A 72,089-nucleotide genomic window follows, 5' to 3' on the forward strand; every position below is an offset into this window, starting at 1 on the left:
TGTCTAAGATATCCTTTGTTTTAACTATTTACTGAAATTCAACGTGTGCACTATCACATTTGATCTTAAAAATATCGTACGATCATTTCACCTATAGAGCTGGTATTCATCAATATTATCTTTGTCGTATCTTTACGATCAAACTCACGGAGACCGTGTAACCTACGTCACAAAATAAGATAAAGCTTGATTCGCAATAAGTCCATCATTATCATGAAAAACAACAATCGTAACAGCCTGAGTAACAACAACAATTATATTAATGATAATAGGAACTATAAAATAAGATGAAGAGAAATAACACATACAAACGTAACACAATAGTATATATTGTATCACCGTATTAATGTATAGTAATAATACATTTTATTTGGGGGACGCCTTTCAAAACACTCAAGGACATCTTACTTAAAAATTGGCCTATAGCCTAAATGAATTACAGCCAACAGTGCAATTTATATAAGTCTAAAATCGCGACATAAATAACAAACTCACAGGGTAAAGATAGGAAAGGCTAAATGTTGTAAGAAGTACGGAATATGTGTTTTGAGCCAAGAATGAAGTCACTAAATTACCGGGACATTCAATAAGGTACGAATAAACGTCAGGATACCACTGCTGGCCACTGCGCTTCATCGGGTCGTTTGTCCAGAATTTCTCCGACAGGGAGCAGCAGGCAAGCCCTTCAGTATTCAATAAATTTAAATATCTCGTTATTTTAATTAATGTAGAATAAATATTTGCGGGAGTGTTTGGATCCCTTTTCCTCAGTTTTTCCATGCGAGCAAATGGGTAACCATGGGTTACGAAAAGTGCGTCCCCGGGGTCCCACAAACAGTGGGTGGAGTTTGTAACTCGGAGGCGTGGTCAACATGTAGATTGCCTCTATTACGTCAACGTTTGCGCACAATACCGACTGGGTATATATATCGGTGCAGCTCGGCTATTTATCCATAATTATTCAGTTCCAAGTGGAGCGCAGATAGCCTGTAGCCATCGAAGTTTACTGTGGAGAATCAAAAGGTAAGTCTATACATAATATAATATTTCCTGGTTTGCTTCTAAGGCTCCATTTACCTTCAATGATTTGCTACCTACGTAATTACCTTCTTTTCTAACTTCCTTAGGCCCTTTTCTAGTTCCCTTTATTGCCTTATTTCCTTTTCTGCTTTCCTATCTTCAAGTTTCAGTGGGCCAGGCTACAGCTGGATGTCATAAGGCAGAGGAAGAACGGGAATGGCACCGTTGTACATGTACAAAAATATTATAATATATTTAAATGAATATGAATCCCGAATGCTGATTGGCCGGTGCTGTTATATAGGACACGGTATACCACGAATATGACATTGCTTGTTAATGCTTTCATTGTGCTGGTAAATGGTTTATAAGCGTCAGACATCTCGGTGGTTTGTGATTATGTTATATGTTTCATCCAAACTGTGACCTGATCCAATGTAAAACCAGTGTTTTAAATCCTTCAGCTTATCAGGTGAAGAAGTATGTTCCTGTGTTATTGAGCAAGGCACTTGATTCTAATTTCATTTGTATGGTGCTGTGGATAACAGCATCTGCTAAAAGACTAAAATGTAAATGTAAAAAGTAGATTATCATTAATAGTAGGCTAAATGTAGGCTTTGTGTTTGTAGAAATGTTTGTGTGTTATTGTGGTGAAATGTGTAACCTATAGTGTGTATCTGTGTCTGGAGTTAAACAAGGCCTTCAGAGGGCATGCTAACAAAGACTGAAAAGTACCTGCCTTGGAGGTTGTGCCACATATCATTTTTGTTTCCATCAGAGTTCAAACAAAGAGGATCGAAAAGATACTTGACAGGTCCGGAAATTAAAGATCTATTTCCTGACAACAAAAAAACCAAAAGGGGGTCAACAAAAGGATCACCTTCCTAAGCAGGCTATGAAGAGACCAAATGTCAAGGTGAGAGAGGATTGAGAGTAAACTGTCCTTACAATATACCTTTATGTAACATTAAATTAATCATACACCCTAGCTTTTCACACACACTTTTGGACTGGACATTTGGACTGGTAAATGTGTTAGTACTAGAGCCACACTAGACCACTGATTGCAAACCTGTCGCTGGCAATTTTGTGGCTTATCTGTAGGTTGTCTGAAAAGGACTCAAAGGCCTGCAGCTTTAAGCAATCGGCCGTTTGCGTCATGGGTGATTTGAAATCAGCATAAGTTTACCGAAGTACGTGGAGTATTTAGAGTAGAATAAGTTCCATTAGCGAAATCTGAAAAGATGACAAAGCATTACTCTTTGGTTCTTAATCCTTTTCAAACTTAACAGAACTGTTTGATAGTCCTAAATATAACAAACATACCAAGATTTCTTAGCCATGTACTAAGTTTGTTTTTTGAAGTTCTCACATTAGGAACTTATGATATCACCAGCTAGAATGTATTTTATGCACTCAGTTGTTACTTGATTTTCTTGGAAAAGACTGCTACAGGAGCTACATACTGCTTTAAAAACCCCACCCCTCAGCTTTACAGGTCTTGTTGCATTCCTCTGAAGCTAGTGTGAAATGCAATCGAATGAATGGAGATTTACTTAGCAATATGTTATGCTTATGGTTCACCACAGCTAATGGTTACCACAAAGGTGACATACTACAGTAAACATCAACATTAGATTTAAGTCTTCCTGGTTCCCTCTAGTGGTGAATATCTAACACCACACACTCCCTACTATCGCTTGTGGAATTGCTTGAACACTGGAACAAGAAAGGACAACAGTAGATAATACCAATCTTAATGTCTTGAACAGGCATTGAGACAATATCAGATATATCAGGGTTGTTTTGTATCTGGTCTTTACTTCAGTAGTCCAGGAGAGTTTGAGAATCACATAACATCTAAAAACGACAGTGCAAGAATAATAGGTTGTCCCCTCTCATTTTGTGGGTGTCTGTTGTATTATCAAGGGCTCAAGATCTCATCACACGAGCGAAGGTGGCTTTCATCTAATTATTTTTCTCAAAATCTGGAAGGAGAAAAGACAGACCAAATGAGTTTATGAATCATGCTGTAGTACTGTTTCACTATTGATCAAACCATAACACAACTACCACAAAATCTTTCTGTGTTCGAGGTGAACCAGAGCCTGCTGACCTTTAAGGCTGATGATGTATGGCAAAGCCTTACAGCACTGCAGGTTAGTAACTGAAACATAGGTAAAATGTACCTATTAAGCCTGACGAAAAATAAGTTTCAACTTTTGTAGTATATGCTGTATATTTCTGCCAGGCCGCGTAAGCGGTGCTGGCCAAGAAGAGCAAATGTCACTGAATGAGTGACTGACTGACCCTATTTAATACTGTAGTGGTTAGAGACGTGGACTTCTAAGCAGAGGACCTGAGTTCAAGCCTCATCACCAGGCTTGCCTCAATGCACTACCTGACTTAATTTGTTGAATTTTCTGCCCATCACTTGATATTCATGATTCTGGCTGCTGATTTATAAAATTTTCACATGACCAACGACGCTACGTTACCATAGCATTAGGCCCTTGTCATGGTACCGTATAATGCTAGTAAGAAGTTTGTGGCTAGCTAGGTCAAAATGTCAGAAAGGGAAAAACTTTTAGAGCGGTACTCAAAAATGAAAACAGTGAGAAGGAAATTTTGTGGAGAGGACAACGAGCAGACAGGAGGACCGGTAATGTTACTGGGATAAGCTGAAGAGGATGAGGACTGGAGCCGGAATTCTTACTGGTTGGTAGGTGATCAAATACTTATGTCATGCAATAAAATCCAATACAATGTGATTTTCTGGATTTTTGTTTGTTGAAGTGTACCTATGATAAAAATTACAGACCTCTACATCAGAGGTCTCAAACCGGTTCCACGGAGGGCCATGTGTCTGCAGGTTTTTGGGTTTTCCTTTAAATTGGTTCCCAGTTCAGACCTAAACAACCAGGTGGGGGTAGAAACAAACCAATTAGTGACCTAATTAGTCAATTAAGTACAAGGTGAGAGAGAGCCTGCAGACCCTCGGCTCTCCGTGGAACCTGTTTGAGACCTCTGCTCTACATGCTTTGTAAGTAGGAAACACTGACTGCCGATTTTGCAGGTTATCAAATACTTGTTCTCCCCACTGTAAATAAACAGTTAAAAGGATAGACCTGGACTCTATCTCCTCATTCCCACACTTCCACCTGAACATATAAAGAGTCCGACGCCACACATATATTCTACACTGACTGTTGTGTTTATGGTCTAGTAGGCTCAAGTGATTTGGTCATCTAATATAGGGACAAGACACCGTTGTATCCCCCTAAAGAAACAAATACTATTTTGCGCTGTATAGACAAGTGTGGATTTTGCAAATTTTATTTATAGTGTGAGTTGGGGGGGCCTATAAAAACCTCACAGCCTTGGGGCCTAATGGCAGGTTAAGGCAGTCCTGCTCATCACAGTCAAAACAAATTATGCATTAGGATTTGTTAAGAATAGACATAAACTTTGCTGTCTACAACCTTCAGTAGCTACGTTACAGTAAGCCTTAAATAAAACGGTTTACGGTTATAATGCAACTATTCCGAAGTACGCATCCGTGCATGTTTTTTGGGGTAATATACAGCAGATCACAACCTCATGCGCAGTAAAAGAGGGTTTTCCACAATTCTGTCATCTTTTCACTTGACGAAAAAGTCAGTTATCGTCACCAATATTGAAAGTAATTGTATCAATGTCATTCATGAATGAAAGAAAAAGAAATGTAGTGCCATGAAATGAAATAGCCTTGGAAGTGTAAAGTTCATCTTCAGTCTTGCTAGCAATAGCTAATTTCTCATGAGTGTTTCAAGCATAGACTGTATATATAATGGACGACGCCCTTTCGCTCTTTTCCATTGGTGAAAAATGAAGCCACCAGTGTCCTGATACGACGCTGACATCTTGGACTTGCGTCTGCGCAGATAGCGATCTTGGGACCAGTTCTGCGCAGTAGTTATGCGCAGTAGCGAGAAGGAAGTAAAGCCCTAAAGCCGCGAAATCAACGGCCCCACCCCTGTGCCCCGCCCTCACTCTCCCTCGCAGAATGCGCATACCGTAATCAATCGCAAGTCCAAGTACAGTACAACCTTTGCTTGTTAAACCTAGACGATATGTTATAGCCTAACTTACATCATGTTTAACCTTAATTTAGAATAGGCCTAATACAAAAATAATTGGTAACTTCTAGCTAACGATCACCTGCTAGCTATTAACATGGCTATTAACGAGGCTTGTTGTCTTTTAGCTAACGTTAGCTAGCCCATTACATGTATTTACTAATTAAATAGCTTATAAATTTAACTTACCGAAAAAAATTCAAAGATCGATTGGAAATGCCAGATCGGTTAGCACAATGTACTGCAGAACAACCCATTATGTCCGTGTGAAATTATAGAAATTTAGAAATTAAATGTAAAGTTCCAATCTCCTCAGTCCTCCGAAGATTCAGTGGCTCCTCGGCTCAGATAGCTGTCAATCACAGCTGTGAATCATGACGTCACACCACCGTTTTTAGAGCATTAAATAACTAACTAAAAACAAACTTATTTTAAAAACAAACTCTTGAATTTACATTAGCGTGATACAAACTACAGTAAATGACAGAAACCAGCTTCGGAAAAAATATATTTGAAGGGTAATTTAATTGTTTATTTGGTCTCGCGTCCCATTGAATAACATGGGGAGGGCGGGGTTTATGACCTATACTGGGACCACTCACCAGGGGGCGATCGAGACGTTTTGGCTTCACTTTTCAGGGCTTGTGCGGCACGCTTGGTTTCAAGTAGTAAGTTCTTAGATATTACTGGCTAATAAGCTGTTAAAACAGCCAGTGGCAAAAGGCATACAGCTCATAGATGTTGAAACTTAAGAACTAAATTTAAAGGAAAAGTTAGCTATTTTTGAAACTGGGTCTTTTTTCAGATTATCTAGAATAATCCTGGACTGTAGAGGCATATTCTTTTGGAATTAGTACAGTTTTTAGGTAAAAAAAAATTTAAATAAAGGAAGCCTCTCTCCGGGCTACAAATAGGAGTGAACGGGCCAACCGATGTAGTGTTTAAAAATGTACAGTTCCGGAAAGAATTAAGAGACCACAGCACCTTTTTCTTTCCTTTCCAAAAAAGTTGAAAAGGAAATTTTTGAGTGAGGAAGTGTTCAATTTGCAGTGGTCTCTTAATTTGAACCTCTCTGTTCCTCACTCAAAACCTTCCTTTTTTGACTTTTTTGGAAAGGAAAGAAAAAGCTGCCGTGGTCTCAATTTCTTCCGGAGCTGTATGATATATTAGTTTTTCCAAAACAGGAAGGCCAGGGTATATTGATATAGGTCTCCATTGTTTCAATGATTATCGCTGTTTATTCTTTCTGGAAAATCTGCCCCACGGATGAATCTGTTTGTGAGGAGTCTGTATCCGTAACCGGCTTGGTTTAGAAAACTGTAGCTCACGTTAGCTAGTGTAGATTACGAGCTCAAATAAAAATGCCAGCAAGTTGTATTAGCTGCTAGTAAACTGACGCGAATCTGTCTGCGTGGAGATTTCATCTTTGTTTACAAAACTGTAGCTCACATTAGGAGTGGGATTTATTGCTACCTAATGCCATCGAGAACCGTGATGTGCCCGTGGATGAGGCTGAATCGGCTCCAGCGTGTGCAACAGATTGTATGACTTTCAAGCTCTTATCAGAGGTTGGAAACCTTCCACATCCCCAAAGAAACTGAAAGAAGGAGGACCAAACGGACAACTCTCAATTCTGTAAGTAGGCTTGTATTAGCTATTTGGATAATTCTGTCTTAAGTCCCGTTCTGCAGAAATAGTATGAGGATGTAGTGACATTATTACTACTACAGAGCATTAGCACAATTTTGATTATTCTTTTTTTGATTATTTTATTTTCCCTGACTGATAACATTCCGGAATGATGGCCTGTCTTTTAGACAGTTAGCTAGATGTAATTTTATTTACACAATAAGGGACTGCACATAAGGGACTGTAAATTGTGCTTGTTGCTAGCTAGTAAACTCCAATGAGGTCAGCACCATAGTTTAGCTGTTTTGAAACAGCACCATGCTGTTAGCTTGAGTGCGGACGTTTACAGATGGTGTGAGGTAGTGTATTGTTTATTAAAAAAAAACAGTTTCAGGTAGAACAAAACCATTGATACAATGCCCGTTTTAGCACAATTCTTTCAGGAGAACATACGAAGACCAATATTAATACACCGTGGCCTTTTTGGAAAACCGAATGTATCATATATTTTCAAATGCTACATCGGTTGCCTGGTTCAGTTCCATTTTAGCCTTAATAGAGACTGCAGGAAAAACTAAAAACGTAAATAATTTACAAAAATAAATGTCTCTATGAACTAGGATCATGCTAGACAATCTGTAATAGGGCCCAGGTTAAAAAATAGCTAACTTTCCTTTCATAAGCAACGTTGGTCAGTTTAACACAATCCTTAATGGCGTCTAGCAAAATAATAAATCAATACCTGACAAAATGTTCTAATGTTGAGACAGCCACATCTCCAGTTATAAGAGGGTGTGCACACTTATGCAACCAGGTTATTGTGAGTTTTTTATTTTCCCCCCTCAAAGATTTCAGTTTGTTTTTCAATTGAATTGTTCACGTTATAGGTCACAGTTAAGGTGGAAAAGGTTCCGACATGATTTCTCATTGTCTCATTATTTGACATCACAAGAACCTGGTATTTTAAAAGGGGTGTGTAGACTTTTTATATCCACTGTATATATTCTCAACAGACAGGCCAGGGTGGTGGATCCAGCTAGTCACACTGCATGTGGTTAGCTGAAATATAATTAAATCTGCGTTACTATCCTGTATTTCATAAAGCCACAGAGCAGACTTTCCAGGCGCCTCCTGATTGGTCAGTACTGTCTCCTCCTGGAGCCACAGAACCCTGCGCCACTTCTCTGTTCTGCTGACAACATACAGTGACACACAAACACGCCGCGATTATCTGTAGAGATTTACAAACCACTAATTAAAGTTTGTGTTTTGTCGGGAACATTATCAGTAAAGTCATCAGCCAGGCAGCAGAAACACGCATCTCATTATCATCTGGCCATTACAGGACATGCATGAAATGTGTTATTTAAACGAAGCCACTGTCTCGCCTGGGTTAGCCGTCCCCATGGCAACGCTGCCAGGATTCACCCACAGACAGGGAAAGAACTGAACGAGAATAAACAGCATGGAGTATAGGCTGCCTAAGTGGCATGAAAATAAATGTACATTTATTTATTGATAATATTTCTTTACCACATGCATGGCCTGTTTGGCTCTATACAGGTAAAACCAGGGACACCCACAGGAATGACAGGGCCCGGGACAGAATTTAACATTTAGAATCTAAACCACGGGCCAAAAGATTAATTAATAGTAATTAAATGTCCAAAAAACAAGTCATAAATATTTTATTGTTTAATGCTTTGATTCATAACTAGGCCACATTCAAATCGCTTTGTTTTCAACACAGGTAATTAATTATGTCACATCTTTTCAATTCCTAACCTACTCAGTCCCAATCAGCCATTACTGAACTGCTACACATATTTAGACGTTCTTTTCGATTTGTCCTTCCATTTCTGTGCTCCACTATGTAGGATTTCTTTCAGTAAAAAAAACATTTACAGCATTTTTCAATTACATCTGTGAGAAAGCGATTCTGCAACAATGCCCGATAGAGAATCACGTTCCGAATAAAAATATGAAACATGTAATTACCTGTCTCAAAAAATGCACCAACTCAGTTCAACGACATTCTTCTTAGCCTTGCTAATGTTAGCTTAGGGTTTCTGGTAGCTAGCTACAGAGAGTTGGTCTAAGCCTTCTTTCGCTTTGATATTTTTGTAGTGTTTGCTGTACTAGACAAGGGAGGAACTGAGGGTTTGTCATCCTGGTCTCTAGCTACCATTATAGTTTCTTACAGTAAGCAAACTTCGCCCCTTACGGAAAAGTTAGGCTATATATCAGTGTCTCCCAACCTTTTTCAGTTACTGTACCCCCAAAATTTTTTTGCACTGCTTTCAGTACCCCTGAAATACCCCCTCATGTTAATTTCACTAGTAAGTCTATGATGTCATGAGGGTTTTCAAGTACCCCCTGTGGAAAGGCCAAGTACCCCCAGGGGTCCTATTACCCCTGGTTGGGAACCACTGCTATATATAATATCATCCAAGTAAAATAAGCCAAGGTGGAAAGCCTGCCTCGCAGAAGGTGATTGGCTGGAAAGTAGCGGCATGCTCCAAAAAGGATAAAATGACATTCCACCGGCCTTTAACTTCTTTTTTACTGAATAAATCCTATCTAGCGCAGCTTTAACAAACTTATGTTGGCACTGGTGTTTAGGGTATCGCCCTGATTGGCTGTTGGTGTTAGGGTATCACCCTGATTGGCTGTTGGTGTTAGGGTATCATTGATTGGCTGTTGGTAGAACAAACCATATTCATAGAAAAGGGTTTAATCAAAATGCTGTATAAAAAAACAGCATAGTGTAAAAAACATGAATCCCTTCATCAATGCAATTCTTCTGTTTAAAAACTGTTAACCTTCTCGACAGTACTGAATACAACACTGACTGACAAATGTAATAATTACATGTAAGCCAAGCAAATGCCCCCCCCCCCAGGCATGGGCCCGGGACAACATTCACAGTTGTCCCCCCCATGTCAGCGTCACTGGGTACAACTATTCTGTTGTGACCAAAGATCCTGAAAGTAAAAACATTTCTATATTTTGATTGTCCCCATGACAATCTATAACCAGTTATGAACTCCATTTTTCATTTAACTCTAAATTAGGTCTTTCCCAAAACTTGTGAAAAAACACCCGAGTGCTTTTATTTTGTCCACATGGATAGTCAAACACAGCTGTGTGAGGGGAGGAATAGCTTGTGGCTATCGGCTGGGGTCCTGCGGACATTCGTTGAGGGCCTAGTCTGTGAGCTGTGGTTGGGTGAGGACCTGGGATCTGTCTGGATAAAGGAGTTGAGCAGCCACAGGGAGCTGGAGTAGGCTGGTGTTTTCTGAATTTTAAGGACGCGCAGAAACTTATACTGTGCCACAAAATTATTTTACACATACGGCTGGTTTTGCAGACACAGATTAAGCATGATTTCTTAGACTAGGCCTGATCTGTCTGCGAAATTGGCCCATAGTGTATTTGCACTGTTCATGCCGCCAATACATAAGGTTCTGTTTACAGTTATGTAGCTACATACGTAATTGCAATGTTAGGATATGCCTGTCTTTCTGTGTGAATGTCTGCCTACCTGCCTTCTCTGTCTGTCTGTCTGTCTGTCTGGTGTGACTCCTCCTCAGTGATGACTCACCAGGGACCTTGTTGCTGTGGTGATCAGCTGGCCCTTCTCTCAGCCCCCTGGTCCATTCCTGTGGGTCAGGAGTTTCACGCTTGGCTGCCTCCAAGCACCTCTGGGGACACGGTCTGCTTCTGCGGCACTGCCTCCTCCCTCCTCTGTGACGTCACTCACTCCTTTAGAACTGCAGGACAACCCAGCTGGAGTGTCGGTTCCTCAACAAAAAAAAACACAGACACCCTCCTGGGTGTTCAGAAGGAGAACAACGCTGCCATCTGCACCATCCTGGAGTTCACATCTATATGGGACGCCCCACTACCTTGTGGACCTTGAGGATCTTGAAGGGTCCAGTTGGGCTTAGCTGGTGGTTGTGACTGGCTGTAAAGCAGAGGAAGGGGGAGTCAGGAGGAAGCTTCCCGGAGAACTCCCCTACCTCTCTGTTCCTCAGGAACAGCTCGGCCTCAATCACTGCTCCCGTCTAAACCTGAGCCAATGAAGGAAAACACAGCCCACCGAGAGCCCAGTATGACATACTCCATAGTACTACAGACAGTATTATAAAGAGTATTCAAATGTACCACTTGTTCATAAAATGTGTCCTTTTAAAAGTGAATTAAACCATAGTGTATTAAATGTTTTCCTTCACACAGAATTACATAAAATTATGATTGATAATGTGTTTTAGCTAATGATAATGTTTAAGGTAAGGGATCCAAATGGCCTTGTTGGTTGTTACTGACAGACTTACGTAAGCCAGCTGAGGGGATCATTAAGAGCTCTGTCCTACCGGAGCGTTGACTCTTAACTCTGCTGTTCACTGACCACACAGCAGGGGGCGCGGGAGTCTTCCTGTAGCACTCCGCAGAGCTCTTATCATGTCTAAGTAGGACCCAGGGAAACACCACTCCCATGTTTTAGGCACAACTTTCTGTGCACATGACAATTGGACAGGGAATACACTGTACTAAGTCATACACACAGGTACAGGTAGGTAATTTGTGCCGCATTGCGCGTGTATGGTGATTGATGTGCAGTATTCACACAGTATGAGTCCTGGTTTGTCCTGGGATGAATTGACCATGTTGGTGGCAAATGGCGCAGGTGAGGAGGACCTGGGACAAATCAAGGTGGTGTTTGTTTGGTGACTCTGACCTTGCTGAGGTAAGGGGTTAGCCCTCAGGACAGTCAAAAGGATTAAAACACACACAAAAAAAGACTAAATCAGTTAAAGTTTTAATTAAAAGTAAAATGAAAAGTAGGATTTAAAGGTAGGATTTCAATACCAGCTGGTCTGGAGTTAGATCTTGGAAAAACATCTCCCAGCCATCTGCCAAAGAAAAAAAGATTCTGTGTACCTGAGGGGAAAACACGACAGTCTAGATTTAGTCTGCTGTTTTTTTTTTTCTCTTCATGAATATATTACAATTCTACTTGAGGTTTACTGCTGAAACTCAAGGCTGTGGCTCTCCGTAGTGTAACTGTTTCCCCTCTCCCCGCTGGCACGGCTCTTCGCTTTGAGTCTCTGTGCTGTGCTGGCGAGAGGCTTCCTACTGCACAGATGAATGGATGGAAACAGAATCATAATTAGTTCTATTCCCTGGCCTTGCACGGCTGTGAGAGGGATCGTAACGAAAAATTAACTTATGCAAATGACGCCCCAGATTCCAGGCCTGAGCCTGTAATGAAGCAGTGGTTGATGCAGACAAAAAAGGTGAAAGGTCAGGCATGCTGCATGTGCTCATCTGTTCACAGGAACCCAGGGCAGCTTTATTTACTTTGCTCCAAAGATGGGGAACTGATTGAGTAAATTAGGAAGTACAAATGATATTCCTGGATCAGAAACTCCAATTTCAGGCTTGACTTTACCTTGAGCAAATTAACGTTTGCCTGCGGGGTTGTGTGGGCGTTGAAGGCCTCGCGTTATTTCCAAGTGATTGGTGAATAGTGGAGTCTTCTAATTGCTGAATCGGTCATAATGTACAAACACATCTTTGATCTGAAGCTAAATTAATACATCTACATAAATCATCTCGCATACGAGACCGCGGGACCTTTCTTCGGGATGTCTTCAGCAGGCCTGAACCGGAACCATGACTGTGCTCCTGTAAAATGTGCAGCTAATATAGTCATCTCTTTTTGGGCTTTTATAGATGCTTCAATAGTTGGACCGACACCACAGTACTGTGCAATATGTGGAACGGAGAACTAAACAATGGTGTCGAGGTGCCTTCAGTAGATGTCATGGCTCTCACAGGACAGAGTGGATGCACACCGATGCACTCGTCCATTATCAGCTTCTCAGTTCATCCGGTCTCAGTTTTGCAGAGCTGAAGCACTGTCCTCCGCTTCTGGAGTGAGTCAAAGGTGGAGCATGGGGACTAAGGCGCCCTCCAGAGGCCAGGTCAGATCCGGCCGGTATATTGAAAACGCAGGTACAGTTTACCGTGGCCCTCTGGCTTCTAAACAAAAACCTTGCTTTGCGTGAGAAAGTTCAGATTAGTGCAAAGGTCAGGGTAGATGGTCTAGGGCTGGGAACCAGTAGATGGTCTAGGGTTGGGAACCAGGGTAGATGTACTAGGGTTGGGAACCAGGGTAGATGGTGTAGAGTTGGGAACCAGGGTAGATGGTCTAGGGTTGGGAACCAGGGTAGATGGGACTGGTCAGCTGGAACTGGGCAGCAGCCTCTTCAGCGGCTTCATGGAGAAGACCTCCAACCTCATATCCATCACTGGGTTGCTCATTTACTGGCACTGACAAGCAAGACAAAATAGAAATACCAACAGCATTAAAACCTAAACATGCATATATAAAATATATAATTATATATAAAATTCAAATATACAGTTTAAAATATACATACAGTACAATAAGGATACCAACCAAAATGAACAAGAAAAAGTCATTTATCACACCTTTAAATCTTCTTATGGGCACCAGAACATCAAACTCAAGGACACTTTGCAAGGCATAGTGGGGTCCAAAATAGCCTAAAGCTGTTCTTCCTAATTTTGAGAAAGCCTGCTTTATCGCAAAAAAAATAACCAGTCTTAGGAGTGTAACTACTGGTTTTCCAATTAATAAAAGTGAAGGCAGGCAAAATGTCCCAACAAGTCATGATTTACCATGAGTTATTTTAGTATACAAAAATGTCCTCACTAGTCATGATTTACCACAGGTTATCATACTATACAGAATGTCCTCACTAGTCATGATATACCACAGGTTATCATACTATACAGAATGTCCTCACTAGTCATGATTTACCACAGGTTATTATACTATACAGAATGTCCTCACTAGTCATGATTTACCACAGTTTATTATACTATACAGAATGTCCTCACTAGTCATGATATACCACAGGTTACCATACTATACAGAATGTCCTCACTAGTCATGATTTACCACAGGTATATCATACTATACAGAATGTCCTCACTAGTCATGATTTACCACATGTTATACTATACAGAATGTCCTCACTAGTCGTGATATACCACAGGTTACCATACTATACAGAATGTCCTCACTAGTCATGATTTACCACAGGTTATCATACTATACAGAATGTCCCCACTAGTCATGATTTACCACAGGTTAATTATACTATACAGAATGTCCTCACTAGTCATGATTTACCACAGGTTAATTATACTATACAGAATGTCCTCACTAATCATGATTTACCACAGGTTATTATACTATACAAAATGTCCTCACTAGTCATGATTTACCACAGGTTATTATACTATACAGAATGTCCTCACTAGTCAAGATTTACCACAGGTTATTATACTATACAGAATGTCCTCATGATATCCATCATATGGAATGAGGATATTTGGTCAACGCGTAATAACACACGAGCACTGTGGTGATGAGGGTATTTGACAGCTTCCCCCAATTAATTGAAAGAGACCTGCATTTATCTGCTCTGGTGTTTCATGATATATCATTGCAAAATTACTAATAATATGAATACTAAATACTATCAACTTTGAAGAATATGATGTGCATTTTCAGAAAATCAACAGCAAAAAAATTATCTTCTATTATTAGCCACTAGGTGGAAACCACACTCCATAGAATATTGAATGTGGCACTTGCCTTCTGTCAACCAAAGTTATCTATCCATCTGAAATAAATCTCTCACTCATAGGCTGTATATATTTGTATATATTTTCCACGTCCCCCCACTCTGTCTTTTTGTTTATCTGTAAACTTTGCCCCAGGGTAAGTTTCCTCGTAGAACCACACTATGTTGATCTGGCTTGACACATTGTGGCATCTACCGTATCATACTTCTACCATTGTCAGTTCAGACAGCCTGTCTTAAACTGAGCCGGGAGGGACACCAGGCATCCAGACTGCTTGTGCTGCGCTGTAGAACAAAACACTGCAAAGTTGCATGAGAAAATTGCTAACATTTACTGTGCTAAATATTGTTTATTTGAACAAACACAATATACAATGTAAGTCTCAGTACACTTGAGAAAAGATGGGTTGCTGTCAGATAAGGCCAGCAGCTAATTTCCATCCACATGTATAAACAATAAGACATTACAAACAAACTACATAGAAACATTTTAAATAAATAAAACATTACACACAAACTACTTAGACATTTTTTTTAAATAAAACTTTACACACAAACTACATAGCAATATCTAATATAAATCAAATTTACACACAAACTACATAGAAACATTTAAAATAAATAAAACATTACACACAACCTAAATAGAAACATTTAAAATAAATATAACATTACACACAAAATACACAGAAACTTTTAAAATAAATATAACATTACTCAAAAAACATAGACATTTAAAATAAATACAACATTACAAACACACTATCATTTCAAATAAACATTTAAGTAAAAAACAGAGGACAGAAAAGGGTTTCTCAGAACATGCAGATTGGAAAAACCTTTTCTAAACATTGTTCTTTCCATTTAATGCTACCCTAAAAACGTAAAAACTTTTACTTCGAAAGGTAGTGACTAGCCTATATTCTTTAAGGTTTGTGGAGCAAGTCCATTAAAAAGCTTTAAATTAGTGCTTTTAAAAATTAGACCTGTAGAGCATGGTAATGAGTATTAAACTTTTCAAATCCGAAAATTGCACGTTTGTGCAGACATTCCAGTTGTTTGATTGACGTTACCCCTGGTTGAGACACAATATCACGCCATCTTTTCAGACAAAATATGTGTTCTTAGTAGTGTCACATAAATGTCAATGTACCCCTCAGGCTCTTATGGCTCAGTTTGAGAATTTATACTGTCTCTCTTTGCATGTGGGTGTGTGTATGTATGCTGTGTGTTTCTGTGTGTGTCTATATATACAGAGTGTATACTGTCTGTGACTGTGTGTGTGTGTGTATATAATGTCTGTGTGTTTCTCTATGTTTCTTAATATATACCCTCTGTCTGTGTCTGTGTGTGTGTATATGCTGTCTGTGTTTCTCTGTGTGTCTGTGTATGTATACTGTCTCTCTATATATACTGTCTGTCTGTGTATGTATACAATCTGTCTCTGTGTGACTTGAAGTCTGCTTGGTTCTGTAACCCGTGGGTCCCAGCTGTGAATTATTCAACAGGGACATCCTTTCTCTAAATGTCTCCTGCTTGCTGAGATGTGTTGCCTGTTCTGTGCCTGTCTGTAACCGGTCTCCTGACTCATAATGACAGAGGCTGTGACGGACAGCAGTGCTGGGGAATAACGCTGACCTCCGCACGGACGCTGTCTGCCTTCTGATCCAACTCAGCCATCCAAATGGGCATGTTCTGCTACATTACAAGAAGTCTGTTTCTATTGTACGTGTCTGACCCTGTGTTTCATAGCTAAACATGCTGGATGCTGTCTGTTTTCCCTTGTAGAAATGTTTGGCCGCAAGGATGTTCACTTAAACCACATACTGTAAACAACCCTCAACATTCTAATAAGTAATGTGTATTCTCTATAAGGAAACTGGCACAACACCCACCAATCTCATGGCACCTCCTCACCAAGGCTTTTTCGCATCCTGAAAATAGCTTTCAAATTACAGGCCTAACATTTGTTGTGTGTGTGACCAAAACAATTATGAAAGTCTAAAGAATTGGGTAATTAAAAGGTAATTTCTGCTCATCAGATCAGTTTTTTCTCTCCGATGGCGGGGAGCTGTCCCGCTTGCTCTGCCCGGTGTTTACGTCCTCCTCGGCGTTCTGCCGGCGTAGCAACTTATCAAGGCTGACATTTAAATGGGCCGGTGTTCAACACAACCGTAATGATGGGACTGCATCCGATGGGGAGTCCTGCTGGGATGATTATTGCTGAACGCCGGCCCCTGCTTTCCCTCAATCAGACACAGGGAGGGGGGGAGGGGAGGTGGGTGGCGGGTGGGGGTGGGACGCTCACCGTTTACATTCCCAACACTGTGATTAACTTTTATGCAAAGGAGGGTTCTGATCTAAGCTCCTTTCTCACCTGTATAATCAAAGACAAACTGAAAATACACCACAAAAACCCTCCTTCCCAACACACACACACACACTCACACACACACAAACAGAACGAGATGACAACCCGTTTCTCTACAATCATATATTACTGCGTTGAGTAATTGAATAATTGAAATTGAAAATATGACAAAGAGTGGCAGGGGGTGGGTAGTTGAACATAGTCGGTAACTTTGGGTCAGTGAACAGACGACTTTGCCACCCCCCCCCCTTCGGATAGACACACCCGGACAGAGAATTGGCCCCGGGGCAGACCCCAAACCTACAGTAAGGGGCCCGGCGGACAAGGTCAGACCACCGTGATGTCTTCCCCCGTCGGCCCCAATGGCTGACTGACACAGTTCCACAGCACACAAAGGAGGTTTCGAGCCCTCAAAACAGTCCACCTGCTGCTCTCAGAAGAGACCCGTGCAGAGCCCTCTAGTGGTGGAAGCAGAAGCACGTGAGGGCAGGGGGGCATTCAGTCCTCTAACCTCCTCGCCTCTCTCTCCAGACTGAAACCTCTGTGCTACAGAACATTACAGGCATGGTGCCTCAGGGTTCCACGGGCTCCACCCGTCCCCGTAGTCCCCACCATCCCCAGCCCCACGCTGGCCCAGCGAGCAGGTAGCGGTCCCGACCCAAATGGTATGTGACAGGTTGCTGCAGCCCGTCACCTGGGGGTCAGATGTACAGCTGCAGACCTTCTGCTCCGCTGCTCCCCACTGGACACAAATGCGCACAAGCTCCAGCAGATTGTTCCTGACACCAGATATGCCTACGTGTCCCTCCTGCCAGTGTGCTACAAATGTGGGCACTGTTTTGTTTTGGCGTGCGTGCGTGGACAATGTTGAGCACACTTCCTGGATGACAAGTTCCTCCCTGGGTTGGAGCTTTTGCTGGGTGACTAGACACTGTCAGTCATGGAGGGGAGATCTGTGGGGATGGAGAGATGGAGATGTCAGTGACAGCAAGGCTCGTGGATGTCTAGAGGGCTGGGGTGAAGGTGTCAGTCATGGAAGGAAAGCTTTCCCTGAATGGCTACTCATGCTGGAGACAAATGCTTCAGTGAAACTATGAAACAACGGGCAAAGCATCTTCACTTTTGGCAAGAGAGGTTGGTTCTTTTTAAAGTATCTCACACCACGCACAACAAATGTCACTGTCTCCTCACGTGGGGTTGAAGAAGATGCAAAGGTTATTGAACACAGACTAGATTAAGTTTCAGGATATATCCACTATCATTCATTCACTTACCAAAGGTGACCAAGTGTACATATCTTATTCAACTTTGTCATGGAGCTTTAGGTCTGAGTTGATGCCATCGAGGACTGGGTCACAAATCCAGTCACCTACGAGAAATCCAAAATGGATTTGAAACAGCAATACAAGACTAAGATTGAATCCTACACACTCCATCTCAGATGCTCGTCAGATGTGGCAGGGTTTGTAAACCGTAACAGACTACAAAAGGACATCCAGCCACAAGCTGCCCAGTGACACAGACCTACCCGACCAGCTAAATGCCTTCTACGCTCACTTTGACCCGTCCAGAAGATCACCGACTGTTCTGGGTGACTATGTGATTTTGCTCTCTGTAGCCAATGTGAGTAAAACTTTAAAAGATATTAGCATTGACCAGGCCACACAGAATACCCGGGGGCATGCTCTGAGCGTGTGCAGAACATCTGGCAGGTGTCTTCATGGACATCCTCCACCCCCACACTGACCGGTCTGGATGTGGAGCGGGTCGAGAGTCCCGTAGTTCCTCAGTATCCGCATCCACCAATAATTAACATGGTGCACGCGTACTGAGACGTACTGAGACGCGTACTGAGACTTCCTGAGACTTCCTGAGACGCGCACTGAGATGTACTGAGACGTACGTATTTTTTGTTATTTGCTTCACTACTGATTAAACAATATTCAATTTGTATGTTTAATATAAATCTACCAGCATTTTTTGGAAAAAGCACCATAAGTAATTTTACTTTTAGTCTATAACTGTGGTTTAAAAAATGCCTGATTTTGATTTGACATGCTGGTGTGGAAAGATGATTCTCTTCCTCAGTAATGTACAGTATGGCAACTTCTGCTAAACGAAAAGCTGAATTGAAATACATCCTGGTATTGAAAGCATAATGTTTGATTTACACTGTTTCCAATGCAAATTGATACTTGGACATGCCCATTCAAAAAGAGATAAAGAGAATTTTAAAGTGAGAAAGAAAGAAATTGAGTCAGAACTGGGTCTGTCCTGGTGGAGATCTCATATATCTGGACCAAAACAGCAATCATAAAATCACATTCAAGTACAACCATGATATCTCAGGATAGCATTAAAATGGTTGTTTTATCATAGGCTTATGTAGGGTGCGTGCTGTGATAGTGGACCACTTGGTATGAGGATGAATTACCACTTTAAAAAATGCAGCCAACCATCCTGAAGAGTTTACTAACATTTGCTGGTTATTATGTGTTGTGACCCGGAGAAAGGGCAGATGTGAAAGCCATGTCTGCGATGTTCGCCATGTTGTTGGAGGCACCTAATGGACGCCAGTGTGTTGACAAACTGACAGAGAGGTCACAGCCAACACAGACTCCTGTAGTTTACCTAATGCTGAGACCCAACTGTGGAAAGGCTTAATGCAACACTAATGTGGCGCTGCTGCTGGCAACTTAATTACAGGGCACACTCAACAAAATAAAATGTCAACACAAAGTTTTTAGCCAGAAGATTCTGAGATTAATTTCAGTTTTTGAACAGGATACATGGGATATTTATAGACCATTAATGGAAATGCGTTCCTGGTGGTTTCCTCACAACAACAGAAATAACAGAGCACAATAACGACATTATAATTATAATAACGACAGTACTAATATGAATAATCGGGAAAGTTTAAAATAAGTTTGTGTAAAGTGCACAATTTGTGTGTCAGGTAGGCCTTCTGGCGGAGTGTTGATTATTTCCCATACCAGGTCGTGATGCAGCCTGTCAGGATGATTTCACTGGTGCAGAGGCAGTTTGAAGAGAAGACTCAGGGTAAGATGCCTCATTTCTTCTATTGCCTTATGGAGTAGCGCCGCTTTTGAGCACAACTGACAACATTGTTTGCCGTTGATGGTCCATGGAAAGTCCACAGTTATATGAATTATATAACAGGTCTTTCGTTTAGCTGAATTTGAGGAAGCGGTTGTTGTCCTGGGACCAAGGTTTTGTTTATCAGGTGGTCGGTCTGCAAGCGATGGCGGAGTTAGTTTTGTGCAAAGCAGCAAAGTCCTATATCCATTCACACAAACCTAGCTCTCTGAACTTGGTGATGAGTTTGGAGAGACCATGTTTTCACTCGTTATGATCTATTTTCCTCATATTTTCCACTTATGATCACTTAATGTCTATATTTTTGCAGAACCTTACAGTCAAACCAGATTTCACAACAGTAATGCTCTATCAGCAATTGCAATACAGAAACAAATGTGATTTGGATTTAATGCACTTTGGTTATGGTTGAGGTGAGGACAGTTCTGAGAGCTGGGATTCAAAATATCTCTGAACTATGCTTAGCACGAGTAAAACCTTCTAGTTCCAAGGTGTCTACATACTAACATCTATTATATTATTAGAAGTTAGGCTGAAGACATCTTGAACTTGAAGCATAGTGAACATTAGGAATAACATTGTTTAACTTAAATATTGCTTATTTTACATAAACCATTCCATTTTACCACACTTATTTTACTAGATTTACTGCAACTAAAATAAAATGTTACGTTTGTGAAATCATGTTTTTAGAAAATAAGCTTATTTAATACAAACATTTGTCATTTATCCAGTACTTAATCATTTTCAACAATTTAATGACCCATTACATATGCTACCATATATACTCGGCTTTCAGAATTGGAATAGAAACAGTAGAAGAAAAAAATATTTCCCATCATTCTAGCTGTGATTATTGCTGCATACACTAATATGAACAGAATTAATCCTTTGAGGGACAGTTTAATGAAGACTAATAATTACCTAGACAGCTCAATTATTTCTATGCACTGTGTGAGGAGCGTGTTTAAATGAGGCTACTTCTATATGGGATTTATGCCTGACTGAGGGAAGGTAACATTAACAACAGAACTGTTTCCCAGTTCCATCTAACCAATGAAGATGAACCGTTTACCCTTTCAGACCGGAGAGATATCCACTCTATAATGAGACACACAGAATTAGGACTCCATCGATTGTGGGGTACTGAGCTATGTATTGTAACTGTGCATTGTATGCTTTGTAATGTGTACTGTAGAGTATATAGTACTGTGTATTGTTGGCTTTATAATGTGTATTTTATGTAGTACTGTGTATTATGTTCCTGTAATGTGTATTGTATATAGTACTGTGTATTGTGAACATTAATGTGTACTTTATGTAATACTGTGTATTGTGTTCTATAATGTGTATTGTATATGGTACTGTGCATTGTGTTCTGTAATGTGTGTTGTATATAGTACTGTATATTGTGTTCTGTAATGTGTATTGTATATAGTACTGTGTATTGTATATGGTACTGTGTATTGTTTTCTGTAATGTGTATTGTATATAGTACTGTGTTTTGTATAGTAATGTCTCTTGTGATCTGTGATATGTATTGTATATAGTACTGTGTATTGTATTCTGTAATGTGTATTGTATATAGTACTATATAAATGCATACTTTATGTAGTACTGTGTTTTGTGTTCTGTAATATGTACTTTATGTAGTACAGTGTATTGTGTTATATAATGTGTATTGTATATGGTACTGTATATTGTGTGCTGTAATGTGTATTATATACAGTACTATATATAGTAATGTGTATTGTGATCTGTAATGTGTATTGTATATAGTACTGTATATTGTGCTTTGTAAAGTGTATTTTTTATGGTACTGTGTATTGTGTTTTGTAATGTGTACTTAAATAGTTCTGTGTATTGTGTTCTATTCTGTGTATTGTATATAGTACTGTATAACTGTATTTTTCATTAAGCAACACAATACTTAAATAAAGCAGGATTACATCACACTCAAACTAAACAGGGAACACCTCTATGTTGAGCAGAAAAACAGAAAACCATTTGCAGGTTAAATGAACATAGTCCCAGGTTAAGGTCTAGCAAGCTGTTTGGCCTGACAGAACAACAATACAACACACACTGCCCAACTTAGGTCATTTGGTATAATTTGGGGCCATTTTCCCCTTCTCAAACTTCAGAGCCAAATCTATCACAGTGCCATTCAATGTTACAACCATTCCATCATTTTCTTCTCCACAGATTACTATTTGATCCACATGAACAATCATAGTTAAGCACGTGGCAGATACAATTTACTGTATGGTTGATCTGTTGCTCATCAGTTACATGGGCTGGGCCTAATATTTGCATAATCTGAGTGAGAGAGAGAGTGGACGTGTCTGTCAGAGGGATGTGTATATCTGCATGATTGAAGTCAAAGGGATAACTTAGGAGGCTTTCTACCAAGTCAATTAATCTCCCCCCTCCCTTTCTCCCTGTCTGTCAACCCACACCGCTTCAGCTTCATTTATTACTGTGGGAGACAAGTGACAGAAACGCCATTAAAGTGAGACACTGACATTACTTAAAAGAAAGGGCATCACACAGTTGGCTGATGGAAATTAAGCACCTCTTGCTCATATGCATTGAGAGTGGAGCTATACCACTGAGACGAAGATGCGCATCAACTGCGGCGCCTCACAGGCTAATAGCTGGGGCAGCGCTGGTTGTGGTGGTGGGGGTGTGAGTGGGGCACTGAGTCCTCCATCCCTGGCCCTGGGAGACCCTGGCGCCCCCCCCCCCTCCCAGTGAGACAGTGTGTGCCACTCAGCCAGTCAGGCGGGGGGCCTCCAGCTGGGCCACATTTGGGAAATGCCAGTGAGCATGGGCCGCTTGCTTCACTAGGCTCAGCCCCACGCGCATCCCATGGAGCCACGCACCGGCCGGAATAACCATCCAAAGGGTGCCGCCAAGACTCGTGCCTTTAACAAATACTAAGCAGCGCACGCGCACGGGCCTACGCGCGCGCACGGACCCACACGGATGTGGGCAAACATGCTGACGCACCCCCACACACACTTGTATTTACACTGGCTCAGCAACATCCTCTCCGGATGTTAGCCCTGATGCTTGGATCTCTGATGTGGAAAATGGACCAATTGATCAATTGTGGTAAAGTGTGTAAGTGTGTGTGACGGTGAGAGAGCGAGTGTGTGTGACAGGGTGTGTATGATAAGAAAAGATGAGTGCTTGTCATCAATTGCCTCCATGGTTAACATTTTGATCCAGACTTCAATAAGGCTGTGAGGTAGCGGATGGAGCGCTGTGAGGTAGCGGATGGAGCGGTGTGAGGTAGTGGATGGAGCGGTGTGAGGTAGCGGATGGAGCGGTGTGAGGTAGCGGATAGAGCGCTGTGAGTTAGCAAATGGAGCGGTGTGAGGTAGCGGATGGAGCGCTGTGAGGTAGCGGATGGAGCGGTGTGAGGTAGTGGATGGAGCGGTGTGAGGTAGCGGATGGAGCGATGTGAGGTAGCGGATAGAGCGCTGTGAGTTAGCAAATGGAGCGGTGTGAGGTTGCGGATGGAGCGGTCTGAGGTAGCGGATGGAGCGGTGTGAGGTAGCGGATGGAGCAGTGTGAGGTTGCGGATGGAGCAGTGTGAGGTAGCGGATGGAGCGGTGTGAGGTTGCGGATGGAGCAGTGTGAGGTAGAGGATGGAGCGGTGTGAGGTTGCGGATGGAGCAGTGTGAGGTAGCGGATGGAGCAGTGTGAGGTAGAGGATGGAGCGGTGTGAGGTTGCGGATGGAGCAGTGTGAGGTAGCGGATGGAGCAGTGTGAGGTTGCGGATGGAGCGGTGTGAGGTAGCGGATGGAGTGGTGTGAGGTTGTAGATGGAGCAATGCGTAACACCAGGACTGTCCCACAGGTCCACAGGGCCAGTCAACACAAGCACTGATCAGCCAAGCTGTTTAGCCAACCAGGGCATGAAAACAAAACAGCTGGTCAGTGGTCCGGCTGCTGCCTGACCAAAGCTAAAGCAGCGGACACTTCAGAGCTAATACTACTCCTCCCACAATGCAACTGGTTCACCCATTCAGCGGAGAACACAGACACAAACAGTAAGCTCCTCCCCGCCAGTATAGTGCTTTGCTCCTAAACCCTGCTTTAGGGGTACCTGTGGGAGATGGATATTACTAGTTCATTACATGTCTTTATGCTTGTGTAATGACTTTCAGTGTTGGATTGTGTGAGGAAACGAGTTATTATGAAGTTTTCATGTTTCCTAAATCTCTAGGCTGTTGGAGAGATGAATGGTTGGTAGATTGGGTGAAACTGAAGGATTCGTGTATTGAAGACACAATTCCAGCCTCTGGGCCCTGGTCCAGAACAGACTGTCTGTGCCCAGAGTACCTGACGCTAGACAATCAAACACCAGTTAATTTCTGGTCTTTTTATGGATGGCTGATAGTCAACATGGAGGCAGGGGACTATGGCAGTCCCAGTCTAACCTGTGGAGCGTCATTATCTCCTTTCAGGTAAAGGCTAAGCTGTTATGTTTGGGGCCAGAGAGAAACCCATTAATTACTTGTGTGTCTGTGACTGGGTATTGGCACACAGTAGCTTGCTGCTAAATGGACTGGCAATAACAGGGAGTCTTGGAACGGGCTTTGATGTTGTATACAGTACAAAAGCTAAAATCCAGATTACATACAGCCAGATGAATACAGAACACTGAAGCTTAAAGTAGGATCACACACACACACACACACACAAGCCTGGTGTCTAGATGTGTATATGTACCGGAGGGAGGGGGTTAGGAGAGATGTTCAGCGCATGGTACCGTAGAGTCAGCGGGGTGACCTGGTGGGGCTCCCCCGGTGCTGATGAGTTCCTGGTTCTCCAAGGATCGCAGGGAAATGGAGCATATAGGCCAGCAACACACACACAGCTCAACTGAACAACATCCTAGACACCCAGTGCTCTATGGACAAACACCAGTCAGTACGGCAGTCCGTCAGTCAGGCTACGTCACGTCAAGTCTAGAGTTTTTTTTCTCTACTGTCGGTCGCGACCCTCCATTAGCATATGAACACATAATAGAAGCGTTATTGCAGATGCATGCCTAGCAGTTCTGGAAAACACACAGAAAACGTGGTTGTCAGTCTGGCTTTGCGTTCTCCTCCGATAAACACTCAGAACTAGACTTGATCCAAATGTCAGCTGCAGCCTGCAGAAAGGGACATTTTTACAGCCATGCCTGGATGTCTTGTGAAAATCCACACACAGTTTCAAGGCCGTGATGGGGGGACTTGGAAGCACTTAGTCCTATCTGGCATGACAGGCAAGATGGAGGGACATAGGTGCAAAGACAACAGACAGTGTCCGGTCCTCTACTAATTTGGCCAAAATTGAGGTGCAGAGGATTTTCCTGCCCCTTGGGTAGGCCACATGTTTTCTGCCTTCCCCCTTTTGGCCAAATGTTCATTAAAACATTTTTGAATCCGAGGGAAAGGTGTTGTGCAAGAAGAGTGGTTGGTAGACTAAGCCAATTAAGACAATGTCTATCTTGCCATGAATTACAGCTTTCCTATAATCTAACAATAGACCCATTTGTCGAAAAAATGGTGGCGCTCAGGAGTGGAGCAGGGGTACTTGTGCTCCCAAGGCAGTAACTCAGGCTGCAAAGGCCTAGTGTAAACACCACTGAACTCTGCTTCCTTGCCAGGTGGGGCTTCATAGTCCCTCAGAAACACCCAACAGGAGATGGTGTGGTGTTTTACTGACCACTCTGGGTAAGGTCTGGCAGCTCATCTTGGTCTTGGAAGCGATGGCTTTGTGTGTGTGAGTGTGTGTTGTGGGTGGTAGTTGTGGACCCGTATGGCTCAATGCAGGATGACTTATCAGCAACTTGGGAGGCAAAAACAAATCCACTTGTTGCACTGGAACATCCTGTAGCCAGGGCAGAATCCAACAATACAGAAGGACCAGGTAAAAACTGTTAACGCTCGTCTCAAAGCATTAGCACACTGACACATAAGAAAATAACTTTGCATCGCAAAAGGGCCTATTAAGTCACTTTATATATCTGACTGCAGTCTGTTGTAATATCTACAGTACTTGGTCATAATATTGATATTCATCACTGTTTGCTCATACCTGGATCAGTTTCAGTAAGTTTGTTGATTTTATGAGGGCGTGAAAGGTTCAGACTTCAAGCAGGCTTGTCAGACTGCTGAGAACCACATGACTAAGCTCACCTTGGCCTCTACCACTCTGCAACCCTCTGAAGTCCAACACATATCTGGTGTCTAGAAAATACATCAAAAGGTTCATTCCTTCAGCATGGACTGCCATTCAATGATGCAAAGCGAGCCGGTGGCCACTCCTGTGGAAGTAAGAGGAGCTACAAAGGGCTGGAATTGGGTTTGTGAGGCCATGCCAAGTTCCTCCATGGAAATCAAAGACAGGGCATTCATTCAGAGACGTCTTCAATAAGTGATGAGGCTGTGTGATAATGGAGGCTGCATTATTATCATGTAGAAGAGGAGAGAGGTCAGAGTAGGAAGCGCCTGCGCGCCAAACTAATAAATACTGCATGGGATGGAGAGGGCTTTCAAGAAACCGCTGAGAAAGCTGTGTGTGTGTGTGTATACATGTGTGTATGTATGTATGTACATGACTGTTCACGAAGTTTCGGGTCACATGGAAATGTCCTTGTTTTGAAAGCTCATTTTTTGTTCATTAAAATAACATGAAATAAATCAGAAAAACAGTGTAGACATTGTTAATGTTGAAAATGACTATTGTAGCTGGAAATGGCTAAATGTTAATGGAATATCTACATAGGTGTACAGAGGACCATGTTCGGCAACCATCACTCCTGTGTTCCAATGGGACATTGTGTTTGCTAATCCAAGTTTATCATTTTAAAGAGCTAATTGATCATTACAAAATGCTTTTGCAAATATGTTAGCGCAGCTGAAAACCGTTGTGCTGATTAAAGCAATAAAGCTGGCTTTCTAGTTCAGTATTCTGGAGCATCAGCAATTGTGGATTTGCTTACAGGTTAAAATGGCCAGAATCAAATAACCTTTATCTGTAACTCGTCAGTCTTTTATTGTTCTGAGAAATGAAGGTTATTCCATGTGAGAGTTGCAATGAAAAAGACATATCTCAGACTGGCCAATAAAAATAAGTAATGAAGATGGGCAAAATAACACAGACACTGGACAGAGGAATATTGAAAAAACGTGGAGGAATTCAGAGGAATCTAAGTTTGAGGAGTTCGGATTACAAAGAAGAACATTAATCAGACGCAGACCAAATGAAAAGATGCTGGAGGAATGCTTGACGCATGGGGGAGGCAATGTGATGGTCTGGGGGTGCTTTGCTTATGGTAATAGTGGGAGATTTGAATACAAGGGATCTTGATGAAGGAAGGCCATCACTCCATTTTGCAATGCCATGCCATACCCTGTGGATGGCAATTTCCTCCTACAACAGGACAATGACCCAAAGCACAGCTCCAAACTATGCAATAACTACTTAAAGAAGATGCAGTCAGCTGGAATAATGTCTGCAATGAATTGGCCATCACAGTCACCGGATCTCAACTCTATTGAGCTGTTGTGGGAGCAGCTTGATCGTAAGAAGTGCCCATCAAGCCAATCCAACTTGTGGGAGGTGCTTCAGGAAGCATGGGGTGTAATCTCTTCAGGTTACCTCAACAAACTGACACCTAGAATGCCAAAGGTCTGCAAGGCTGTTATTGGTAATAAGGACAATAATTTTTTTCAATTAGAAATAATTATTTCTAACCATTCATTATGCTATATGTCCTATTCAAACTCATTTCATGTAACTTTTCATGGAAAACAAGGACATTTTTAAGTGTGACCAAACTTTTGAATAATAGTGTCCATACATGTGTTGTTCATTTCATAAGCGACACATGGACATATTTGAAATATACAGATAACAGATCAGGCTGTGTTTGGCATTGCAGATAACTAACACAGAAAACATCTGTAACTGTAATGCCAGTGCTTAAAAACACTGAAAAGCCTAGAGGAAAGGTCAACCTAGATTAAGACCAGAGAGAGTCAGGGAGTAGTGAGCCTGTGTAAGCGTTTAATGAGCCTGTGAGTTTGACGAGACCCTGGACAGGGCCCCTGATACAGCCCCTGACAAGGCCCTGGGTGGGGATTAGCTGAGCCCTCTGGGTCAGGGCCCCCCCGACCGCTCCCATGGGTTAGCCACAGGGGTCACCGTGGCAACACCAACCGGCAGTTTCCCATGCTGCCCTAGAATGCCTTGGTCTGTGATAGCCTTCCCAGAATGCCTTGGTCTGTGATAGCCTTCCCAGAATGCCTTGGTCTGTGATAGCCTACCCCAGAATGCCTTGGTCTTTGACAACCAAATGAGCTTCACTACTAATGATGTCTAAGTATAACTGGCCTCAGTCATGACACATAGAATGAATGAAAAACATGAAATATAAAAAAAATTGAGAACTGAATCTCTTTTGGTCTAGAGTGGTCCATCGTTCTAAGCCTCGGCTTGCTATACTGCTGACTCGGCTTGCTATACTGCTGACCCCCCCCCCCCCCCCCAACTAGAGACCACAGAAGAAGTCAAACAATGAAAACACCAGGAACATCATTATTAGAGCAAATAGCAGCTGAGCAAGAGACAGCTGCTCCCCCAGAGCGCGGGGGCATGTTGCAGGGCACCCAGCCGACTAGCCCCCTCAGCGCTGCCTGCCTCGCCGCCTCGCCATCCTAGACACAGCGAGTCACTAGCGGGAAAACAATGCACGACCCCTCCACAGATGTGCCTGGAGTGGGCCTGTCAGAAGCGCTTAGCGCGACGGCTACTCAGCCCTCTCTGTGGCTTTCTGCGGCTCTGTCACAGGTCAGTGGGTGACGGGCTGGGGGCAGCACGCCTCGCTGGCCCCAGGCCCCGTCCCCTGTTAGGACACACTGGGGAAAGGTGTGCCGCGCCATTTGACCAGCTTGTGGTGGTGATTCCGAGTGATTTACAATTGTGAAGGAATAACAGATCCCTTGTTTTATTCGGAATACAATTATTCGTACAGGAGAGGTGTATTTTAATTGGAAATACCTGCTGGCGTTCATGAAATTAAAGTTAGGTTATTAATGTAATCACTTTTTCTGATTGATGTAGTTAGAATTACACCAATTTAGGATGGAACCAGAAATACTGGTTGATGGATTATGATGGTGTCTCATTAGGCCAGGTGTCTCAGTACACCAACAAACGAGATCCTCTCTATCTCTTTTTAAATAAAATTTTAGTTATTCTTTCACAATATTAACAACCTAGATCAAAAGGCAGGTCATAGCTTATGATTCTTTTTCAATATCTGGCCAATATAATATTGGACAGAAATTGTTCGATATAAAATCATACTGGTTCATTTAGATAGCAAATAATATACATTATCCTTCTGCAAAAGGCCATAAAAAATAAAGTTGTTAGATAATTATTACATATTAAATATCCCCTATTAGAGTAATGATTAATTTAGATACTGCATTGCCCAGGTCTTTCACTAAAAAGAAAAAATACATAATAATTAGATATATAGATTCTTCATACCAGTGTAACAGAACTATTCCTCAGGAGAGGCTCAGAACAAGCTACTGTGTGTTGTCTTTTGGAACGAAGACAATAAAGACAACTGGAGCATGAGGACAAGGACAGCCCTGGGTGAGTGGCTCAGTCACAATGCAATTGGCTTCAGCTGCAAACGAGACCGATCGTCACCTTACCTAATGAGTAGCGAGCTGAGGTAGAGTACACACACCCATTTAACACAGCGAAACCATCCGTCTGGAGCACATCTGGGGCTGTATGAGGTAATCTGTTGGTACAGTAGCCCTGGCTCTGCATTACTTGTTGAGCATCTGAGCGACAACGCCTCAGCACGGGCCCGTAATGAATCGTGAAGCGACTAATCGGATTTTGTTAAATTGCATTAAAGAGGCTGGGATGTGCGAGGGGAAGACGGTGTCGAAGCTGAGCAAGGCGCCGTGCCACCGTGAGCGTGTGTGTGTTAGAGCGTGCGCTCTTTTGGGGGTCGAGGGGAGCACGTTACACACCACAGAGCCACAGAGCGTGTGCTCTTCTCAGATACGTACGGAGAGTTCTGTCAGATTATGGTCATTTAACCTAAGCGTGATTTGGGTGTTGGAGCAGTGAGATATTAATGCCCACACATCACATGCAGATGTGGTTGGGTGAAATCGCGAGGAGTAATATCTTGTACCATATAAGCAGGAGCATTCTTCAACATTGGCTCTGTAGTCTCATTCAAAATGTGTCTCTCCAAATAAATCGTTCTTTTTTAATAATCGTATTTGGTGAATTAATGAAAATATCAATTGATTAAACCAAACAGAGACATTGTTTATTAGAAGTTCAACATATTCTTGGTGTGAGGCCCACCCAGTTGTTCCACTGCTGTCTGCCTGCTTCCTCCCCAGCAACCTTTCAAACTGTAGATCGTGTGGAGTGAACATGCTCTGTCCTGCCTCCACGTCGGGGGAAACACCCGGGGAGAACGGCCTGGCCCGGGCTGACAAAATGGGTCTCTGTCCCTAAATGCAGCTGGACTGCCACTCCCTGACGAGTCACGCCTGCCCACAATCAGGCCTCGTCAGAGGGTTGCTAATAGGGCCCCCTGTGAAAGAAGCTCTGGGCAACAGGGATCGGTAGAAGTAAGAAGAGTGGGATGTCTTACCTTGCCCCTAGGATTGTTTTTGTTAAGAAATGCCCTCCAGGGCCCAGAACATTGGCACTGTCTTTCCCCATTGCAGTAGGTCATGACCAACCCAGGTAGGGCCTGTGGGAAAGGTCAAAGGGCAACACAGTATCAACGGGACAAGCGTATGCAAGCTTGATGAAGAGCGATGGAAGTGATCCCACCACATACTTGATCCAACAAGATACTGCTAAAAGAAGACAATGTGGAATAAAGGTGCTAGCTATACATAGCATACGGTGCTCCTTTCTTTGCATTTGGGTGATAAAGAACAAACCTTAGGAGAAAGGCGGCCAGCTTCTCCAAAGCTCCAGTGTTGTCAAAGACTGCCTTTGATCCTGTGCATTGGCAGAGAATGAAAAGAGACTTGAACATGATTAGTAAGCAGTTCACACTATTATATCCGGGTTTATGTACATCCCTGTTTGTACCAGCCACCAGATGAAACACCGTATGTTGTGGGTGTGAGCCTCTGTGTAGACAGAATCCTCCGGGTGCCCCAGAGAGACAGTCATGGATACAGCCAGACAGAGCAGAGGCAGGCCGTACTGAGGACCTCCCCAGGGGGTACCAGATGGGCAGGGTGGGAGGGAGAGAGGTTTGAAAACTCCTGTATGTCAGTTAAAAGAGGAAAGAAGATCAAACAAGATGTCACAAATGGGCTAGGTCATTATGCTTGGCTAACCCTGGATGTCTCCCCCCGCACATATCACTCACGTCAGGATGCTCTCCGAGTCACTGATCTCCCGAGCCAGCCAGAATGGGATTTCACAGTTGAGCGCCATGCAGCGGGCAGGGGACTCCATCCTGCCTTTACAGCAGCTTGACCAGAACCTCACGACCTCCGAGAGGCATCTCACTCATAAACCGGGTGTCCTTAAAGTCGGGAAGCACGAGGCCAAAACGCTGTTAGTGCGAGTGTGTTGAAATGCACTGTGTAAGGACACAATAGCCACAATTGGCATGAGGACTCTGAAGTCAACGTGTACATTGCATGACAGCATTAAAACATTACATTAGAGTGGGCCAGAGTGTGGGTATTGGAAGGACCCGGCCGGCAAGTTAATACTCCACACATCGCAGCTGAATCCCTCCAGCTCCACCATTACTCCCATTTAGAGGCCAGAATCTGCACTGTGTCAAGTCCATGACATCACTGCTAATTTGAACATATTAAATGACTCAAATATTATCACATCATGTGCAATGGTGTTTATCTACGCTGATGAAGACCCAGTAGTGGATCACATTAATAGATCTTTTTTTTTCTCAAGCCCTGCAGGCAAGACAGTGAGAGGGAAGCATTAAGAGTGTTTTCTTGCAGTCTCCTGCATGCAGCAACACGACATGGCTAGGTCTAATCACTGGACCAACTGATCCATTCCGGACTGTTCATTATTATCCATTAAATCACATCCCCTCCCCAGACACTTTACATGCAAACTTCTCCACTGGCTATAGGTCACCCTTTCATGTCATTTTTGTTACCATTGGTCAATTAGAAAGGTTCTTCTGGACAACCCCAAAAACATAATATGAGTATGTCTCTGCGACAATGTAATTTGCACTCTTGCAATTTTTTAAAAAGGAAGCAGAAGTGATGTTGATGGACAGAGAGCAGAGTATCTTGACAAGGGCAGAGAGTCTTGCCTTTGTTGAAAGACAAAGTCAGTACTATACATACCCTACCATATCAACCAATTAGTCCAACTAACCTAACAAAATTAGGGTCCTACTAAACTGATACAATTAGAGTCCTGCTAAACTAACACAATTACAGTCCTGCCAGACAAACAAAAACACCTCCCCATGTTGAAGAAGAGGACCCATTCATTTAGGGCTCACTGAACAGTGAAATGTGGACAGATTAGGGCGGGAACGTGTTAAATCCGGTTGAGCGTAGACACAGAACGTCGCTGCCTTGGCCTCTTTGTGTGTGTTACACATGGATCTGTGCACGGCCCGGTGTGCATGACAGTACAGCATCCAGCCCAGTGAGTGGCTCAGGGCCTGCTGAACTGGAGCTCACCTGGACCGTAGAGTAAAACACAACAACAATCACAACAATAACAACAGCCACGGCGGACGCCTCCTGACAGGCCAGATGAGATCCACTGGCTCCCATGGCAACTGGAGGGTTAGTGAACCCTAGTCGAGCCTTCCCTACATCTTACCAACCTCTACACTTTGCTCTTAAGTCTCCTTAAAGCTGATAGCCAGTGAAGCGATGAGAGCATTTCCTTTGCCTAACATCACCAAATAGTTGAGATGAGGAGGTTTAAAGTGACATTGTTGAACAAAGTCAGTCTAAGATCCATGTGTGCTATCTGGGCCCTGTTAGGATCGCCCAGACCTAGCACGCCGTACAACAGTAGCAGAAGGAACCTGAACCAATCCTGGCCTCTCTTGAAACACAGTACACAGACACGGCTTAAAGTTCAACAGTATATCAGTGGAAAATACAGCTCCGGAAGAAAATATGAGACCACTGCACCTTTTTCTTTCCTTTCCAAAAGTTTTGAATGAGGAACAGAAGTGTTCAATTTGCAGTGGTCTCTTAATATTAACCCTTCTGTTCCTCACTCAAAACCTTCCTTTTTGACTTTTTTGGAAAGGAAATAAAAAGGTGCATTGGTCTCTTAATTTTTTCCGGAGCTGTATATTTGAGTCCTGATAATAATTACAGTGTAGTCTAAAGATGAACATAGTCACATCCCCTTCAAGACGTAAGACAGCTCTTCTTAACCATACATGTTTTACATTAATTACATATGTTCAATCCCAGCCATGGTGTCATCTTCAGACAGCTCAGGTGCAATACGGCTCACTGTATGCATTTCTACGGAACATACAGGCAGCTTAAATATAGCATCCTGTCAACATGAACGGTAATTACGGGTGGCTCGAGAAAAGACGGTGATGAAACCTGGATCTGCTTCTATTTAGATCTCTCCTGCCAGAGGAGTGTCAACGCAGAGACAGTTTAACACTCTTTTCCTTCTCTACAAGCTTTACAGCTCTTACTAGTTGAGTGGTTTTGAGAAACTTTCCTTGACAACTTGATCTGAACTCCCTTTTAACGCTCTGAACAATTAATTGTCAAAGAAAAGGCATGGGCTATTTGTAGCAGACATCAGAAGGTACTGTGGCTTTACGGTAAGGGCCTCTGGTCAGTCTTTTATATGAGCCCATTATTTTAGTTTTCACCGGGGAATAACCCCTAATAACGGATCTTCTCTTTCCAGTCTTTTTCCTTCAGCTTGTCTGATGAACAATTATCCGGACAAAGGTTGGCGTTATTCACAGAGATCTGACAGGCTACAACCTGGTTTCCTGTCCACAAATGACATTTGGAAGCACAGCCCTGCATCTGTACCAATAGCATCATGAATAGCTATCACTCATCCTCCTCTGGTGTAAGCATGGAGCCTGTGGAATCAGTCAGGGAGACAGGTGGACGTCCATGCTGGAGCCTGTGGAATCAGTCAGGGAGACAGGTGGACGTCCATGCTGGAACCTGTGGAATCAGTCAGGGAGACAGGTGGACGTCCATGCTGGAGCCTGTGGAATCAGTCAGGGAGACAGGTGGACGTTCATGCTGGAGCCTGTGGAATCAGTCAGGGAGACAGGTGGACGTCCATGCTGGAGCCTGTGGAATCAGTCAGGGAGACAGGTGGACGTCCATGCTGGAGCCTGTGGAATCAGTCAGGGAGACAGGTGGACGTCCATGCTGGAACCTGTGGAATCAGTCAGGGAGACAGGTGGACGTCCATGCTGGAGCCTGTGGAATCAGTCAGGCAGACAGGTGGACGTCCATGCTGGAGCCTGTGGAATCAGTCAGGGAGACAGGTGGACGTCCATGCTGGAGCCTGTGGAATCAGTCAGGGAGACAGGTGGACGTCCATGCTGGAGCCTGTGGAATCAGTCAGGGAGACAGGTGGACGTCCATGCTGGAGCCTGTGGAATCAGTCAGGCAGACAGGTGGACGTCCATGCTGGAGCCTGTGGAATCAGTCAGGGAGACAGGTGGACGTCCATGCTGGAGCCTGTGGAATCAGTCAGGGAGACAGGTGGACGTCCATGCTGGAGCCTGTGGAATCAGTCAGGGAGACAGGTGGACGTCCATGCTGGAGCCTGTGGAATCAGTCAGGGAGACAGGTGGACGTCCATGCTGGAGCCTGTGGAATCAGTCAGGCAGACAGGTGGACGTCCATGCTGGAGCCTGTGGAATCAGTCAGGGAGACAGGTGGACGTCCATGCTGGAGCCTGTGGAATCAGTCAGGGAGACAGGTGGACGTCCATGCTGGAGCCTGTGGAATCAGTCAGGCAGACAGGTGGACGTCCATGCTGGAGCCTGTGGAATCAGTCAGGGAGACAGGTGGACGTCCATGCTGGAGCCTGTGGAATCAGTCAGGGAGACAGGTGGACGTCCATGCTGGAGCCTGTGGAATCAGTCAGGGAGACAGGTGGAGGTCCATTTTGACATTCACGGACAGACTGCATTGAAATGACTGAGGCAGGACCTCTGTTTGTGAGTAGGAAGAGAATAATTTGACCATCTTATTATGTTTATATTAAAGTCAGTTATAAAAAACAGCAAAACTACACATCATGTCCTGAAGCAACACAGAACCACTCCAGGTGTCTGCTAATGGCTTGTTTGTTTCAGTGCATGTCAATGAGACCACACTGAAGTGAGGAAAAACACTATTGCGGGACTGTAGCATGTAATCACTTAAATGGTTCACCATCAAAACAAAATCATGAGCCTGATTTAATTAATATAGCTTGGTCATTTCAAACCCAGACACCATATTGGATTAACGAACTGGATAGAGAAACCCGGGAATCGTTGTCTTAGATTAGCTGTGATTCCTGTGCTTTCAAGCTTGAGCTTCTCCCTCACATAAACTCTCAAAACCCATAAGAGGAGCTAGGCAGGATCATCTCAGATTGGAGTGGATTAGGAGTGTTAATAATCTCATATGTCCTAACACTGTTGCTGTAACTGAAAATGACAGAGACAAGCTCCTCAGCTGCAGTAACGGAGCACACAACAAGACAACTCCTTCATCCCTGGTGAAAAGATCCTCATTTGGGTGAGGAAGAGGAGGGATTTAGTCATGTGTGTAATGGTATTCTTTGTAGGCTTAACATAATTGTGAGGGTTTTTGCCAGGTTGTGAAAATGACACTGATCAATCGTTTCACGGTTTCCAAGTATCTTAGGTCCTCATTAGTCTGATTTACTATATTACACAATGGCATACTTGACAAAACTCAACGGTACCTACACTGTAGCTGAGGTTTGACTTGATGCCTTACTTTGGGTCAGTGTGTGCGCAGGGTGCCCCGAACTATAACGGCTGTATAAGAACATGGATTAACCAACACCAGAACCCTTGGCCTCAGATCCTGATGTCCGGTACGAAACGCAACGCCATTCACCTTCTTTTCACGGTGGGCAGTGTTCACCAGTGGGTTTTTCAAATTCACATCATTGTCGACTAAGAAATGAGTTTAACCTTGTGAACCGGCTACGGCGTGGGACTTACTAAGCTGCATACGGCACAATGGAGACTTAGAGAGATTAGTCTGAGAGATGTTTCTAGGTGCTAGTGCCACAGAGCCTGTATTGGATGACTAAATCAGCGGGGCCACAGTTTGGACCGACGAGACGGCAGAGGACAGTCATGCTCCGAACTGCTCATCTCACTTTACTGCAGGTGTTCGAGAAAAATGGGCCGATAAGGAGCCAAAATGCAACAGTTTAATCCATTAGCAATTAGTAATGAGTTTACTCCACAGTTTATCTTTTAAATGTGCCAGAAAATCTTCGGGTGCGGTTGTTTTCGCCAGGTCTCCATATCGCGAAAGAGAATTGTGTAAAAGCTTGAAAAATGTATTCAGGATACTTTAAATGAATGTTGCAGTGTACATCTTAGTGTAAGATTTATTATGTAAGATGCATTTGACAACCAAGTGACACACTACCTATTCAGTGGTCTTAAAAAGACAAGAGAAAACTGTCAAAGAAGCAACCTAAACCCATGTGGCACGTCAGGACTAATTTAATGCATTCTGGATGACTGGTTAGCTCCACTGGGGTTTAGGGGCCAGAGCTGAGAGGCTGAGGCTGGGGGAGGACTTCTTGCAGCTGCCTACCTAGGGGCTAATAAGTGTCTTGCATTCAAAAGCCCCAGGCGGAGGAGAAGCCCCCCAGGGAAGCCCACCAAGTCCTTCAGACAGAGACCTCCAGCGGACACCCCCTCTTACACTGCACACCACCAAAGATGTAGTCTAATTGCTTCCACAATAGCATATGAAATGTATTTTATGGTATTGCTTAAAGATAATTTATGGTATTTGTCATGGTTTTTGCTGTGTGATGTAGTGGGAAGTAGTTAGTTTTTTCCCCGAATAATGATGACATAAATGAACCTAATGGAATAGGTTTTTTCAGATCATGAGTCATTTCATAGGCCTGCCATCATAATCACAAAGTGCCATAAACTAGCTAGCATACGTAACAGCTTTACTACGTAACAGCTTTACTACACAGACATACCCACTAACTGGCCAGTATTTCAGTGGATTTTCTAATGACTTTATAGGTGGCATAACATATTTCATGTGATATCCACCTTTTTTGTGTTTACAAACATGAATGTTCGTTTTTTTTAAATGACATATTTCTGAGCTTTTGTCTTAATGTGGTTTCTCTTGCATTCTAGACAAGCCTTCCTTTAAAAAAGTGACAAAGGTGAGTGACAGTTGGTGATGTTGTTACAGCAGTTAAAAGCTCATTCTTCTAATCCCTACGTTGTCATAAACACAGTTGTATGCAATATGGACCTGCAACTGTCAATGGTTTATCAAAGCTGCGTGTTGTAAATCTCAGAGGGGTATTACTTCCAGCCACTGGCTATGTCATCATTAATCCCTGTCCAATCGGGGTTTCCCCAGGGAAGCCCATCACCACGGATACATGATTTCCCCCCGCTCCCAAATCAGATGCAATCGAACCAGTAGAGGGGCATATATGATCACATCCAGAAAACCCAAACAGCTCTGTAACTTCATCCTAAAGTGCTGTTTCTGAAATGTCAATTTCTACATAAGGAATCTAAACACTCAGAGGTCGCTCAGACCCAGACATGAGTACTTTGCATTTCAATTACACTTCTGTGCGGGAAGGAGGCAGATGAGATATGGCTGGAGACCCAGAGACCCAGGGTCACGATGGCCTTCCATGCCTGCACCAATGACAGGACTTTGGGATCCGGGCCCCTGGCAGCGCTCCCAACTGCAATCAGAGCAGGGACTACGGAGACACGAAAAGCTGTGTGCTACTGCCGCGCTGACACGGCAGGAACCCCGCACACTCACACCGCATGTTAGGGGGACTGAACAGGAGACAGGAAGATGTCACGTCCTACTCAGCCAGAGTGCTCAGCACCTCTCCCCTCTGGAAGAGGCGTCAGGCCTGGACCTGTAATGAGGTTGAAACAGCGTCTGTGCTCTTAGCGAAGCGGGCCTGATGGGGAGAGGCTGATTCAGAACCCCTAAGCCCTCGGAAACTGACGGGAGCTGGGAGGTGGAGGATGGGGGCTTCATGCAGGGACTACCAGTGATGTTCCCCATCCCACAGCCAAACCCTCTGGTCAGTGCAGAGGTGTCGGGGGGGGGGGGTGGGGTGGTGGCTACCACCCCTCCCTGCTCATCAAACACCCCGGCGGGGACGAGGCTGGGACCAGAGAGGCGGTTGCCCACCCCAGACCCTGGCCTTTGATGGATTATCTGCAGAAACTGGGAAGATCACATTGCTTATTACTGACAGAAGCGTAAAATAACTTACCACCTGGTTGATCACGTTCAGAGCAGTGGGAGTGGTGACACTGGGAACAGTGAAGTTAAGTAATGAGCGAGGCATGTGAAATGCAGGGAGTTGTGATGTGCTACAGGGCAGATGAGAGTGGAGACCTTCCACCAGTAGGGGGCGACAGAGGATTACCATTGGTGCGCTGACCTACTGCCACAGCAGTGAAAACACATGCTCTTTCACTCTCACTTCTCCTGAACAAAACCCCATGACTTTTCCAAGTCCTAACCTGACTGTAAATGTGCCTTTGTAGGCAACAACTTTATTATGACTGATGTAAATGTGTCAGTGAGTTACTTAAAATACATTAAAAGTGAACAGTGTATGTACCATTCCCCTTCTCTGTGTAAAGAACTGATGATGTGTCAGTGAGGTACTGATGGATGTGTCAGTGAGGTACTAATGGATGTGTCAGTGTGGTACTGATGGATGTATCAGTGAGTTACTGATGAATGTATCAGTGAGGTACTGATAGATGTGTCAGTGTGGTACTGATGGATGTGTCAGTGAGGTACTAATGGATGTGTCAGTGAGGTACTGATGGATGTATCAGTGAGTTACTGATGAATGTATCAGTGAGGTACTGATAGATGTGTCAGTGTGGTACTGATGGATGTATCAGTGAGTTACTGATGAATGTATCAGTGAGGTAATGATGGATGTGTCAGTGAGGTACTGATAGATGTGTCAGTGTGGTACTGATGGATGTATCAGTGAGTTACTGATGAATGTATCAGTGAGGTACTGATAGATGTGTCAGTGTGGTACTGTGATGGTAATTCCATGTATCGACACTCGGAGTAAGGGACACAGAGACAAAGTTCTCTTTGTACATCATAACCGTTTTATTAATTATTATGCACAGAGACTATTATGAGAGACGCGTCAACCGCTTACGCAAACATAATCGTCTGAGGAGCCTCTAACTAATATAGCTCATTCAACCGTATATATCACATAGGAAAAAGGGGTGTGGTAAGATGCTGCCATCTGTTTCATGTCAATCAAACACCTTCCCTTTGTTCTATCAAATGCTATCTTCCCCCAACTTATCCTTCCTGCCATACTGTAGTGTTTACCCAAAGGGGCCAACTGACCTTACTGCCCCCTGTTGTATCTTCTCCTATCCTGTCCTAAAACCCATTGATCTCCATCTGGACAGGCAATAGATGTCCCCTATGCAAATACCAGGTCCCACACATTCCTGTACCTATCTTAACAGTGGGACTCACTCCTTTATACAGTCAGAATACATTGTATAAGAAATTTCCACAACAGTACTGATGGATGTATCAGTGAGTTACTGATGAATGTATCAGTGAGGTAATGATGGATGTGTCAGTGAGGTACTGATAGATGTGTCAGTGTGGTACTGATGGATGTATCAGTGAGTTACTGATGAATGTATCAGTGAGGTAATGATGGATGTGTCAGTGAGGTACTGATAGATGTGTCATTGTGGTACTGATGGATGTATCAGTGAGTTACTGATGAATGTATCAGTGAGGTACTGATGGATGTATCAGTGAGTTACTGATGAATGTATCAGTGATGTACTGGTGGATGTGTCAGTGAGGTACGGATGGATGTGTCAGCGAGGTACTGATGGATGTGTCAGTGTAGTACTTAAAATACATGAAAAAGTGAACAGTGTATGTACCATTCCCCTTCTCTGTGTGAAGAACTGATAATGTATCAATGAGGTACTGATGGATGTGTCAGTGAGGTACTGATGGATGTATCAGTGAGGTGAATTGGTGAGGTACAAATTTCAATTTCCTCTGACAATCCAAACACATCCACAAACACACGAAGAAGCACACACGCGCGCACACACACCCACACAAAATAATTGCCCAAGCATCATTAGGTCTGAGGTAAAGAGTCACACATTAGACCAGGTGACAGATACGACTGGGTTAAGTTAGCCACATCAAGGCAGTGACTTCTCTATTAAAGTGCCGCTAATTGCAAGGTGAGGACCGGATGAATCTTTACAGGGAGAGACAGTGCTAAGGAGCAAGAGGCTGGGTCTCCCCCACAATTGTTTCGCATCTTCCTGTGTCCAGTGACAAGCGTTAAGCCATTGGCATGGCGTAACTAACCACCCTGCGCCCAACCAGCTGGCTGCTCTGAGGGCCCAGAGTGAGAGATTGGGGTGAGTGAATCCTCAGAGGGAGCTCTGTCAGAGCCAGAGTGGTCAGGGGTGAGGGGTCACACTGCTTTATAAATGACCACCGACAAAATGGACATATACCCTGTAGAAGTCAACAGAAACCCAGGCGGCAGCAAGAGAGCTACAGTTACTGCAAGACTGGTACATAGAAAAACACAGCCCTGTCATGTTGCCAGTACGGTTCTCCCCCCAACGGGGCCGACGCTGCTGGACGGAGGTAGTCTCTGCCGGGCCGCTCGTTGCTGCCAGCGGCTGTGTGACACGGCAGTGGAGCCCTGCTGGGGTGGAGGTGGGCACCACCGCTGAGACGACAGGTCCGGGCGGGGGGGCGGTGAAAAGACGCGTCTCTGGGGAAGTGGCAGGGCACTGCATGGGACCAGTTGTCTAATACGTTCACTCTTGATTTCTGTTCCAGCGTGGACACAACACAACAGGAGAAAGGCAGCTTGATTCACCGCCGGCTCCGCCCACACGGCCTGACATCTACTGTACCAAATAAGGGGAAGCTCTTGATCCAGTTTAATAGTGGAATGGATGAAAAAGCTAAAGGTTTGAGACTGGTCTTTCCCTGTAAAATGTTGAGGTGTTCTATGAAAACCATCGATAGAGATACCAAGGTGGTGACGGGTTATTTTGCAGCTATCGACAAGGTAAAGGGATGGTGACAATTGTGTGATTGTGTTGGTGTGTGCGTGTGTGGGGAGGGGTTCTCTCACCTTTAATTGCAAAGCTATGGGGTAGAGGCGGGCGCTGGGATAGAGGCAGGCCCTGGGGTTGAGCCAGGCCCTAGGGTAGAAGCAGGCCATGTGGGAGAGGCGGGTCCTGGGGGAGAGGCGGGCCCTGGGGGAGAAGCGGCTCCTGGGGAAGAGGTGGGCACTGGGGCAGAGGCAGGCCCTAGGGTAAAAGCGGGCCCTGGGGCAGAAGCAGGTCCTGGGGAAGAGGCAGGCCCTGGGGTAAAAGCGGGCCCTGGGGCAGAAGCAGGTCCTGGGGAAGAGGCAGGCCCTGGGGTAAAAGCGGGCCCTGGGGCTGAAGAAGGTCCTGGGGAAGAGGCAGGCCCTGGGGTAGAGTCTACATAGGGCTGGGTGTCCTCAGTGTGGAAGGCAGGGAGGGAGATCAGTTTTTCCTAGCCACTGTGCTTCAACACTGTTGTTGCTTCCTCCTTGGGGTTTCAGGCTGGGTGTTTTGTAACAACTGCTGATGTAAAAAGGGATTTATTAATACATCTCTGGAAAGAATTAAGAGACCACTGCACCTTTCCTTTCCAAAAAATTTGAAAAGGAAAGTTTTGAGTGAGGAACAGAAGTGTTCAATTTAAACCTTCTGTTCCTCACTCAAAACCTTCCTTTTTCGACTTTTTTGGAAAGGAAAGAAAAAGGTGCAGTGGTCTCTTAATTCTTTCCGGAGCTGTACAGTATATTTGATTGATTGATTGATCAGTGCCTGCACTGCAAAATACATGTCTTATCATATATATTTATCTTGTTTTCAGGTTAGAAATCTAACCATCCTTAAAATAAGGTACACTTTTCTTAACAAGCTGAAGTTGTCTTACTCATAGTGACACTCCTCAGCAGCCCCGGCTCATGCCCCCCCAATTTAGTTTCCCCATAAACACTGCAAATAGTATTTGAATTAGATATGCCCCCTCATTTATAAACTGCCTCATCAGTCATTACATCCTGCCCCCTCAGTCTGGTCCTCAGCCTGGCTTAGATGCTTCCAGAGGTCACACAGAATAAGATGAAACACATGTGTTAGACTTTATAATACCAAATTCAATATAGTGTGTGTGTGTTGTGTTGTGTGTGTTAGTCTGTACACGTGTTGGTTGGGCTCATAAGCGGCATCCTAGCTGTGGTCCCCGGGCCCTGGTGGTTCAGATATAAATGGGAACAGGTAACATAGACATGACCGCTGGGAGAAAGAAGACATTTATGCTCTTCTTAATCATTCCAGGTACTGACCAACATTTCCATTATGTCGAGGTTGAAATCCAGTCAGTCCGTTTGTAATGAGTTCAACACTCGCAGGGCTCATCTCCACTGCCGTAAGGTGTCATGGGAAGCTACGTGTCGGCCCTGGGGGGGGGTCAGTGAGGCCCATGGGGGGGGGCAGTGAGGCACATGGGGAGGGTTGTCATTAGCCTGTGTATGGGGTCAGTGAGGCACATGGGAGCCTGGTGCTCGCAGGGCCTCTCCTGTCAATGGCTCCGTCCCCCGCTTCACTTCACCCACATCACAACACAACACAGACAATATGACAGGACCTAATGCTCTCCCACAACAGGGAGAGATACGTTTACATGACTCGGCGTGGTGTTTGCTAAACCAGCTGTTTCTCTGTGAGACTGAGCATCTCCGTCTTGGTAACTTTTTTTTGTGTCAGGGCCCAGTTCAGCTGTGCTGACAAAGAAAGAAGGCAAGGATGGAAACTAGGAATTGAACTAGCTTAACACCATGATTGTAACATTTGATGACAATAGCACTTCAACCTATTCACTCAAACCCAAGTACAGAAAAAAAGGTTTCACGGTCAAGAACTTTTCTCTCTCTCTCTCTATCTCTCTCTCTCTCTCTCTCTCTCTCTCTCTGGAGTTTTGCTTTCCTCTTATCTCATCTCTATCATCACAGTGAAATAAACGAATCAGCGGGCTAGTGGAGTGTGAGTGAGTCAGGCTTGTTGTTTCATGAACAGGGTGATACACACACAAGTCAATAACTCATTGCAGGCCCACTGAAAGGCTGCCTCAAGAACCATGAACCAACACAATGATCTGTTGTAGCCTAACTGGTAGAGCATGGGGCATGAATGCCATGGTAGTGTGTGCAACTCCTGAGACCACCCGTATAAAATCTATGCACGCATGACTGTATAGAATTGTCAGCTAGGTATATTATTATTATTTAGAGGACAAGACAGAGCTGCTAACTGATTCGAACAGAGCGAAAGAGAGAGGTGAGAGAAACTGAGAACTTTTCCCTGCTCCCTGAAGCACAGTACAACCCAAATGACTGAACAGTGCTCTGAAGGCTAGTAGCTTGAAACCTATTGCACTGCACGATAGGCTAATCTGCTCGCCCTTGAAACTTTGAGCGGCCGCTTCCTGGTCGCCGTCTCCACTACAGCACGGCAACTGGAAACGCCACTAGATGCGGACAGATCCACCGGCTCTCTATCTGTTCTCTCAGGCATAACAAAGCTCTCTTACCGCGGAGAGAGGTGCTCCTCCACCTTCCCGTAGCCTCCTCTTCTCACTCAAACTGTGAAGTCACACTCTGTTTAACAGGTTACTCACCAGTCTCCAGGACTCTGATATGCACAAAGAACAGCAGGAGACTGGTTCGGTGGCAACTGAGGCATAACATTCCAATTTCGGAGCCGGCAGGAGTTAGGCCAGAACACAGAGGAACAATGACCATCCCTGACTGAGTGCAGAAACCAGTCCAGTGTGTGTAACCCTATTAAAGTGTTGTGGCTGCATGGTCCAATAATGGTGTGTTTGGGAAATGATTAATAATATACTGGAGGACACAAGGCCACGTACAAGTTTCGGACACAATCGGTTGGCCTGTGCTGCTGAATAGGGAATAACATCGACTCTGGTACGAATCAGCACCGTCTGAACGGAGGGACCTATGGTAGTGAGTGCTTACATTTTGGTACTTGCCGTCCGCTTGAAACAAACCCACGACCCTGCCAGGGGACCCCCCCCCCCCCTCGTGTCCTGTCGTCTGTGTGTTCCACTTAGGAGGTGTCACGAAACCGTCCAGAATGTCCTAATAGTGGCTGGAGAAAAGAGAGCAGGAAGTGAACAGGTCCACGCCGTAGCGAGCCTCCCTTCCGCCTCGCCGTCGCGGCCCCGGCCCGTGCCAGCTCAGAAGCTTAGCCCTGGCCCAGCTGACCCGGCTGGCTCTACGAGGTCCAGACAGCTGTGATTGCGGTAGAGATTTCACACAGCGTAATTACCACACTCACACCAGGGACTGAGAGGTAGAGGGGCTCGGCGGGGACCGCGGAGGAGCGGAGGAGGGGCGCGAGCCGGGGGGAGAAGGGGCTCTCCTCTACAGGTTATTAGCGCTAAACACGGAGGGAAATCAAACGGCAGAGTCAACGCGTAATTTGAAGGCCTCATCAGGAACAGCGGGGAGGAGAGTGCCTCACTTCATCAGCTCCCTCTCTGACTTCAGAGGAAAATTACAGTCATTAAAAAGGCAGCTAAGTAGTGCAACGGACTGGGAATCCTTTCTTCGCCCGTCACCTTCAGCTCAGGCGGCTGATTTTACGCGACCTTTCCTCTCCCCCCGGCGCTGGCCCGGCGCCCGCTGGATCTTTGTCTGTGTGGCCGGAGGAGACAGAGGGAGGCCGTGGAGATAATTACCGGGCCTCGGGCTGATGCCGTATTGATCAGGGAAAAAGGGTGCCCAGGCAAAATGAGAGTCCCAACACTGCGGACCTCTGCCAATCGAAAGGTAATTCCAGCCTCGGTGAAACTCGGCCCTTCTCTCCCCCCCCCTCCCGTCTCGTTCCTCTCACACACTTTCTCTAACCTTGGTTCTCTTTACCCTTTCATTAGAAAGCAGCGGTGATGTTGCCAAATCAATACACAACGATGTCTGCTGTCGGCAAACCTTTCTTTGGGAGACAGGCTCAATCAGTGGCCTCTTGATCCTAATGTGTGTTACTGTATCAGGGTGATGTCCTGCTCTCCTGGGATGGGAGTGGCAGAGAGGAACAGCGAGAGAATAACCCTGTACGTGGAAGGTGACGATGATGCTGTGGCATTTTAGCCCTGTCGATATCTGTCTTATTTACCTCGCTGGAGGATAAACACAACTACGAGATGCAGGTTGTTGACTATAATCATATAATTGAGTGCTTACAGAACCTCAGAATTCAGAAAAAAAAAATGACAGCAAAGACAGACTCAGGTAAAGATCGTCCCAAAAATCTATATATAAAAAAAACTCTCCCAGAGGCTGTTTGAAAAGACAATTACACAAGCAATGCAATACTACAAGATTAGGAGTCTAACAAAATCAGTCAAAATACTGAGGATGAGCACATTCATTGAAGGGAATCTTAATTAGCTGGTAACAAACGCAGTCCAGGCCTTGCAAACACTGTACTTACAATCACTCAGAAGTCATAATCTGTTCACCAATGGTTGCCCCCTTTGTCCATGTGGATTCTCTGAAATCCAAATACATTTTAAGAACTGACAAAAATGTGACAACTGGTCAATGCAAATAGAGTTTAGTCTTAAAGTTTAGAAAAGTGTTAGAAGTTGTGATTATCTGATGAAAAGTGTTTGCTATTCTGCCATCCATAAGCCAAAGACCCTAGTAATCTGAAGCAATATTTGGGTAGTCTTTTTGATGTACAGTATTCTCACAGTATCATCTTATCATTAACTCTGAAAAAACTGGGAGTATTATGACGAATGTATCAGAATATGAAGACTGGGTGAGAGCAAAATGTGTGAGCATATGTTAATATAGTATAGGGAGTATGGTAGGTACACAGCACATAAATCATTCCCTCGGGACACAACATACTCCAGCTTCCAGAGTCAAACATTGTCGCGCCCAACGCAAACGAAGAGACGGGTCCATACTGTAGCCGACGCCTACCATCCTCTTCACAGCTAAAGAACCTCTCGAGATCTTGAGGGGTCTTGAGGGGCCTCTCGGGGGCCAAGCAGCACTAGAGGAATGTTTAGACAGAGCCTCTCAACTAGAACAAAGACCTGTTCATCTCCCTCAGAGAGGCTCACCATTACGGTCCTTCCCTCCTGTCTCTGAGATCGGCCGATCCACAGTCACTACCCATGTACTGACTGGAACAAGACCTTTTAATGACAGCCTCTCATTCAGGACCGACCACAAATGAATAGAGGTGCACGTCTTAGCTTGTTCACTGAGGGAGGAAGAGGGAAATCATTTTAGACTACTCTAGTAAAGGAGATAATTAAAATGACTGGCCTACAATCAAAAGGAAAGGGTCAGTTTATACAGGATAAAGCTATTACAGACGTCTCGCAGGTCTCCGTGACTAGGACCCCTCACTTATGTCAGCAAGAATGATTACGTTGGGGGAGAAAAAAGTTTCAGGAATAGAGAAATGGGAGAAAACATTAATGGTGTGTTGAAGTGGGGTGACTTGATTCTTTGTGTTACCATTACTGGTCTATATATAAAGCAACAATTGAGAGGACTGCATAATGGGCAGCAGCCACACTGGTGTCGTCTCAAAGTGACAGCATCAAGACGGGTTTATAACAAAGGGCGACAAGACATTGGCACATCTGCACACCGTTTCAAAGAGGTGAAAGCACCGAAAAGGGCAGTCTCTCTTTTGCATTTTCACTGTCAAGCATTATGAATGGGCAAAAAAGAAATCTTGATTTTAACTTGGTCTAAAGGCAAATATCGTATCGGATTACACTGAAATACATACAATTTATCGGCTGGCAAAGGGTTTTAAATGAAATAAACCTCAACTCGTAGAAGACTCTCTCCCATCACTCTCTCTCTCTCTCCATTATTATGGTTGTTGTACTGGTCTTATGTGCGTAGACTCGTGGCCTGGTTTCTAACCATGGCATGTTTTGCAGCAGGGCGGGAGTGGTTACCCCCTCGACAAACCCCCCCCCCCACCCCCCCGCCTCTCCATTCAACTTGGCGTGCTGCGAGTGATTGGGGTGATTCTGTCACTCTATTGACACCATGGCAGGTGTTCACTCATCATCCTCACTCCAATCCCCAGGAGCCACTAATCCCCATCAGGCGGCCAGGGATGGCTCTGTCCCACTTGCCCTCCCCGGGCACGGCCCACTAACACCCCCAGCACTGCACGTGGACCTGGGTGAACATGAGAGCCAGGAAGTGGGTGAGCGGGGACTGAGTTTGGATCTACTGCTCACTTTTACCTCGGAGGGCAGGGCACAGTGATTTCAGAACAGTTGTGCTGGGGAATACGTATACAGAATGACTTCATAGTAATCTTCATACTGAATTAATAAATTAATACTACAATGCTACCAGTTTTTATTATTCAACCTTTATTTCTACAAGGAACCAAGGTCTCTTTTACAGCTGGGCCCTGCATGTACATATTTACACATACAGTTTAGGTTCAATGACTGAAAACAAACAAAAAAAACAGTGTACAGACAAAATAAGACATAGAGAACAGACAAAACAAGACACTCACAGATAGCACAAGCCAAAGTACTTTGCTTTAAACACAATGACTCAGCTTGATAGAATACCAGAATATACAGCTTCGGAAAAAAATGAAGAGACAACTACACCTTTTTCTTTTCTTTCCAAAAAAGTTGAAAAGGAAGGCTTTGAGTGAGAAACAGAAGGGTTAAAATTAAGAGACCACTGCAAATTGAACACTTCTGTTCCTCACACAAAACTTTCCCTTTCAACATTTTTGGAAAGGAAAGAAAAATGTGCAGGGGTCTCTTAATTTTTTTGTCAACCATTTGGAATTCAAGCTGACCTTGTGTAGGCTAGTTCTGGCACCAACAGAGATTTAGTATTCCCTGTTTAACCTGACTCATTGTCTTTGCTAATGAGGTTAGGTGAACTGTTTAGGTTCTGTCTTTCTCCAGACACGATGGCAACCCAGGAGCAATTATGTTCAGTATTCCTGACTGCTACGAAGCCAAACGAATGTCAGTCATTGCGTTTCAAATTACTACTGCAACTGATGGTCCGACAGTCATGATAAGAATACGAGGGAGCATCCATTGGAAACCGGGAATGTTGTTTTTTTCCTGTTTTTAGAGTCATAAAAAACATTGCTTATTAATATGAAAAAGAGCAAAGACTTCATTAATGGGGGAATACTAAACGGTAAGAGAATTTATGGATGGCACCCTACATTTTCCCCCCACCGGGCAGTAATCATGTTGCTTCCATCCACTTCAAAGGCTTCCACTGAGTGTACTGAGAGACACGGGAGAACATGGAACAGGTCATGCAGACACGGGAGAGGTCATCCACACGGCTGCTGGAGGACCCCCTTCTCTGTGTCATTAGACCATGTATAGGTTTACCCCCCCCCCCCCCACACACACACACACACACACATATATATAAACACACACATATATATAAACACACACATATATATAAACACACACATATATATAAACACACACATATATATATACACACACACACATATATATATACACACACACACACACACACACGGGACATGCAAACATGCCCCAAAGACTACCTGTGTTGAGCCCTCTCAATTGTTTGGCCTACAATTCTCTTCTAATTAAGTTTAACCAAAAGAGTGCATCATTTGGTTGTCTAATAGATACTAATTGACAGCACTGGTATGATAGAGGAAAGTGTATATCTTATACATGAAATTGTTGGTTTACAGGGTGTGTTAAAGAAAAACATTGTAAAATGAGCTTCATAGATTTTTTTTTTTCTTTTTTTGTCACATTTACAGAAAAACTAATTATAGTGACTAAGGTCTACAGCAACAAAGCAGTTCGCTCCTGCCAAACTGAAAAGATCGCAGCCCATTTAAAAGAGGTTTTTATTATCCATGTACCACAGTGTCCGCTACTGCTAACATTAAGTGACTGACTCCACTTACTGCTTAATCCAGCTAAAATGCCTCTAATAAAGGGCGTTGTTTGCTATTCCAAGTCACACAGGACATAGAAGTTCATGTGCCATTAATATAATTCTGCATCTGAGATGTTCCTAAGGATGTGACTTCACTGTAGGTGGGTAAGAGATCTGATCAACGCGGACAGAGGCAGTCCGTGGGCAGGACCTAATGTGTCAGACGGGGATTCGGGCGTCAACTGAACCTAGCAGATTAACCTGGTTAAGGGGACTGTTAGTCTGACTGCTAATGACCCAGTTGGTCCAGCGCCAGGCCAAACGGCAGGCCCAGGGCCATCAGCATCCATCTGGTCAAGGGAATTCCAACAGAAATATACACTTCAAAACACTTCCCCAAACCGCAGTGACATTTCCTACAGTCAGTCAACCATTAACTGAGGATAATGTAGCGAATTGCTACGCACCCGTTAAATGCAAGCTATGATGCAGCCTGCTGTTACTTTAACCGCTTTTAACAGGTATGTAGCAACAACAACACTACGGCGTCCGTGTGAAAGAGCTTTCGATTCGCTCCTCCACTCTCTATGCAATCTAAAGGGACTGGAGACAAGATCTTGTGTATGTGGAGGTTTTCACATGGTGGATGGATGCTAATTGTTGTTGTGTTTCAGGTCTAGCAGGCATGGACCCCCCCGCTGCTAACAGAATGTCTCTGACTTCTGATCCTGACATCTGTGTCCAACAGAAAACTCACGCTCCCTCCACTTCCTTCTGATGTTGCTCCAGGAACTAATGGCTTGTGAAATTGCTGTTAGGATATAATCTCAAAACACATTGTTCTTTTACAATCAAGTATGTAAAGATTATTAATCATCGTCAAACTCTTGTCTACGATGACTGTTAGCTAAATGCTAAATTTAAATTGTTCAACATGTAAAAGGAAGGATCAACAAATTGAATAAGAAAAGGCTCAATGTTTAATCGTACTGAATATCAAGTACCTTCTATCATTTTAACAATCATTCTTCCACAATCATTTTTCCACAATCCTATCAACCCGAGTGTGCAATGAGTTGCTCCAAATCCTCAGTTAAAGCATTTCAACTAGACACGCTATTTCTCCTCCCAGACAAGCAACAAATTAAGGTTAAAATAATGAATCTGTTTAAATAAAATGTCAGATGTTATGGTTTAGTCATTAAAACAAATGAAGTACAATAATCCATGATTATTGTAGAGCTCCTGACTTTCATAATACCAATTATTAGCACAGACATGTTGCCAGTTTGGTTTTGGGCATGTCGTTGTAATTAACACACTAATGAGATCAAACAGCTTTAGAAGGACCATGTTATAATAATACAGCAAATGTAGCGAATAAAATATCCATGATTAAATAATGCAAAAGAAAGATGATGTTTTCCAGTTTTCATCCACATAGTATAATTAAGAGATAAACATGAAATGAGAGCAAATACAATCACGTTCATTACTGTCATCTACATTTGTGTATATGTATTTACTAACAAGACCTATGAATTATTGATGACAAGCGTTTTTAAGCTCCTCATAAATATTTTTTTTCTCAAAATCTAAATAATGTGAATTATTTTATGATAATAATACATTCATACTAAGATCTGAAAAAGCCTTGGGCAAACATCTGCTTACCGATCAACTCTTTTATTCACATAGAGACACACGATGGAGAAGCTATCTTCAACATTGACTGGCATTTACATTCCCTCTCCGTTAAAAACAGGCTAAACCTCTGTACAATTCGCTTGGCTTTTTGGTCAAAAACATTTAAGGAAACAGAGGGTATCCATAGTGTGAATCAGCTCGTGTTTGTATGCAGAGCGCCGGCCTGTGAATCAGACAGCCATCAAGCATCAGGCAGTGTTTGACGGAAGACGCAAGGATGGACTCTGATTCCCTCAGGTGCTGTAGAACGTGCTGGGAAGTGACAAGCAGCAGACAGAGCCCATCTCCTCTCATGCCATTCTTATCCCTGCTATGGGACCTAAACTGGTGTTAGCTAAATTGGACAACAGGGAATGAAAAGTTGCCCTTCAGTCATTGTCTTGTCACACGAAGGACTCAAACATAGGCATCAGAACACTATGGCTATATAAATTAAGGAAAAATTTAAAATAACTTAAATATACATAAATAAATGTATGTATGTTTTATATATATATATATATATATATATATATATATATATATATATATATATACACACACATATACATATTAAAGCATCCCTGATAATCAGCTGCCAAAGTGATTGGTCCATTTAGCTCCATGCTTTCCCGAGAGCTTCAGCTAGACAAACACCACTTAAGGCTTTGCCGCGATCTCCATCCGGGGTCCAACATTATTGTGCTCTTGTCTTTTTTAAAGACAACGTAATTCTGTTTTGGGCCTGCAGCTGGGGATGAAATGACCAGTAAAATCCTTGGACTGGTGTGTTATTTTACACCCTGGGACACGACTGTACCTATTTATTTTCCACACAATGGAGACCCTGCCTGCCTGTGCCTTCAGTCCTTCCATTCCACGGGGCGTTAAGTCGCACCAGAGCTCAATTAGAGGCCGTCACTTCCCCACTACACCCAATGTCCCACTCCAGTCAGACACCACGGCAGCAGACCGCTGGGCTGGCCTCCCACAGCCTGACATTGATCCCCCCCCTCTCCCCCGCCCCCCCCCCCCCCCCTGCCCCTCATGTCTGAAGACAGAAACCACTGAGTAAAATTACAAACAAACCGATTTCATCAAGGATCTATAGCTAGTGATTCTTTCAAGCATGAACTCTTTGTTTTCCAGTTGAAAAGAAATGATCACGTTGTGTGGTTTGCTAGAGACTAGTGTTGTTTTGTTTCTGTGTGCTTCGTGGTTAGCCTAGTTGGAGGAAAAAAAACAAGCCTGTCCAGGGTGACAACGTTAAAAGCCCGAGGGATAACTACCTGGCATTGAAATGATAGCCACACAGACCTCATGAACAGCAGTGGAGGTGCGACATGTACTGTACAAAACATCAGTCTCAACTATAGAGGAGACGCGTCAGAACTCCGTTCAACAGACATGACAACGGAATCTTGACAGGTGCCGGTTGAGATTTTGGGCTGCTGTGCGTTATGGGGTGACATGACGGGAGGTCTTTATACTGAGGGGGTCCAATTGGTTTACATGGAGAGGTGTTTCAACGTTGTATTCAAAGCCTGGCTCAGTTATTATTCACTTTTTCACATGTTAAAAAGATATGAACCAGTGTCTACACAGAAGGCTTCTAAAATCTATTTAAATGGACTCTGACCCATTCAGACATTCAGAACATTCTTGGACCAGAGCCACAGCATCTGCGGGTAAATCAAGGTGCATCTGTACAACATTTTCAGAGCATTTTCAACCATGTGCTTACAGACGTCCTGGGAAGCATGACAAAAGAACATCATGAAAATATGGTGACACATTTATGGATCTCAGAGGGTTCACATGTCCCCATCAGATAGACACTTGCGCCATTAGAATGAGGGCTAACATAGGTTTGCGGCCAGTGAGAACGAACACTTGCCCGGGGATGCTCAGTAAAACGACTGAAAGTGACATTTAGCACCAGGAGTTCAAGACCCTCCGTGCCCCCAACCGCTTCTCACATTGGAGCTGTCACCATGTTGGACGTGAGCACAGAACATTGTAGCCAGAATGCTTTCCTCCGACCAGGGCTACAAGGCCATGACTGTATAACGGTTCACAAAGCACGCGGGCAACGAGATGTCATGTCACGACAGCTAGAGCGACTATTGTGTGTTCTTGGTTTTAATGGTTTTCAGTAAAGATCTGCGACATCCGCGATGCACCAAAGACGCCCACATGCAAAACTCAACGACGTCTGGACGCCACGGTGAACATACAGCCGTCGGTCGATTCTTTACATAGATGTTGGCCACATCTGGCACAATAATTGGCAGATCTTTGGCCAGGTTCCTCTACCTATTGGAGCCTTCTATAACTCGTCCAGTGTCTTTTTGTCATTTTCTTCTTTGACAAGTCCTGTGGTCATGAAAGCCGGTCCCTCGTGGCAGATGGCCTTCCTTTCTCGTAACACACGGGTTCCCGTGGCCACTAATCAAACCTGGCGGCGTCTCCGGGCCGAACTTCCAACCTGCATCCCGTCTTACCCACTGACTGTGAGCTCCAGAGGCTCATCCACAGCTCACAAAGGGCTCCCTCCTGTCCCACACATTGTGGAGGACGCTGTGAGCCTGCCTGGAGCCTGTGAACTCGGAACTAGCTGGCGCAGGTCCCAAATCCCCTCTGTTTCATCTTCAAAGAGCCAGAGCCCATCTACACGGCCAGCTGAGCTTTGATCCCGGACTTAAAAAATCAGGTTTTCTGAAGTTACGGTGTCTTGGGCCGGCTCCCTGCCTGGCCTGCCTCTCCCTCTCTCTCACCTGGGTTAGTCATGGGATCAGATGGGATGAGGTGTTTGTGCCCCGATTCTGTTGCCGGATGGCTGAATTCACAGTCGTCCCTATTTGGTGGCCTCCTCAGCACCTGGCCAAACTCCCTGTGTTCCTGTGAAACGGGTTCACGCTCTGACCCAGAGAACCGGCGTGACTTGATGACTAATGAAATGGTGCAACACACGTGATTTCTTCGTAGACTTCACATAATGACACAGCTATTGTGGGTACAGCTGAGCATTAGAAAAAATGCCGGTCCTTTTCTTTGCTTTATAATACGGACTGAAGTATATCTCTATTCTGAAACAAGCCACTATGCATTGTCCGGAGGCTAAGTCATCCAGCATTCGTTCCCCAAACCACACGCTGATGCCTGGGCAAACAACAAGCTATTAAACAATTCACAAAACGTGCTAAGAGCCGAAGCCTTGATAAACATCACAAGAGCTTTTTGTTGTCCGTTTTGAGGTGAAAAGTAAGTGAGAAAGAGAGCAGCTGTCTCCCAGACATGGTGAGGGTTTCGGCTGTGCAGCCGATCACCTCTAGGTGGCAGTATTGTCATGTAAGCAGCTTCAAAAGTACTTTGCATTAGTGACACTTTGAGAGGCCTAGATCTATAGCCTCTTATTACAAGAGCAATGAAGCGCGAGGCAATGAAGTCTTTCATTGATCACACACATCACACTTTTTTTTCTCTCAAAAGCCCTTCTTCTCTACTGTCATGGCAAATATTCACCTTATCCACTGAAGCAAATTGCTGACACCTTTTTAAGAAGTGACAACTGTGTATATTTCATGATCACATATTCCATTTTCATATCAAGCTAGACGAGAATGCAATTTTCACTTCATTTAATCAGCGTGGGGACTTATGTGGGTTGGGGCACTTAGAGCTGTCACAAGTTTAAGACAGCCTAATACTGTCGATCTCTCACTTGGAATCGCAACGCGCCAGTGGCAGTTCCATTGGGCGCTCGTCCAACAAGTTTACTAATTAAACTCCACACCCAGGTTTGACAAAGATAGGGACAATCCAACGTACATCAAGATAGGAAGACCCAAAAATCCACTAGCAACTTCACCACAAGAGAACAGCCTGACACATGACAAGCTAGATGAACATACTATTTCTGTGGGGCAAAGAGAGTGACATTTTATTTCTTAAAACTTGGCCACAGAGGGGGCTGTTGATGCTTGAATAATCAAAAGACCAAAAAAATCTGATCTGAATACACGATATGAGGGAATACTGTCCTGTTACCAAAACATCTGATCTGAATACACGATATGAGGGAATACTGTCCTGTTACCAAAACATCTGATCTGAATACACGATATGAGGGAATACTGTCCTGTTACCAAAAACATCTGATCTGAATACACGATATGAGGGAATACTGTCCTGTTACCAAAAACATCTGATCTGAATACACGATATGAGGGAATACTGTCCTGTTACCAAAACATCTTCACTGGATCTGGGTGGCTTATAAATAATTCACATTCTTTGTCATATTTTAGGGTGCGGAAAGTACTGGGAAAACAGTAGCCTATATCTGCCCCCTCCCCTCTCTCGTTTCCCCTCTGCGTGTCTCTGCTTCCTGGTGTGCAGTGCTTTGAGTGACAGCCCCCCAGTCTGAGAGAGGTGGTCCACTCAGCCCCTTCCATTCAGCGTCAGAACCCAGGCCCTTTCACACTCCCCCCACTGTGGGCCTGTTTGTCCCAAAACATTACCCGCCAACCCCCACAATGGCATTCCAGGCGTCTCAGAGCCCCCCCAAACCCCCCCCGCCCCCGTCCCCACATCCCACATATTCTCCAGACCCTTCGCCCCAGCCACATCCTAATGGGAATGTTAATGTGAGAGGACAGCCCCTGTCACCAACAGTGTTAACTGATTCAAATGTTCCTACAAAATGTATGTACTGTACACACATGCACGCACACACACACATGCACGGATGCATAGACACACTCACTAACCGTCACACCCTGCAGTAAACATGTTAAAAACAGGACTGGCATCTTTTCCTCCCGATCATGCTGGAGACTTATAGGTAAGTACAACAGGAAGCCTGCCTTTCTGCCTGTCTGGTCACCAGCCTGTGCTCCAAGGAGCTGAGGCCAGGGAGCACCTGAGAAACTACGGGGATAGCCCAAAAACGGACTCATTACACTGAAGGTAAGGCAGACTTAGTGTGAACTTAAATGTGGTCTGACGAAGGTACTGTGAAATCTCTAAAACACGTCACCATGACCCTTCCCTGACCCTTCCCTGACCCTTCCCTGACCCTTCCCTGACCCTTCCCTGACCCTTCCGACTTCCACGACCCAATAATCAACACGGATGTAAACATTTATATTAAACTAACCTCAAACACTATGAATATTTTTACTCTGAGGCCCTTCATTCGCAACGAATAATGTTTTCACCCGCAAAGAAGTAAAAGTCATAATTGTATGGAGATTTTGCAGAAAAGCCACTGAATTGTTGATGAAGCAGATTTAAAATGCACCTAATTTCCATACCAATGTAAATTATTTTCCCCTGACCTTCCATGGCAAAATAATCTAAAAGGTAATCACATTTGAAAGTGTTTGCATCTCAGTTTGAAAACATTAAAGCTCAATTTTACCTAGGCTAGTCCAGGTACACCACACACAGAGAAGAACCATACAGCCCCGGTCTACTCAAACAGGAGCAACAACATGATGCAATCACCGGTGACTTAGGAGATCAGTGAGGCAAAATGGATGAACAGAATGAAACTTAAACCAACGAGAGAACGGCAAAAGGAGAGAAGCAATATGGAAGACAAGAGAAACACTTTCAGCTTTACCAACACCAGTCGAGTCGCACCCATCACTTCAGTACACAACAGAAATGTAATCGATCCAGAACCATGACAACATGTGGCAACTCCATCTCTCCCTCTCTGTCCCTCTCTCCCTCACTCCCTCACTCTCCCTCTCTGTCCCTCACTCCCTCACTCTCCCTCTCTGTCCCTCACTCTGTCTCTTTGTCCCTCTCTCCGTCCTTCTCTAGCTCTGTCCCGTGTCCCCCGCTTCTCTCTGTCTCGCCGTCCATTCTCTCCCTGTCCCTCTCTAGCGTATCTGTCAGTCCCTTTCCCTCCCTCTCTTACCTGATTCAGTTTGGCCTCCCTGGCAAGGCTCCCCGGGACCTCCTTGATGTAGAACCTGACCGTGACCCTGGCCTGACCCCTCTCCCCCTCGGACACCCAAGGCGGCCAGCGTAGCGGGGTGAGGGAACTCTCCAGACAGCCCTCCTACTGGGAAACCCCACCGTCGGGGGAGATATGAAAGCACATACAGGCCGACGAGTCCAAGCTGCCCCGGTCTGATCCTCAGAAACCCACTGGTGGCACAGCCCAAGAGGAGCATCTGATTCAGCTCTGATACCAAGAGGCCTGTGGCAGAAACAGAGACGAGCCCAATAAGGAGCAAAGCGTATGAAGTGGTCACCATCAAAGGTGTGTGTGTGTGTGTGTAACATATATATATATATATATAGATACACAGAGGCCCCCCCAACCATCCAGCTCCACGAGCACACCTGAGTAATCTCCAAGTGTGCCTAACTAGGTGCACAGTGTCATGGTGTGCACTGATTGCCTTATCTTCTCATTTATCACAGATGAATTGGAACCAGCCTGGCTGAAAGCTCCTTTCATTGTTGGGCTGGAAACGCTGATGCTCAGTGTGCATCCCAACAACTGTCCTCCTGCACAGGATCTCCTAGTGTGTGTGGAAAGGTGAGCGGAGGGGAAAAGAAGGGGGAGAGAGAGGGGGAGAGAGAGAGAGAGAGAGAGAGAGAGTGTAAGAGTGTAAGAGATATATAAAGACAGAGCAATGATTAAAAAGGGAGGGTAGAAAACAGGATTATATCAGCCTCAAAGGTTATTGAGTGTTTCGAGAAGGTAACAATGAGCCATGATGCTTAACAACCAGCTCCACTCAAACCGACCGTGGTCAAAGTGAGCATGTTTCCGCTAAGTCAGCCCCCTGCTTAGCGCCCAAACAACTTCTCTCATTGGCTGAAACGTGGCGCAGGTAGCTCCCACAAGACGTGCGGGGGATTTTGATAGGTCGAAGATCTGGTACAGAACAGTTAGGTCGTTCGATGCACTCAGCTACACCAATCTAACATTTGGCTGCATCTAATTAAAAAACAAACTAAAAATGTCACACAGGAACATGTTAAACCTTGGCTACACAGCTTATTACACTTATTAATAACATTAGTAAACATGATGTGCTACTACTTTTGAAGCATGTCACCTACATGCAGTCCCCCAACCAAAGGAGTATAATTATTCAAAAGGACAAATCTGCATGATGTCTGGAGTCCAAAAGCATTTCTGCATCCCTCAGTCTGAAGTCATTTGACAGCTGACAGAGTCCATGGTGGCTCTATTGTCCCCAGGTGCTTGTTCCATTGCTTGCTTCCTTAAACATCGATGCCTCTCTGAATCTGGGTCTTCGCAGTGATGACTAGAGTGACAAGTGTGCGATTGACGTATTTAAAGCAATCATTCACAGTGGCTGTGCTTTACACTGATCCCATTCACCCGAGGGGGGCCATCCTAACTACAATCTATCACTGCACAGCAAGCTAGGCATTTGCACATTGCAGCCTAATAATGGGACGCACTGTAGCTTCGCTCGCGTGGTACACTTATAAAAGCCAGAGATCAACCTGCTGGTATAGAATCAATCCATGTTGTCTTTTTATTGGAGCAGGGTAATATTTGTAATTGTTGGGATGAGGGGTGTTCTCCGCGCGTGAATGGCTAGTGGGAAAAATAGGAAGACAACCGAGTAACACAGTATCAATGTTCAAGAATGTTTGAAATGCTTTAAATTGAGTGAGAGAGTTGTACATTAAATATGCTGGGTGATCTGCTCAGCTAGTAAACTGAGAAGGAAATAATGTTGATTCCTTGCCACCTCAGTTCACACCCAGTGATTGATCACTGGCAACTATATGTCTTTCTTTCATTAAAATGGGTGTTAGTGTGTGTGCCTGTGTGTGTGCGTTACACAGAATGTGTGTGCGTGTGTGATAATAGGTTCATCAGATTTCGGGTTAAATTGAGAGTGAAGGGGTTTGCTGTGTGGAAGAACAAGAGAGGACATGTTGGGGCCTCTAAGCAGCATGGGGACACATTCAGACCCACTCCACCAATCACACGCTCCCTGAACCCCAATGGGACCCAAATTGCAAGGGACGTCTGGGGCTTTTCCAACATATTTATATCTTTTACTCCTTACAAACCCAATCCAACGGTCAAAATGTTTTTTAGGGTGACGGGGCTCCCAAAGAGTGACACAGTTTGGTGGTGAGATTGGGTCAGAGAGGCGGAGTTAAAGTGAAATTATAGTGAGGGAAACATTTTTACATAAGACATGGTCTCGCACATCATTTTGGAGCTGGGGAGGCGGAGAAACAAAGGCGAGAGTGAGCTTGCATTTGCTGTTTTGTATTTGTGTACTGATATTCCATCCTTACATCTACAGAAGGAACGTCACACCTGCTACTTCTCATTTAAGTGGCAAAGAGACCCAGAACAAGACCTGTGAATAAGACCTAAGCAGGTGACAGCCAAACAGTGCTTTGAGTCGTTCAACTCAGAGGGCAGTGGGGTGGGTTGCCCGGGGTGACTCCAGTCAATAATCACATTCACACTCTGCTGCAGAGCAGCTAAGCATGGCAGGCAGGCAGGCCGGGCAGGGCACCGAAAGCCTCTTCATCTCCCACATGTAGCTTCCTGCTGTGAAGGCTGCATGCTGGAGCGTCAGAGGGAAGAGCCCTGGCACAAGCCCTGCTCCTACCCGAGGGCCTCTCCTGACACGCAGGGCGCGGAGCTCCGGCAGACCAGGCGGCAGGCAATAATGATGGCCGCCAGCCACACTGTCCACGGAAACCAGCCGGACCCCATTCAAACGTTCAGATCTTCTATCAGCTGGTTTAGATGAATTTGAACGACAGTTAGGAACGAACAGGCATACAGAAAACATGGACACTCCTGGTCAGGGGCCATTCAGGCCTTTTGGTGGGTACCAAACCAGGGCCAGTCTGATGGGACCAGTGATGGGCTTGGTGTCGCGCGGGAGCTCTGACCGTGATAGCTCGTCCATCACGCTTGTGTTATGGCACGCCATTTCACATCATGGTGGCCTGGAGAGCCGGGACTGCCAATGGGCAAAATGTGCCCACCGCGTCCCTCTACACACCAGACCGGCCCCATCCAGAACACCCTGGGGGCCTGCGAGGGATTGTTTAGGCCCAAGCTCACTGTTTTCCACCAGGCTGCATGTTAAGCGGTCCAGGAAGACTCCACTTGTGACTGTCATTTCATTATCACACGACCCCGTCCACTCTGCCACCACACACCTCAGCTTCTCAAAGAGCTTACGGTCACCAGTACAAACACTCAGCCTTTAATACGTCTTGGTCCAGCAGAGCTGCAGTGTAAGGAAAGCCGTCAGTGTACCACCAAGCACACAGTGCACTAAATCAAAAGTAATTTTTACAATATGGCCGTGAACCTCAAACTGACATTTGAATGTAGAATCCTGTCGGAACACTATTAGCTAGTCCTGGGTGATTTAGATGGGGGGGGGGGGGGGGGGGGGTTGGAGGGTTTTGAAACATTAACTGCAAATGTGTTCTGGTCGTTTACACTTGTATTCATGCCTGTAGAACAGAAAAAATCTGAAATATGACCACTTTAAAAATTCCAAAACAAGATACCACGGAAAATATCAATATAGGTTAAATAAAAGTCCTGTAAAACAGTGTCATCTTGGTTTTGCTGAGAAAAGAGCTCATCTTTCTCAGAAAGAAAAGTAGCTGGGGTCCCTTTGCACAGATGACACGCGTGTTCCCCTGAAATATCAGCTTATTGTCTTACACGGCTTCCAGGTACTTAGAAGTACTGACCGGTTCAATGTCCTTCCCTTGACCACAGTGGATAGGGGGTTCTGTGACTGCTTTCTAAAGTCAATGGCCAGAACAGAAGGCACAGAGAGGTCATTATTCATTTTGAACACATGTCCGTGGCTGGGAGTGAAACAATACTGCACTGGTCAACCATATCAAGATCTCTGCAAAAAAACTAGCTTGTATTGGAGGGTGGCAAAAATATGCTGTTACTTAAAAAGTATGATCTGAAAGCACAAGGGGTACTCAGCTGAGACGTGGGAAAAGGGTTTGTGGTCAGATGAGACCAAGAGTGAGCTTTTGGGCCAAAAGTGCTTGGCGGGGCAAAGACTTAACAATGCCAATGCCGTACAAACACCATCCCTACAGTGAAGTATTGTGGTGGCAGCATCATGCCGTGGGGATGCTTCATATCGGCAGGGCATCTTTTTAAAAATGAAGAAAATATGTAGAAAAATACAATGAGAACCTGGACAATGTCTGCTAAAAATGTAAGGTTAGAAGGAAATTCACCTTTCAGGAGGACAATGAACCCAAAGCCACTGCAACAGTGGAGAGCCTTAAGAACAAAAGATGAATGTCTTACAGGAACCCAGTTTAAGTCCTGAATGAAAAGTGTCATCTAACCAACCTGAACAACTTGGCGCAAATCTGCCAGGAAGAATTGGCCAAAATCACCCTGACCCTGACTACAAAGCTGACATTTAATTACTAAAGGAGTTTAAGCAGGTGTCTCTATCAAATAATGTGTCAGGGTTGAAAATCTATGCAAGCAGCATTCAGGATACACAAACCGCCCTCACAGGAGATAACGTCAAATGTAATGGCACGTTCTCACCATTTAAAAAGCTGTTATTAATTTCCCCTCAGAAGGTTTTGTGGGATATGCAAATTGGCAAACAGATGTTGAATCTTTGCTATGGCCACCTCTCTCATGGCCTCTAATAGGCTGAGGGGAAATGTCAATCGTATCAAGGCTGGGTGAACACCCGTGGCCAAGCTGCTCAACTTGTACCCCAAGTAGCAAAATTACATTTATATCCAAGATAAATGCCAGATAGACAATTGCTTCAAGTTCTCATAACAGGAGATGGTGGCCTTTAAACAGCGGATATAATGTTGACCTAAGCTGAGGCACGTAGGTTGCAATTCCTCAAGTAAATGTGTCATTACAATAAACTCACCTAAAGGATTATTAGGAACACCTGTTAAATTTCTCATTAATTCAATTATCTAATCAACCAATCACATGGCTGTTGCTTCAATGCATTTAGGGGTGTGGTCCTGGTCAAGACAATCTCCTGAACCTCAAACTGAATGTCAGAATGGGAAAGAAAGGTGATTTAAGCAATTTTGAGCATGGCATGGTTGTTGGTGCCAGACGGGCCGGTCTGAGTATTTCACAATCTGCTCAGTTACTGGGATTTTCACGCACAACCATTTCTAGGGTTTACAAAGAATAGTGTGAAAAGGGAAAAACATCCAGTATGTGGCAGTCCTGTGGGCGAAAATGCCTTGTTGATGCTAGAGGTCAGAGGAGAATGGGCCGACTGATTCAAGCTGATAGAAGAGCAACTTTGACTGAAATAACCACTCGTTACAACCGAGGTATGCAGCAAAGCATTTGTGAAGCCACAACACGCACAACCTTGAGGCAGATGGGCTACAACAGCAGAAGACCCCACTGGGTACCACTCATCTCCACTACAAATAGGAAAAAGAGGCTACAATTTGCACGAGCTCACCAAAATTGGACAGTTGAAGACTGGAAGAATGTTGCCTCATCTGATGAGTCTCGATTTCTGTTGAGACATTCAGATGGTAGAGTCAGAATCTGGCGTAAACAGAATGAGAACATGCATCCATCCCTTGTTACCACATGCCTTGTTACCACTGTGCAGGCTGGTTGTGGTGGTGTAATGGTGTGGGGATGTTTTCTTGGCACACTTTAGGCCCCTTAGTGCCAATTGGGCATCGTTTAAATACCACGGCCTACCTGAGCATTGTTTCTTACTATGTCCATCCCTTTATGACCACCATGTACCCATCCTCTAATGGCTACTTCCAGCAGGATAATGCACCATGTCACAAAGCTCGAATCATTTCAAATTGGTTTCTTGAACATGACAATGAGTTCACTGTACTGAAATGGCCCCCACAGTCACCAGATCTCAACCCAAAAGGCAGAAAACGTGTTCATTCATGTTCTGTATGTACTGTATATATACAGGTGGCAGTTGTTTAGGAGACAACGCCTGTTTTTACAAGCCCCGGAAATACGCAGGCATTTTATTTATTTCCTGAACACCTTATAAAAAGAAGTCAGAGATGTCACATGGATGGATCATCTGGGACAATGTGCTTTTGGGGTATACTGTGGATAAAAGCACCATCACAACTTAATCGTTAACATTCTCTAACCACACCCGCCAACCTCGTTCACATTCTCTAACTACACCCTCTATCCTCGTTCACATTCTCTAACTACACCCTCTATCCTCGTTCACCTTCTCTAACTACACCATCCTCGTTCACATGCTCTAACTACACCTGCCAACCCCGTTCACATTCTCAAACTACACCCTTCATCCTCGTTCACATGCTCTAACTACACCCTCTATTCTCGTTCACATTCTCTAACTACACCCTCTATCCTCGTTCACCTTCTCTAACTACACCATCCTCGTTCACATTCTCTAACTACACCATCCTCGTTCACATTCTCTAACTACACCCGCCAACCTTGTTCACATTCTCTAACTACACCCTCTATCCTCGTTCACATTCTCTAACTACACCCGCCAACCACGTTCACATTCTCTAACTACACCCGCCAACCACGTTCACATTCTCTAACTACACCCTCCAACCTTGTTCACACCAAAAGCATTCATAATATAATCTGACCTTTTCGGGAGCAATAATGGCAGAAAACAGTTACAAGGGTGTGCTTAAGTTATGGTAGGAAACCTAAAAATAATTTGCACAGGGTTGCAGCACTCCCGGCAAGCACACACACACACGCACATTTCCAGTTGGATTCCCTCAGCCGGTTTATCGTCTGCGATTAAGCTCAGGTTAGGTTAGTTTACACACTGGAGGAAGAAGAAAAGGAAAAACCTATTACCACCCAGTCGATTTTCCCAGCCATGCCAACAGTGGGACAAGAAGACCCGAAGAAGAGGGACTCCAGATATCAAAGCTTCTCCTTCCACTGTACTCATTAGTTAATCTGTGGCAGTTTGGTGAGCCAAGGGATTCCCAGACTTGGATAGTAAAAGTAAGAATGCTTTCCCCACTTTTAAGGCAAATGCGAACATTACACAATGGGATCTATTTCTGGCAAACATTAAGGCGCCATTAGTCTTTTCTTGACAATTTTGACCTTCTGTACTAATTTCAAACTGCTGCACGTGAATTGGTCATTTACATGTGTTATACCAGCTCACTTGTGGCTCAGATGGGACGGAATATTGATATCCCTAAAAACATGGTTCCAAGGCAATGGTTTAGCTGAAAGTCAGTAAAAACATGAAGCAAGCACATTATTCAGCCATGGAGCATGTTGTGATTGACTACCAACTATATGCTTTACACTATTCAACAAAACCCAGCCCTTTTACTCCAACACCTGTACTGCACCAATCACACTTGCTTTTGAAAATAGTACAAATATTTTGTACACATTACAATAGGCTGAGAGCACAATGTGTCCATATGTAATCAATATAATCCCAACAAAGAAACACACACACTCACAAAAATAATTATACAATCAGATGACGACCTTATATTGGTATCATTAGAAAATTACTTAAATCCAAACATCTCATTATGTGAGTAAGTCAAAAGACTTAGCATTCAACAACCCACACCAGAGTAAGTGGAAACAGCCCCAAATGTCCTCTCCCAGGACTCTGCTGTAGGAGTGGGACAGTGGTCCTCTCCCAGGACTCTGCTGTAGGAGTGGGACAGTGGTCCTCTTCCAGGACTCTGCTGTAGGAATGGGACAGTGGTCCTCTTCCAGGACTGTGCTCTAGGAGTGGGACAGTGGTCCAGGACTCTGCTGTAGGAGTGGGACAGTGGTCCTCTCCCAGGACTCTGCTGTAGGTGTGGGACAGTGGTCATCTTCCATGACTCTGCTGTAGGAATGGGACAGTGGTCCTCTTCCAGGACTGTGCTGTAGGAGTGGGACAGTGGTCCAGGACTCTGCTGTAGGAGTGGGACAGTGGTCCTCTCCCAGGACTCTGCTGTAGGTGTGGGACAGTGCCTGATCTAAGTGGTCAGTAGGAGGGGACACATGGGTGTGGCCTACAGGTTCGCCGTCTGGGAGGAGAGGCCAGCCTTGGTGTGACCGCGCCTCTCGTCCACCCCCTCCAGCGTCCAGAGAGACTGCTGACACAGTGACAGATGGTCTTGGGAGGAGGACAGGTGATCACATACACACTTTTTGGCTCGAGAATCACAGCCCCCCCCCCCCCCCGAATCTCTGTCGCTCTCTGTGATCACTTCATCTCAACGTACATGGCCGCCCTACACATCGCAGTGTGCATCCTAGCGGCATTACCGCCGTCTCCCACTAAGCGTAACATAAGCTGCTGCAGCAGGCTGTCCTCCCTGATAGGGACCATAAATCACCGCTCCTGAAGGGAGCAGATGCCGCAGATATCGGGGAGTAATACCACGATTTAGCCCTAATTAAAATTCACCTTAGCACGCCTCTGCCACTAATCAACTGATTATTTCCCTCTGATTCAATATTGTGTTTGCTGGGAGGCGCCCCACTCCCCCAGGCCCTGCCCCCAACGACCCTCACTCCCCTGGTGGGTGGAGTCATCCCACATGATTAACTGAACACATCGGCAAAGCAGGAGGCCACGGCAACTTCGCGGAAACCACTAGCCGCGCACGGCAAACTGTCACATCCACTCTTCGCCATGCGTGCAGCTGCAGAGCTCAATCAGCGGCCGATTAGCTTACATCCAACTTGGTGTTACCTGTGTCATTCTCTAGTATTCGCAGCAGCCTGATCACAGATGAAGCGGGTCCCCATGCCTCAGTGTTATGACATGGAGTGAATGTGTATCCGATTACAGAGGGTACCTCTTGAGGAAGAGCTTAATGACACGCCTCGGCTCCTGCCTGGAACACAGAACCATACAGAGATGTCGGGCTGATCAATGCAGTGCTTAGTGAAACTACCATTGGGCATTGGCAATGTTTGTCTGCGATAGACAGGATATTAAAACAAACACAGGTTCACAGAGGTGTTATGGAAGCCCTGAGGTGAGAATGCTGCCTTTAATAACTTGGCGTGGTTTTGTTGTGACAGACATGGTATTCAGGCCCTCATTATTAGCAGTCCATTTGCTGTGCCAATCAGCCTGTCAGAGGGAGCACAGAGTGCTAGCACTGAAGACAGGAGCAGCATTCTTCCGGGGCTTTCCCAGGTGAGTCTGCCTCCCTGTCAGGACCCAGACAAGACAGGTGTGCCTCAGCTCAGACCCAGAGTTTCTCACATACACACATGCACACTTACATACACACCACACGTACAGTACTGGTAACACAAACACACGCAGATACAGCGCCTTTTAACCAAACTGAATACTTGAATACTATTATGCCATTTCAATGATCAAAGGCAAAATTTGTCAAAGTTCTACAGTATCAATCCGCCACTAGTCAATTGTCAATTGATGGAATCAAAGACCAAAAGTATAAAGGAAACAAGTTTCTTTCTTAGTCTTTGTCACTTTTAATTTTATAATGAGAAATGGTCATGACCCCCAAAGTGTAGGGAAAGAAGTGTTGCGCCATATTGCAATTACGCTCTCGTCTCACTTCCTCTTACTGTGAACTGCATTTGATGAAAAAGAGGGGGAACATTCTCAAGAACATTTGCTGAACAAGGCGGGAGTGAGCCATGCTTCATTTAGCAGAACCCTGGCTTTTCCTGAAGTACAGAAAATGACAGAGCAATTAAGCATTGCCCGTGTGTGATATGGGGAGTGTTACAGCGCTACCTGCCTTCTCTGACTGCAGCAGTTCCGACATCGAAACAAGTCAGCAATTAGAGAGATGTAAACATTGCTTTTGTCCACAAAACAGATGATGGTTGTCGCTTTCTAGTCACACCTCTCTGTGTCAATCACAGCCTGTCAAAATACATCAGCTCCATGAGCAAACAGTGGAAAACTCTCCCTGACAGCCAGGTCTGTTTCTCACAGTCTCACACCTGTGGTAGACATTTCCCTTTACTGTGGCCCTGCACTCCGACCCCAAACTACTCCGACACACGTCATACCTTTGTCACTTGGAGTGAATTAAACTTAATGAAAGCCCTGAGTTAGACTAACTTCTTTAATTGCTATCTGAGTTATTCATAATGTCTATGATTAACTTTGCCCTACTCTCCTGCTACGAAGGAATTTCATCTCATATGGAAAAGGAATCCGAGACAAGGATAAAAGAGAAAAGACTGCATCAGACGATTCCCCAAACAGAGTACAAAAAAATCGAACGTTTATTTAACTGTTTTTTCAACACGCGTGGCACGTAACCTTAGGAGTAGTTCTGTCACCTGAGAAAACACTCGTTTTATTGTCTGAATTATCAACTACTCTTGAGTTAGCAAGGACACTCGTGTCCTCTTAGTTCATATCTGAGGTGAGTAATTCTAAGCTGTGCCCTCCACTTGGCCCAGGCAAACACACACACATGCGCACACACACACACACACACACACACGCACACACACCTAGCGACTCGGGTCTCTGCAGACAGGGCCCATCTGCCACCTGCTCCAGTCCCTGTCTCCCTGTCCCAGTGACAACTGTCGAGGAGCGCGCAAGATTGATTATCAGTCAAAACCCATCGTGCCGCACCAGATTTCACTGGGTTAAGCTTGCTGATCCAGCAAAGAGCCGGTGCAAAGCCTCGGTGCATTGTGCCAACGGCGGCTGCACCATGGTGCTCGGAGAACAGCAGTGCGTGTCGCCATGAAACCCAGCCAAGGAAACCCAGCTGCAGCACAGAAGTTCCGGGCTTTAAGTTGGCGCTCGACAAAGGGTTCATAAATAAACTTAGCTTTTGGATGGCACAGTTTTAGTATCTCAGGGGCCAGGATAAATGGCACATGAACTTTTGAAACCTGGTAGTAAAAAACAACATCTCAACGGGGGTTCTTCTAAGGTGTTCTACATGAAATAATACATTGTATTTTCCTTTATTAAAAATTCTTGAATTTTCATTAAGAACAACATATTTGAAAGTAAAACATATTTGAAACAACAAACAACAAAAGTCTAAATAAATTATGTCCTTATGCATGCTATTATACAAATACAGTTTAGATTAAAATCCAATCTGATGCTAATTAGCGTATTGTGTTAACCTCAAGAGAGGTCTGTGCCAAAAATCTTGTCATCTCTTTAGCTCCCCCATGGCTGACTAGTGATTAACCAGTCTCCCCTATTGATGAAAGCTGTGCTCTGGGTTTAGCTTGGTGATTCATACCCCTGATTTCTATCGGTGGGTCCAGGAAGGCCACTCCCATTGTCTCAATTGACAGTTCCTCCGGTAGAAAAATCTCTACTGTCTGACGGGAAGATCCTTGGCTGCTGAGTTCTGGTTCAGTTTAGAAGCTGACATAGCAATGATGAAAATGTATCATCAAGGGTGTTTTGTGTACACTGAAACATATTGAGCACTTTTGTCGCGAAATATGTTCGTATGTCGTACCAGTTATAAGGCCTCGCTGCGAGCAGCTGTCAAACCTGGCTTATCACTGTCTTCCTCGCTTTCTCACGAATTGCTGCTATCATGTCACAGTTAGAAGACCTCGTTAGGTCTATCAATCTTCTCACGCTGCTGCTGAAGGGTGAACATGACCAATATAATTGTTTTGCTTTTCTATTATTGCATTTGAGTGCTGCCAACGTAGATTGACCACATTTTCAAACCCCCAAACCGGGACTCTTCAGTGTACTCTTCAAAGTACAAACCCAGAAAAATATACGCTTTATTTTAGTTTATCCTTTTCATTGGCATTTTCCGTCCTTGCCCCTATTTACATTTTTTTTCGTTAAAACACCGCATAGCAACTACTAAGAATAAGCCTGCAACTAGACGTGCGCAACTATACACACGCCCCACCATGACAACTGTACAACTATACACGCCCCACCATGACAAAACAAGCACCGGCATGGTTCCGTGAAGCAACTCCATAGCAACCCCAGTCAAAAAGTCCTGGCGCCACCCCTGGTCAGCTCTAATTGCAATCTCACGCTGTGTATCACTCACCCGTTGTAATGTGGCTTAGCTATCTGGTGAGAAGTCCGAGTCCACAGTTCCCAACCCGGTCTCAACACACTCGCTTAAATCACCTTCCGCTTGCCTCACATCCGTTCCGTGTTCCTTGTACACCGTTTTTTTGGGAGTTGAAATCTGTGTTGGTGACGTCGACTCCCAAATGCAGATGTAGGTGGGAGGGAAGCGCTGCCTGGAGGCTCAACCTGGAGGGCCAGCCGACGGAGGCCACCTTGGATGCCGGGAGAACCATGTTTGGCCCTCTGCACGGCCCTGGACACCCCCAGGACACCTCACGCTGGTCCACCTGGATGCTCAGCAGGTGCCTGCGACAACCAGCACCAGCACCAGTCCCCCGGCAGAATGGAAGGTGATGGCTGGGGTCGAGGGGCGTTCCCGCTGTCCCTCCCACTGGGCTGTGACAGGCCCGGGCTGGAACACGACCCTGCCGACAGCAAAGTGATGAAGGAGTATAGGAAACCGCGCCCGTCTGTCCTGGGGAAGCCTCGTCTCGTGTACCTGGCTGAGTAGGATGACAATGCGGACCTGGAAGGTGACTGGCCCTGTTCTGTTCCTGCCGGTGACTCCGGGAAGGATCGGCAGGAGAACAATCGTCTGGAGCATTGCTTGGCGCGGATCCTGGATGTCAATGACTCACCCCTGACAGGGGACAGGCTGACGACCTCTTACTTCAGTGGGCCCCAGTGGGCTCCTCTACTACTGAATGCAGAAGCAGGTTGATGGAGTGCACCTACAGATAGCACCATAAAAGAAGAACCAGGCTGGCCTAGCCAACGTGCACCTCCTGGCTGGGCACCTGGCATGAAGAACATGCTGGAAAGGGTATGGGACCGGTTCCACTGGAGGGGGAAATTAGACGATTCTACCCACAGTGCCCGGTCTGCCAACAGATGGCTCCCTGACGGACACAGCCCAGCTCCCTTTGGGCCGAATCCCATCATCAACTTGTCCTTTGAGAGGGTCGGCAAAAGAGGGCCGGCTAGAAAAAACCCAGGTGTGCACATTTTTGAGGTTGGTTGGATATAATCGTCAACTCATGCCCCACTACACGACTGTGGCTCCTTCTCTGTCCGACACACTCAAAAAGGGCAGAGCGGACAGAGTTTTGTGGTACCCAGAAATTTAGGCCGTACTGGTAGACCTAGAGGGCAATGAACGCCGAGCTGGTCATGCGCACACCGGACTTTGAGAGGGCCTTCATGCTGCAGAGCGACGCAAACGGAAACGGGCATCGCCGCTGTGTTGTCTCAGCAGTTCTGTTCACCGGTAAGAAGCTCAAACCACGCTTAGGTCATGCACGCAGCCAAGGAGAGAGGGGCGCTCTCCACCCGCTGGGCCATCCACTAGCTGTGGTACTGCCTCCTGGGATGACACGTCAGCCTGTTGACGTACAACGTGCCACCGAAACGGATGGCCTAAACAGTCTGCTTTAAGAACACATCGGACGGATACTATCGGAGCCAACCGCTCAGGCGAATTCACACCCCTCTAAAATAATCAGTGCGAAAAATCCTTTAAAATAACAAAACATTGTTGAGTTGGTCGTTAGTGTAGGTGAAAGAGAAAAAAATTAAATGAATGTGGTTTTGTAATAAGTAGATCACACAGGTCTTTCGATATAATGAAAGCATTCTCATTGATGCAGTATGGAGACTAGATACCAGCACCGATCTAACCCGTCTTGTCGGTTTGCCTGCTGGGAGGAGCTATTCCCCATGATTCCGTAGAAAACCTAAACAAAAAGAGAAAGACTGCTCCTCCAGTGACCACTTACTCCAGGATAGGTATGTGGTTCTGGACTAGGAGGCAACACTCTGGGGGTGAATTCACCCCATGGATAATGACAGTTGGCAGGGGTACGGCCGCTCCCCCTGGCTCCTGGCCAAACGGCTGTCGGTCAAACTCCCCTCTTCCTCTCCCTTCCTTCTGCCAGGGAGGGGACTACTGTGAGACATGGGCTGGTAATGCTGTGTGGACACATTGTGTCATGCTGCGATGTCACTCTTTAATCCGTCATTACTCACGTATCCCCTTTGACCCATACTCCTCATGGCTATCTATGTGTCCTTTGCAGGTGCTACAAGTGCATTCTCTCCCTGGACCTCTTTCACTGGCTGACAAGCGGAGGGGGGGGGCAGTGGGGGGGGGGGGTGCCGTCTCATGTCACATTTCACTGGAAAGGGAAAAGCAAAGGGCCCCTCATCCTGACGGAGACATCAGCCCAATAGCCAGGCAGCCAGCCAAGACCCCCACATTCCTCCCCCTCTTGGATGCTGGACGTAGGGACTGTTTTTCTTCTGTATTCCTCTGGATCTTCTTTCCCTCCTTTCTTTCTTCCTGTCCACTCCCCCCCCAGTGTCAGCGGAGGCCCCCGCCTCAGTCTGGGTTCGGGGGCACTTACGCTGCTGAGAAACAATGGGAAAACCGAGGACAAAGCTGCCCACTCTACTTGAATTACAAGTGGTTGGTACTCATTGCTAATAATAGGTTTGTCAATAGCCTATTGAAGGGGCATCATGGATCCTCACCTTTGGTACCAGCTCTGCCCTCGTTGGGCAGAGAGACACAGGCTGATAAAGGTCGACAAACAGCACTTGGTGGCACATTGAAAATTACTGAGCTTCTCTGGGTTGGTGGACCTGATTATGTTGTGCTTTACATAAAAAAAGAGTGGGATATTTTCCCAGTTTGTTAATGGATGACATAACAAACATGACATTTTCAGAAAGTATAATTTGAACTAAACGAAAGAAATACTGCATTGTTTGATGCACAGGGATTTTGGGACGTTTCTAGGGAATCAGGACCTAGGTTTAATTATCATGCTACAGGAGCACTGATATTTTCCTTTACCGTTAAACTTAATTACCACACAAAAATATTACCAAAGCAAAGAATATATACATTTACTGTTAGCTTTCATCCCCACAGATTTATTTCGAGTTCCATTCCATTCCTCGATGGGAATCTGTAAAATGGTTTT

The 72,089-nt window shown here is 44.7% G+C and overlaps 1 long non-coding RNA gene across 1 annotated transcript; it reads right to left on the minus strand.

Annotated features, from left to right (window-relative positions):
- Window positions 1-17,566: 17,566 nt before the first annotated feature.
- On the minus strand, window positions 17,567-57,223 carry LOC105018076. The gene is made up of 5 exons (XR_828564.3): window positions 56,952-57,223; window positions 31,389-31,547; window positions 30,949-31,281; window positions 30,651-30,752; window positions 17,567-17,776 (listed from the first exon to the last, which is right to left on the minus strand). It is a non-coding gene; the product is annotated as an uncharacterized LOC105018076 (long non-coding RNA).
- Between the last annotated feature and the right edge of the window lie 14,866 nt (window positions 57,224-72,089).

The sequence above is a fragment of the Esox lucius genome, chromosome 19 (assembly GCF_011004845.1).
Source record: "Esox lucius isolate fEsoLuc1 chromosome 19, fEsoLuc1.pri, whole genome shotgun sequence".
In the NCBI taxonomy this organism is placed as follows: Eukaryota; Metazoa; Chordata; class Actinopteri; order Esociformes; family Esocidae; genus Esox; species Esox lucius.